This window comes from Vicia villosa, linkage group LG5 (assembly GCF_029867415.1).
Source record: "Vicia villosa cultivar HV-30 ecotype Madison, WI linkage group LG5, Vvil1.0, whole genome shotgun sequence".
Classification (NCBI taxonomy): Eukaryota; Viridiplantae; Streptophyta; class Magnoliopsida; order Fabales; family Fabaceae; genus Vicia; species Vicia villosa.
Genome location: NC_081184.1, coordinates 49,191,736 through 49,263,824, shown reverse-complemented (window position 1 = coordinate 49,263,824; position 72,089 = coordinate 49,191,736). Strand labels below are relative to the sequence as shown.

General features: G+C 37.1%; 4 protein-coding genes and 1 long non-coding RNA gene across 7 annotated transcripts; 4 read left to right on the top strand and 1 right to left on the bottom strand.

Annotated features, from left to right (window-relative positions):
• The first annotated feature begins 16,807 nt into the window (after positions 1-16,807).
• Positions 16,808-20,454, top strand: LOC131601642 (uncharacterized GPI-anchored protein At1g61900-like). 3 transcript variants are annotated; one of them, XM_058873510.1, is made up of 8 exons: positions 16,808-17,012; positions 17,447-17,604; positions 17,792-18,664; positions 18,846-19,091; positions 19,208-19,222; positions 19,577-19,723; positions 19,811-19,858; positions 20,135-20,454. In XM_058873510.1, the coding sequence occupies exons 2-8, from the start codon at positions 17,571-17,573 to the stop codon at positions 20,209-20,211; spliced, it is 1,440 nt and encodes a 479-aa protein (XP_058729493.1). In that variant the 5' UTR covers positions 16,808-17,012; positions 17,447-17,570; the 3' UTR covers positions 20,212-20,454. The 3 variants fall into 3 exon arrangements, with proteins under 3 accessions (XP_058729493.1, XP_058729492.1, XP_058729491.1); XM_058873509.1 differs by having other exon boundaries at positions 19,205-19,222; XM_058873508.1 differs by having other exon boundaries at positions 19,196-19,222.
• A 4,574-nt stretch (positions 20,455-25,028) lies between these two features.
• Positions 25,029-26,174, top strand: LOC131604631 (receptor-like protein EIX1). Its single transcript, XM_058877062.1, has one exon. It carries the CDS (start codon positions 25,029-25,031, stop codon positions 26,172-26,174), a length of 1,146 nt encoding a protein of 381 aa, XP_058733045.1.
• An 11-nt stretch (positions 26,175-26,185) lies between these two features.
• LOC131604630 (receptor-like protein EIX2) lies at positions 26,186-28,138 on the top strand. Its single transcript, XM_058877061.1, has one exon. It carries the CDS (start codon positions 26,186-26,188, stop codon positions 28,136-28,138), a length of 1,953 nt encoding a protein of 650 aa, XP_058733044.1.
• Positions 28,139-33,084: 4,946 nt separating this feature from the next.
• On the bottom strand, positions 33,085-34,097 carry LOC131604629 (uncharacterized). The gene is made up of 2 exons (XM_058877060.1): positions 34,082-34,097; positions 33,085-33,932 (listed from the first exon to the last, which is right to left on the bottom strand). Exons 1-2 carry the CDS (start codon positions 34,095-34,097, stop codon positions 33,085-33,087), a joined length of 864 nt encoding a protein of 287 aa, XP_058733043.1.
• Positions 34,098-38,932: 4,835 nt separating this feature from the next.
• On the top strand, positions 38,933-40,655 carry LOC131601641 (uncharacterized). The gene is made up of 3 exons (XR_009283756.1): positions 38,933-39,303; positions 39,391-39,844; positions 40,100-40,655. It is a non-coding gene; the product is annotated as an uncharacterized LOC131601641 (long non-coding RNA).
• Positions 40,656-72,089: the final 31,434 nt, after the last annotated feature.

Genomic DNA, 72,089 nt, shown 5'->3' with positions numbered 1-72,089 from the left:
CCTGCGATCTTCTGCTAATTCTTCGATTTCGTAAGCATTGTTCGAAAATACCTTTAAGATTCAAAAGGGTCCTTCCCAGTGTGGGGATCATTTACCAAGTGTCTGATTCTTTCGATCTATAGGTAAAATAACCTTCCAAACTAAGTCATTATTGATAAACGTTTTACCTTTCACCTTTTTGTTGTATGCTCTGGATACTCTTTCCTCTTGCCTTTTTATCATCTCCAATGCTCGAATTCTATCTTCGTCCAGGTCTACTAATTCATTCATCATTAACTCCCAGTATATGTTGGGAGGGATTTCTGCCTGTCTTTGTATCCTTACTGACTGTAGATGTACCTCGATTGGGAGTACTGCGTCGTGACCAAACGTCAGTTGGAAAGGCGTTGTATTTGTAGCTTCTTTTGGAGATGTTCGACAAGCCCAAAGTGCTTGGTCCAAAGTTTTATGCCAATTCTTGGGTTTTCTCCCCACATGTTTCTTGATAAGACCAATTATTATCTTGTTTGCTACTTCAACTTGTCCATTTGCCTGAGCATAGTAAGGTGTAGAAGTAAACAATTTGAACCCTATTTCTTTGGCGAAGTCCTGCATCTTTCCAGTGAACACTGATCCTTGATCAGTAGTTATACTTTCTGGGATTCCAAATCTATATATAATATGTTTTTGAATAAACTCAATCACAGCCTCTTGGTCCACATTCGCAAGTGGTATTGCTTCGACCCATTTTGTGAAGTAGTCTATTCCTACCAATATGTATCTTTGACCTTTAGATGATTTGGGATGAATTTCTCCAATCAAATCTAGTGCCCATCCCCTAAAAGGCCATGGTTTTACTATTGAACTTAATTCGTTTGCTGGGGCGTGTTGGATACCTGCATGTTCTTGACATTCTTGACATCCTTTCGCAAACTCTATGCAGTCTTTTAACATGGAAGGCCAATACATTCCATAACGAAACAGAAGCCATTTCATTTTGTGTCCTGCTTGATGTGCACCATATGCTCCACTGTGTACATTTGAAAGAGCCAAATATGCTTCTGCTTCACCCAAGCATTTTAACAAGACCCCTTCAGGAGTTTTCTTGAACAATTCGTTTCCCATCAGGAAATATGACAGGGCTCTATACTTCACCTTCCTGTCTGTATCTGTCGAAGGATTTTTTAGATAGTTTACTATTGGACTTCTCCAATCTGCATTTGTCAATGAGTCTATGTTTAATACTTCGAACTCTTCTTTGTTAGCGTAACCTAATTGTGAATCCTCCAGATCACTTGGGGAAAGTTTAGTAGACATTGCTCTCCCTCTTACTTCGATCAGTTCTTCTAACTTCTCTTTTGATACCCTATATCCTGAGGCTAACTGTGCCAAATCATTTGCTTCTTGATTGTTGGTCCTTGAAACGTGTTTTAATTCCACATACTCGAATTTCTTGAGCAACCTGTTTGCTATGACAAAGTACATGATCAAATTTTCTTTGATACATTTGTATTCCTTTGTCAGTTGCTTGATCACCAGTTCGGAGTCTCCTTTAATTTCGACTCTAGTTGCCCCCAATTCTAACAAAGCTTCAAGTCCAGCAATTAGTGCCTCATATTCAACTTCGTTGTTGGAGGTTAAAGGACCTTCAATCTTATACTTGAGCTTTGTTGGAATTCCATCAGGAGAAATTATCAATATCCCAACTCCAGTTCCCTCTCTATGAGTCGAACCATCGAAGTATAGCTTCCAAGGTTTCAAATCCACATACTCTTGATGACTCTCAACTACTGCATGGTCAACAATGAAATCTGACACAATTTGTCCTTTCATCTTCTTGTGCTAACATGCTGCCGATTGTTTTATCTGAAGCTGAAATATACAGACGCATGTGTTTCTTCCCATTTGGGGGAGATAAGATTGGTGGATGGATCAAGTATTGCTTGATTTTATCAAAATCTTCTTGATGTTCGACACGCCATTCGAACCTCCTTCCCTTAGACGAAGTAGAGGGGAGAAAGCTTGTGTGCGTCCACTCAAATTAGAGATGAACCTTCTTAAGAAGTTTATCTTCCCTAGCAAGGACTGTAATTCTTTCTTCGTGGATGGAGGCTTGGTTTCCATAATAGCCTTCGTTTTATTCTGATTAATTTCTATCCCCTTTTTATGAACCACGAAGCCCAGGAAATCTCCAGCCTGCACAAAGAAAGCACATTTGAGGGGGTTCATCTTTAAGCCATGTTTTCTCATTCTTTCGAATGATTGGCTTAGATGATCTAGATGATCGCAATCTGAGACAGATTTAACAACAATGTCATCTATGTATACTTGCATGAACGTTTCTATAAAATCATGAAATATAGAATTCATTGCTCTCTGGTAGGTTGCCCCAACATTCTTTAAACCGAATGGCATCACAACCCACTCGTAGGTGCCTATTGCCCCTGGGCAACGAAAAGCTGTTTTAGACACATCTTCTTCTGTAATGAAAATCTGATTATAACCAGAGTATCCATCCAACATACTCAGATACTCGAAACCTGCGGCTAAATCTACTAACATTTCTGCCACTGGCATGGGATATTCATCCTTAGGAGTTGCTGCATTTAGATCACGAAAATCTATGCATACTCTTAATGAGCCATTCTTTTTAATAACTGGTACAATATTAGCAATCCATTCGACATACCTTGTGGTTCTGATGAATTTACACCGTAGGAGTCTTTCGACTTCTGCTTTAATCTTCGAATGAATTTCTGGTGCGAATCTTCTAGGAGTTTGCTTGATGGGCTTTTTTCCTTCTTTTATAGGTAACTTCAATTCGACCAAATCGCGCCCTAAACCAGGCATCTCATCATAATCCCATGCAAAGCAATCCTTGTTCTCCTTCAGCAACGCGACCACTTTCGACTTCAGCGTTGGATCTAGTTTTGCACTGACATATGTTACCCTCTTTTGATCTCCATCTCCGAGATTTACTTCTTCTAGTGGATCTTGGGCTAACATTTTGGTATTTGATCCCATTGGGTCCTTTTCGAAACCCAAAGGCTCTTCGTCATAGATTGCATCCAATCTTTGACCTATCTCTTCTCTTGAAATCTCTTTGACCTGGACTGAATCTTCAGGCAGGTGAGGGATCGTATCTATCCCCATATCTGGAGCTTCTTCTTTTTTCAGACCTTCATTAAACAACATGTTTGACGATTCGGCTTCGAGAGCCGTCTTTCTTTTATTCTCGGCTACATAAGCCGAAATCCTTTCGAAAAATGATGACTCAGACATCATCAATTTCGTCATCCCAGCCTGTTGGCCGTACTGTTGGATGATGCTCCGTTGGTGGGGTATCTTCTGGGCCATCCATTATTTCCCTATTCCACTGGAAACCATTTGGGTGTAAAGTTAAGTAGTACAATGCATTTTTATTCGGGGTATACATCTCTTCTGGAGTATGACAAGGTCCTATGTTTGCCAAGTTCCTATCGAAGTTAGTTTTATTAACTTGATTAACTTCAGCCATATAATAACTCTGATCCCCTTCAATATTCTCTACTATACCATCTTCCCTCCAAATGGTTACCCTTTGATGCATTGTCGATGGCACAGCTGCAACTCCGTGGATCCATTCCCTTCCGAGCAAGAGATTGTAATTTGCTTTCGCAGGTATGACCATAAACATAGTTGGCCTTGTGACTGATCCCACCGTGAGATTCACTTGGACAACTCCCAAGGTTTGCCCTATTTTGCCTTCATAGTTAGACAAAACCATGTTGTGTGGCCTTATATCGATATCAAAATACCAATTCTTTTCAACATGTATTGGGGCATTAGGTTCACTGCTACCCCCCATCTACTAGGACTTTATTAATGCCAACATCTTCAATTTTAGCCCTTATGTAGAGTGGTTTCAAATGATTTCGCATACCTTCATCGGGCCTCTCGAAGAAAGCGTTCTGCTCTTCAACTGCACCGTTGTTTAGGACATAGTAACACACAGGTCTGTGTTTCGCCATTTCTTCGATATCAGCCTCTTCGCAGTCTTCAACTTCAGTTTCCTGATTAAACTCACGAGGGAGTACAGACACAACGTTGCAGTTAAGGTTTATAGATGACACCCCGTCAGAATCGAAATCATTTGTCATTCTATCCTCTTCCTTCCAAGGGTTGGAATGCATCTTTTCTTCTTCTTCTAAAATATTTTCAGCTTCGAATAGTCTGCGTTCCACCAGAGGTTTGCTTGCCTTCGCCCCCTGGTGTGGGACTTGGTTGCTACTAGACTCTCCAGCTTCTCTTGGTCTGTATTCTCTTTGAGCCTTTTTCATTCTCTGGTGCCTTCTCCACTAGGATCTGGACATAGGATTTTTTCCCTTGTAATTCCCCAACCGATGCATCTCTCGATTTGAGTTTTGAAATTGCTTCCTATATGCCATTGCAGTCCTTCCTCCTTGGTCCCAACTTCGCCATTTGTTGGTTCTTGCACCAGCTTGCACCCATCTATCCCTAGGTACATCTGCAAGAACTCTGAATGTTACCCTTCGAGCCCTGGGATGTGGGCTGTCAGGTCTCTTCGTTGGGGTCCATATTTCGAAACCATACAGGTTAGGACGTAATCCCTGAGTTTCTCGACCCATGTAGCAGTACACCCTCTCGAATGATCGTGCCAGCATTTCATCATACACTGCCCCACATCTGGGGCACAGTGCAACTTCAGTGTTTTGCCTGTGACATCTGACCAGAAATCCCACTAAGCTTTCTTCCATCCTTGGGTACACTTGTAGCAACGGGTTTGGTTCTCTCCCGGGGTGTTCCCATCTCTCGCGTCGAGCTCTTTCGAAGTTGGCTTCGACCCTTCGATTCAGCATGATCGAACATCTTGGACACATCCATTGTTTTCCGCCATTCCTTTCATGGCAATTCCAGAGGTAATCTTTGAGACTTTCCCCTCTTGGAGGAATTTCGATGTTTCCCTTTTGTCTTGTCAACCATGTTTCCAATTCGCCAAATTCAGACACTGGTCGTCTGGCACTGACCATGTTAACAACTGCTGGAGGGGCTTCAGAATCTGGATTTGTTGAAGTTTTACCCTGAGGTCTTCAGTGGCCTCACTGGTTTTCCCTCTCGAAACTTCAGTTCCCTCTGTCTTTGGGGATTCTTCAACATCAGTATTGAAGACCGTATCGTCATTTAGGATTTTAGTAGCCTGCTTTCCAGTTAACATTGTCTCAGCTTTCGCAATGTTCACCTCAGATACCTCTATCATGTTGACATCCAGTGGTTCACACAGGCTAGCGTCAGCAATATTCAAAGGATTTGTGTGGACCTTCATGTGACTCTTAGACTTGTCAGCAAACTTCAAACGTCCATCCTTGATAGCGTTTTGAATTAGATCCCTGAAAAGAAAACATTGTGAGGTTTTATGGCCCAAAAAACCATGGTATTTACAAAACCCTCTCTTCTTCCGTTGTTCCAACGGAGGAATTTTGGAATTTGGAGGCAGTATCATTTGGCCATCTTTTACTAGTAAATCAAATATCTCATCACACTTAGTGACGTCGAATGTGTAAGTTTTCTTAGGGAATCTATCGTTCTTATCGTTTTCTACTGGGTTTTTTCCATTTGTAGGATTGAGTAATTTGCAAGCATAAGGTGGCGCTTCTTTCAGTTCGGCTAAATCTATTTCGACCTCTTCTATGCCATATGAGTCGCTGAAAGACTCGTCATCGGCGTCTTCCGCCTCGACGTATGCTACCCTTTCCTTTTTATATCCCTTGTTTGCTCTAGCCTTTTCTGCTTTCAGGCGTTCGACTTGTCGAACCCTATCTGCCAACTGGGCCATATCCCTAAGGTACTGAGTATCTAGTTTCTTTCTTATTGAATAATCTAGACCACCGGCAGCCATTTCGACCAATTCATGCTCTGGGACTGTTGTGAAACACCTTGATTTCAATAGTCGGAACCTATTCAGGTAATCATCAATTGGTTCTGTAAACTTCCTCTTAATGCTGGCCAATTCTTTCAGACTTATCTTGGTTTGGCCCATGTAGAACTGTTCGTGGAACAACCTTTCTAAGTGTGCCCAAGCATCTATCGAATTTGGTGGTAAAGTAGTGAACCAAATAAAAGCATTCTTTGTTAGCGAACTAGGGAAATATTTGATCCTTAAATCTTCGTTCCTTGCTAAGTCTCCTGCTTCTGTCAGGTATCTGGCAATATGTTCCACAGTTGACTCGCTAGTTTCGCCAGAAAACTTTGTGAACTTGGGTACTTTAGTGCCTCTAGGCAACTCTGTCTGCATGACACAATCTGATATAGGGGATGTATAATTTGGACGTCGAAGTCCGGTACTAAGGCCATTATTGGCCATAACCCTTTCTATCATGGCAGTTAAGTTATTTTCCGTAGCCAAATTTTCTCTTCTGACTCTCTGAACGATTTCATCTGGGTGTTCGTTCCTACCCACTATCCTTAATCTGGGTCTTACTTCCTCTATCTCCTGTTGAACAGGAACAGCTCTTTGATTCGAAGCCTCCAAATCTATTACTTGGTTCCCTTCGGTTGCCGCTGTTCTTTGTGGGGCAACTACATTATTAGTGGTTGTCCTAGACGGAGGGACCACATCTTGAATACGTTCCATAATGGGTCCTTCTTCTCGATACAAGGGCTGCTTGTCCTTTCGTTTAGGGTATGGAACTCCCATGAACTCTGCCATTCGATTCATCTGAGATGATATCTTTTGGAAAATCTCCACATTCTCTCGATTCGTACTAGTAATATTTGTTGCTAGTGGATTCAAAATTGAAGCCAGTTCCTTGGCCAGGACCACTAACATATCATGGTTGCTTACATCCATTTCTTATCGGAATGCTGCTTGATTACTTGTGGTAAAATTGGGTATTTGGGCAGAGAAGCCAGTATTTTGTGCACTTTGACCCGCTGAACCAACATTTGGCGAAAACGTCGCATTGTTTGTTGTAGTATATGTAGGTCCTGCCCCTCGTACGCCTGTTCCATATGGATATGGCATTCCGTATGGGTAGTTTGGCCTCCAATCGAACGCGGAGTTCGACCCTAGGTTGAATAAGTTATTTGCAGCATTTGTCGAGAAAAGTGGTATCTCGTTTGTGCTTGTAGATGCAGGTGTGGTAGTCGACACTGAAATTGGAATAGTCCCTGATGGTTCTGTATTATTCTCAGGTATAACCTGGGAACTATCCGTGGGTCTCGATCCATTTGGACCCGGTGTATCCCGCGCTCCTTGGATTGAAGTCGAAACGTGCGCAGAACTTGCCGCTCCTGATCCTGAGCTTTGTGGGGGATCTTGATTTCCCCCTGCATTGGTCGTGACGACCATTTTCCTGTTCTACCTTCGTTTGGGAATCGGTTGTGCACTGTTTGTTAATTTACCGTTCCGAAGGTTCATACAAGGTCTTGATATTGTCTAGACAAAATAAAACAATTGATTAAAAACAATCTGCTTGACACAGTCCCACTGGGCGTGCCAATTTGTTTACGGTGATTTCCGGTAAACAACCGCTAGTCTTCCAAACTATAATGAATATGATTTGGTTACTCGCAGGATCGACTAGATTGATCCTAGGACATAGTCAAAAAGATTGTTATTCGATCCATGTTTATGATTTTGTCTTGAAAATAAGAATTACTCAATCGAAATAGTAAAGGTTAACAATCACTTAGTTATACGCGTAAATATAACTCCAGCGAAAAGTAAGTCAAGATAAAACATAGGATAAGAGACTATAAAAGTGCAAAAATCTTAAAGTGCATAAATGTTAAATACTTCAAAGATAAATAACGTGAAAATAAAGAATGCAGGAATGTAAATGGCAAGAAGTAAACGAAATGCAATAATATCGAAAGATACTTGAGAGTAAAGGAAAATACACATGTATTAAAATGATGGTGGTGTCATACGTACATTTCTCAGCGAACTCTTTCTCTTAACACTTGATACTTGAGTAATATGTGAGTGATTTGTACAAACTGAACACACTGAATCCTAACATTAGAACCCTTATTTATACTAGTTTCGACCTTAACGGTCCTACGCTAATCTAATGCCACGTTTCTCATGAGAATCCTCGGAAAGCCATCTGTCTCTGGACAGTTATGAAAACTTCTTCGAATTTCAAATCCTCCCGCCTGAATCCTCTTTCGACGCGTGGCAATATAACTTAACATTAAAATACCACGAAAATATACTAAGCATCAGTACTTAACATATTTCGTAAAATTTGTCTAAGTCTCGAAGATATACACTCCTACTAGCTTCAACATTCACTATCTCCGTTATGACTTAAAAATTCTTTATCCTCGAAACATGGCCATCAGGAGCCATTTTATCTTCAAAGACGGTCATCAGGAACCACCCTCCTTCGAATCTTCACCCTTCGAAGGATCATATTTGTAAAACGAAATCTTCAGCTAACAGTTATTTAAAAAACTGGAGGGAGGGCTCGAACCCATGACTCCCCCCCCGCATACGCGCCCCTCTAACACTCCAACCAAACGCTTCAACTGATAATAATGTGCACCCAATATATTATATAAAAAAACAATAACCATAAATAGAAAACGCATGCGATATTTTGAATAGCCCAGTGGGATGATGCCACGCCATCATCGTCCACCTTCACCCCTGCAATTTTCCTGCAAATATTTGCTACGAATCTGCTACAGATTCGTTCGTAGCAAATCGACCCGGGCAACATAAATAACACATATGCATGGATAAACGTTTCGCGACCCCTCAGTTTTCTTCGTCCACGTCCCCTGAGTCCAATCATACCCCCAATTACCCCTAATTTTATCTAATACGTAAAACCCCAATTTCTTACTCAAGAACCCTAGTGCGGGCATCAATGGCGATTCACGATTTCATCACCTAAACATTAATATTTTTGCCCAGAAACGTTCACCACAACAAGACAAAACATAATATGCAGACCAATTACATGGAAGACGCTTGAATGAACACAGTCGAGCTTGGTTTATATACGACTTACCTGGGCTTATATGAAGGTTATATGGGGGTGTTGATGCAGCGTGATGATCCAAACACCTTAAGAATCCTTCAAGGAACGTTTTGCAATCCTTAGATCCTCATTAAAGACCTTGTTTTGCTATCTTGGATCATAATGGGCCATGGATAACCTCATTAGAGACCTTGTTTTGCTATTTCCCTCAGGAGAGTACCAAACCCTAGCTTTAGGAGACTCTTGCTCAGGAGAATGACTGGATGAATCTCTTGAGCTTTTGAACCAGTGTGAATGAAATGAGGTGGGCAAATTTTGGGGTATGACACTGTGTTAATTGCTTCTGCCCAGAAATGCTTAGCCATATTGGTTTCATTGATCATGGTTCTGACCATTTCTTGTAGAGTCCTATTCTTTCGTTCTTCAACTCCATTTTGCTGTGGAGTTCTAGGACAAGAGAAATCATGGGCAATACCATTTTCTTTGAAATAAATTTCAAAGAATCTGTTCTCAAATTCGGCACCATGATCACTTCTGACCTTTATGATTTTGCATTCTTTCTCAGATTGAATCTGAGTGCAGAAGTCAAAGAACACAGTATGTGACTCATCCTTGTGTTTCAAGAACTTTACCCATGTCCATCTGCTATAGTCGTCTACAATGACTAATCCATATTTCTTCCCTCTGATTGATGCTGTTTTGACTGGGCCAAAAAGATCAATGTGCAGAAGTTCTAGCGGCCTAGAGGAAGAGACAACATTTTTAGACTTGAATGCAGGTTTTGAAAACTTCCCTTTCAGACATGCTTCGCAAGGAGCATCTGATTTATATTTCGAATTAGGGAGTCCTCTGACCATATTAAGTTTGTTAATATGAGAAATCTTTCTCAAACTAGCATGACCTAATCTTTTGTGCCAGACCAACTGCTCTTCACTAGCAGACATAAGGCAAGTAAACTTTTGATTCTTAAGATCTAAAAGATTAATCTTGTAAATGTTGTTCTTTCTCTTGCCTGTAAATAGGATTGTGCCATCCTTCTGACTAATAGCTTTGCAGGACTTTTGATTGAAGATTATGTCATAACCATTGTCACTTAATTGACTTATGGACAATAAGTTATGAGCTAATCCATCTACTAAAAGTACATTAGTTATAGAGGGAGAGTTACCAATGCATATGGTTCCAGAACCAATTATCTTGCCCTTCTGGTTCCCTCCAAACTTTACTCCTCCGGACATAAGATTTTCTGGTGTGTGCAACATATTTCTTGGTGTGTGTTATGTGGAAACTCTTAGAGTTAGATGTGTGCTTTATATCATGAGAATGGCCAAACTTGAACTGATCATACAAAGGTTTGTATGTGATAATCATCTCATCAACATGTTCAAGTTTATATGGGGTTTCACCCTCATAGCCTATGCCTATTCTCTTGTTTCCACTTACACCATATATCATAGAGGCTAGATGACTTCTGCCTATACCTCTACATAGAAACTTTCTGAAACTCAAGTCATATTCCTTAAGAATATTGTTCACACTTGGAATAGACTTTTCTGAACTTGAAAATGATTCAACATCTCTAGATTGTTTTAAAACTTTTTCTTTCAGTTAAGAATTTTCTATTTCAAGTCTCTTAGTTTCAGATGCAAAGAGCTTTTTTAGCTTTTTGTATTTGATACTAAGTTTCGCCTTGATTTCCAGAAGTTCAGTTAAGCTGGAAACTAACTCATCTCTAGAAAGCTCAGAAAATACCTCTTTAGAATCTGAGTCTGATGTAGATTCTGATTCTTCATCAACAGTAGCCATCAGTGCTATGTTTGCCTGCTCATCTTCAGAGTCTGGTTCTTGATCAGAAGAATCTGAGTCATCCCAAGTAGCCATTAAGCCTTTCTTCTTTTCAAACTTTTTCTTGGGCTTTTCCCTCTAAAGCTTTGGACATTCATTCTTATAGTGTCCAGGCTCTTTACATTCATAGCACGTCACCTTCTTCTTGTCAGATCTTCTGTGTCCAGAAGATTCTCCCTTCTCAGGTCTTTTGAAGTTCTTGAAGTTCTTGAACTTTCTCTGCTTGCTTTTCTAAAGTTGATTCACTCTCCTAGATGTTAGAGATAGTTCATCTTCTGACTCTTCAAAATCTTCTTCTTCAGCCTGAAAAGCGTTAGTGCATTTTTTATAATTAGATTTTAATGCAATGGACTTACCTTTCTTCTGAGGTTCATTTGCATGCAGTTCAATTTCATGACTTCTCAGGGCACTGATCAGCTCTTCAAGAGACACTTCATTCAGATTCTTAGCAATCTTAAATGCAGTCACCATGGGTCCCCATCTTTTGGGTAAGCTTCTGATGATCTTCTTTACATGATCAGCTTTGGTGTAGCCTTTATCAAGCACTCTCAATCCAGCAGTCAGAGTCTGGAACCTTGAAAACATTGCTTCAATGTTCTCATCTTCCTCCATCTTGAATGCTTCATATTTCTGGATAAGAGCTAGAGCCTTCGTCTCCTTTACTTGAGCATTACCCTCATGAGTCATCTTTAGAGATTCAAAGATGTCATGAGCTGTTTCTCTGTTTGTTATCTTCTCATACTCAGTATGAGAGATAGCATTTAGCAATATGGTCCTTGACTTGTGATGATTCTTGAATTCTTTCTTTTTGTTATCACTCATGGCTTGTCTTGTAATCTTGACTCCTCGTGCATTCACAGGATGTGTGTAACCATCCAACACTAAGTCCCATAAGTATCCATCTTGACAAAGAAAGTAACTTTCAAGCCTATCCTTCTGATACTCAAAATTTTCACCATCAAAGACTGGTGGTCTATTGTAACCATTGAAGCTACTGCTTCCATTGTTACCATTGTTATGTTCAGGAGTAGGAGTAGATGAACTTGTTTCAACCATTTTGACTTTGTGTTTTTCTCCCTGAATCTTCTGTATAACACGGTTAAGTGCTTGCACCTATAAACGGCGCTCTGATGCCAATTGAAGGAGTGGAAAACACTTAGAAAGGGGGGGGGGGTTGAATAAGTGTAACTCAAAAACTTGGAAGATAAAAACAATGAACACGATTATTTTTATCCTGGTTCGTTGTTAACCAAACTACTCCAGTCCACCCCTGACAAGGTGATTTACCTCAACTGAGGATTTAATCCACTAATCCAACTGATTACAATGGTTTTCCACTTAGATACCCTCTAAGTCTTCTAGAGTCTACAGATCACAACTTGATCTCTAGGAATCCTTTTACAATCAATGTAAAATAAAGTTTACAAGAGTTTGAATGCTTCTAATAAAGCTGTAATCACAACTGTGATATTTCTCTTAAGTTTTAAGTTTAGCACTCACTAAATTTTACAAAGAGTTTGTGAGGTTGAAGATGAAGTTCTTTAGCTTTTGAATTTGACAGCGTTTCTATAAGTTTGCGCAAGTGTTGTATTCAGCTTCTGATCAGAACTTCTATATATAGGCGCTTGAGAGAAAATGACCGTTGGGATGCATTTAATGCTTTGCGTGAATAGTACAACGCTGCATTTAATGTTTCACACTTTTGTTAACTACCTCGAGCCTTGCTTTTGCTGCTTTTACTGACTTTGCCTTTTGTAGCTTCTAACGTTCCTTTTGTCAGTCAGAGATTTGATGTTACAACCTTTCATCTTGTACTTTCTTCTGGACTCAGATTTGTAGATAACAACGTTTGAATATCAGAGTCATCAGCTTTGGTGCAGAGCATCTTCTGTCTTCTGACTTTGAAGAGCTTTGAGCGTGATACCATCAGAACTTCAGAGCTTCTACTTCTGACTTCCATTCTTCTGATGCTTTCCAGTTCATGTTCTGATTCTGCATGACCATCTTCTGATGTCTTGTCAGAGCATGTTCTGATGAAGCCATCGAAAACTTTCTGAGTCAGTGCTTCTGAGCGCTGATTTGTGCACACTCTTTAAATATTTCCTGAAATGGAAAATGTAAAGGTTTAGAGTACCACATTGTCTTATACAAAATTCATACATAATGTTATCATCAAAACTAAGAATATTGATCAGAACATTTATTGTTCTAACAATGATGAGTTTTATTCATCAGAGTACACAAAATAACATAATTGAACTTGTTCTTTAACTACAAAAACATTAGTACAATGAAAAGGATATATCAGTATCCATAATATTTCTCTATTTCAAAAATAAAACTAGTAACAAACCCGTGCGTTCGCACGGGTTCTGGTACGGAACGCGCATTTGTTTCTGATGTATATTTTTAATAGAAAAAAGTACATTATAAGTAATTAACATTTTGTGGAAAAAAATAAAAATAATTAACATTAAATTGTTTAAAAAAAAAAACAGGAACAAAATTGAAAGCACCAAAATTAAATTGTGTCTAAACAACCTTTTGTAACTTCATGTTCCCGTTAATAATCAATATTTTAATCACTAACTTCATGTTCCCATTAATATTTAATATTTTTCTCAGGAACTTCGTTCCAGTTAATTTCAAAATATTTTGATCAGTAACTTCATGTTCCCGTTAATATTCAATATTTTGATCAGTAACTACATGTTCATGTTAATATTAAATATTTTAATTAGTAACTTCAGGTTCCCGTTAATATTCAATATTGCGATTAGTAACTTCATGTTCTTGTTTAGGTCCAAAAAAAAACTTCATGTTCTTGTTAATATTCAATATTTTAACCAGTAACTCCAGGTTCCCGTTAATATTCAATATTGTGATCTGTAATTTCATTTTCCCGTTAATATTCAATATTTTGATCAGTAATTTCATGTTCCCGTTAATATTCAATATTTTAATCACTAACTTTAGGTTCCCGTTAATATTCAATATTCTGATTAGTAACTTCATGTTCCCGTTAACATTCACTATTTTGATCAATAACTTCATGTTCCCGTTAATATTTAATATTTTAATTAGAAACTCCAGGTTCCCATTAATATTCAATATTGTGATCAATAACTTCAAGTTTCCGTTAATATTCACTATTTTAATTAGTAATTTCAGGTTCCTGTTAATATTCAATATTGTGATCACTAACTTCTTATTTCCGTTAATAATATTCAATATTTTAAATAGTAATTTCATGTTTCTGTTAATATTCAATATTTTAATCAATAACTCCAGGTCCCCGTTAATATTCAATATTGTGATCAGTAACTTCATGTTACTGTTAATATTCACTATTTTGATCAATAACTTCATGTTCTCGTTAATATTTAATATTTTAATCGGTAACTTCAGGTTCCCGTTAATATTCAATATTGTGATCAATAACTTCATGTTCCCGTTAATATTCACTATTTTAATCACTAACTTCAGGTTCCCGTTAATATTCAATATTGTGATCAGTAACTTCATATTCCCGTTAATATTCAATATTTTAATCAGTAATTTCATGTTCCCGTTAATATTCAATATTTTAATCAGTAACTTCAAGTTCCCGTTAATATTCAATATTGTGATCAGTAACTTCATGTTCCCGTTAATATTCACTATTTTGATCAATAACTTCATGTTCTCGTTAATATTTAATATTTTAATCAGTTACTTCAGGTTCCCGTTAATATTCAATATTGTGATCAGTAACTTCATGTTTCCGTTAATATTCACTATTTTAATCATTAACTTCAGGTTCCCGTTAATATTCAATATTGTGATCAGTAACTTCATATTCCCATTAATATTCAATATTTTAATAAGTAATTTCATGTTCCTGTTAATATTCAATATTTTAATAGTAACTTCGGGTTCCCGTTAATATTTAATATTGTGAATCTCTGATCAGTAACTTCATGTTCCCGTTAATATTCAATATTTTGATCAGTAATTTCATGTTCTCGTTAATATTTAATATTTTAATAGCTGATTAATTTTCATATTTAAATATTTATTTGAATTTATAGTTTCATTTTTCCATTTTATATAATTTTTATATTACAAGAAAATAAATTTATTAAAATGATAATTATAATTAAATATTTAATAAATATTTGAATAGTTTCTCTTTGCCAAATAATAATTATCATCCATAAAACTATCAACAAAATGATTGAATGTGACAAAAAAACTTTCAAAATCTTTCAAAAGACTTGAGTAGACATGTCTGATAAAAAAAAAGATATTGGAAGAAAAAGACTTGAGTAGACATGTCTGATAAAAAAATCTTTCAAAATCATCAAAAATAATCATATAGAATTATTGTAGTTTATTGGAAAATATAAGAGTAAACTGTAAATGCTGCAGAACAATTAATTATCTTCGGCAAGATGAGTTTTTCAATGTAAATAGCACTACAATATTTGAGTTAGTTGTTAGAAAGATGTTTCCGAACCAGAAAGATGTGTAGTTTGGGTGGCAAATGCAAAAACGCAAATGCAAAAAGGCAAATGCAAAAAGAATGGAAGTTGGAGAAGCTATACACGTGGCAACTTGTTAATACAACTGGTAATTTGATAAAATTCAGAACATATAATTTTCTTATATGATAGATATCCATGACTTTTCTACTGAACTAAACTCGATTAAAATAAATTCGGAGCATACTCATAGCCTCATTCTTCACAGATTCACGTTCATGGCTGAAATGATCTTCCTTAGGTGCATCTTCGTGAAGTTCATGAAGGTTTTCAATATTGTCCAAGGAACCAGGAATTGAGTGAGCATAGTCTCTAGAGTCCATCTCTGCATTTTCTTTTGAACCTTTCGCATGCCTTATTTTCTTCTTCATTCTAATGATTGTTGACCTATCTTCTTCCTCACTCTCAATATCCGATTCCTCAACAATCTCAGTAACATTAAGTGAATCCTCAACATTTGCAGTAGAATCAAGTGAATCTGCAATAGTTTCACTTTCAATTGCAAAACGAATCTTCAATCTCAGGAAACTTGTTCAAATCAATATGATATTTTAGTTTCCCATTGTAAGACTTGAAGTCATCTTCATTAGAGTTATGAGATTCCATGTCCATGCTAATGTGAGAAACATATGAATAATGCAGGGAAGAGACATAAAATGTGAATATAAATATTTTAGTTACTGTTTGTTTGTGTGCTTTTAATTTCCCGCTTGCAATTTCCCTCCAAAGTATTGCACGGGGAATAGGTTTCAGGAACTAATGCACTTGCATTGAAATATTTTATTTAATAAGAACACAGATGGAATTGTACATTTAATAAAGATAAAATTAAAAGAGTATTTCTTATAAGGGTAATGCTAACTTGTGCTCCAATGACACAAGTTAAGAAACCCACTTATAGAAACTTTTGTTTGAAAAAAGCAATAAAAAAATTAATTTTATATTTTCATTAAAATTAATACACAATTTCCAAAATATTTTTTTCTTAAGTAGTTGTTAACTTGCGCCTCTAGGACACACGTTAGCATTATAAGAAAGGACCAATTTTTTTTTGCAAAGTGTTCCTTATAAAAAACCGGAGGGAGTATAATTGAAGTTAGATACTCAGATGTACGATTTATCGTAAGTATGAATCAATGCTTAAAAGTTGGTGCAGATCATTAACATATATTTATAAATGTTAATCAATTGAAGAACGAATTCAAACTTTACAAATGATGATTTGATAGACATGTGATTTGAATCCAGACGGGACCCGTACAATGACACGAGTTTTTTTATCAGTTATAAATTAAAAAAATAAAAGTAAATGAAACGTTAAACTTAAATTAAAGAAGAAAATATGGTTTAGTTGTTGTGTCAGTGCAAACGGTGCGTTTAAACTCAAGAAGAGGGTCATAATCATCGTCAATTAATAATAATTAATGTCTTACTTTATGAGTAAAATAAATAGACCAAGGTCTCATAGTCTTTACTTACTCTGAACAACCGGTAATAATTTAGAGTAGCAAACCAACAAAATTCGTAGGAATAGGAGTAGGTAATAAGCCTGCCAGCTGTTACCATATCACTCTTTCTTCTCTCCATCTTCGTCTTTTTCTGCTACCTTCTGTTACTCAATTAGGGTTTCCCTTTTCCGATCCATGCTTCATTACTTCACAATAACACCAACACGGTACCATTCTTCATCCTCTTACTTCACTCTCTAACTACTTCAGTTGCTTTTACACTTAGTAAAATAGTCTCAAACTTTTCGGTTATGTTCAACATTGTTGCTTTTGGTAGAGTGTGATAGTGTCAATATTGTTGCTTTTCGTTCTTCGATTTTGGTGATCGCTTGTATTTTGTGTCAAGAGTAATCATCGCTTGTATTTATTCTGTTTTTTCTTATAAGAAAAATAGTGAAATCAAAATTTTAGGGTTATATTATTCTTTGGATTATGTGGTGCTCTGGAAAAAACTTTTGGTTGTGATTATCCTCTTTTAGATAGTATTTTTAGCTATTAGTTAAATCTTTACATATTAGTTTAGTCTTTATTACCTATCAGTTAGTTTATTGGTTACTTTACCAAACAGAGCCTTAGCTTTTATTTTACCTTTTAATTGCAGATCTTAAGCTTGGAGTTTGAGATAGTAGTCTAGTTCATCTCTTTGTGCGGCCATTTGGCTTTTCACCGGCGTCAATTTGGTTATCCCGTGTAAAAACTCAATGTCACCGAAGGGCTAGGAAGTTATGGGCAGCTATCACGATGCTAATTATTATCCAGGTAAGCACTAGAAGTATGGTTTCGATTCCCTATCAGCTAATCATGAATTTTTTTAGGTTTTCATAAGTTGCCAGTTGTATTTATATGCTAGCTATTGAAGTTTTGTTTTATAAACCCTATTATGGTAGTATGGGTTATTGTTGGATTTTCATGATATGCTAAGTTAGTCCATGTTTAATTGTTGTAGGTTCATGGTGCTGTCGGCTAATTTTTTTTGTCATCTGGCTTCCTACTTTCTTAAATGTGACAGCACAAGAATCACATGCCGACCATAGGCGAACCACTTCACTAGTTGAGTTAGCTAAGGAACCCACTTCTGGAGATTCTGGGCTCTTTGAACCCATAGAAATATCACCTTCCGTTATACCTAAAGTTCCATTTCCCACCGAGTCTGTCCCACCAATGTATCCTATTCCTTATGTGCCAACCAGATATGAACCAGTTTTAACCGGTAAGTGCCCTGTAAACTTTTCACGACCTGAAATTGCAAATATCCTCGATAAAGCAGCATATGATTGCTTTCAGCCTTTGGCAGCCCTTGTAGGGAATGTTGTGTGTTGTCCACAGTTTAGTAGCTTAATCCACATCTTCCAGGGTTTCTTTGGCATGAAATCCGATAATCTGGTTTTGTCAAATACAGTGGCTGATCATTGCTTCTCTGATATTGTTAGTATTCTAGCTAGCAGAGGGGCAAATAGTTCATTACCCACACTTTGTTCTATTAAATCATCTAATCTTACAGGCGGGTCATGCCCTGTGAAGGATGATTCTACTTTTGAAAAAACAGTAAACACAAGTAAATTAGTTGAGGCCTGCAGAACTGTTGATCCGCTTAAAGAGTGTTGCAGACCTGTTTGTCGGCCTGCAATTATGGAGGCAGCACTTCAGATTTCTGGCCGACAAATGATGATAAATAGTGACAATATGGCTGGGGAAATGAATCACACTGATTATCTAAATGATTGTAAAGGTGTTGTTTATTCTTATCTTTCCAAACAATTATCATCGGAGGCCGCAAATAAAGCATTCCGGATATTATCTGCCTGCAAAGTCAACAAAGGTACATTGTTTAACTATTTCATTCTTAATGGCGTGACTAATCAGAATAGTTTGGGATAAATAATATCTGGACTTAAGAAAATGTATTCACGGGTCACTGACATATTTAAAAAGGTTGTGTTCCACAAATGGAATTGAAACTGTTTTTTGTTTTATTAACTTGGTAAGTCTTGCCTGTGCAGTTTGTCCTTTGACTTTTAAGGAGCCTTCAGATGTAATTGCTGTATGTAAGAATGTAGCTGCTCCTAGTCCTACCTGCTGCAGTTCGTTAAATACATATATTGCAGAGACACAACAAAAAATATTAATTACCAATAAACAAGCTATAATATGTGCAACACAATTTGGATCTATGTTACGTGGAGGTGGGGTGATGACAAATGTTTATGAGCTTTGTGATGTCGATTTGAAAGATTTCAGCATACAAGGTATTTATACTTATGCTTAAGTGATGTTCAAGTTACTTACTACCTATGGCCATTTTTTAAAAATCTCTAACTTAATTCTTCTTTTATTCTGACTATACATGGAGCTCCGGCAGCAGCGTTTGGACTACAAGGTTTACTGTTTTTTCCACTCCTTGAATTTTGTTGATTGCTGTTATTTATAATTTGATAATCTTTTCTCACCAGACTTCGGAATTTATTTTATAACAACTGTTGGTTAAATATGAATTTATATAAATAACCCAAAAATTCATGGGTGAATAGTTTTAATACTCTATCCAAACAAAAGAATTTTGAATCACCTAGAATTCTAAATTCCCTATAACTTTCTAATTACCTCATCTAAATAAAAATTTCTAAGTACAATCTTGGGTTATTCTTACAATTATATTCAATAAGACACTAAAGACATGGCTTTTTGTCAAGGTATGATTGAACTGTAAGTTAATTTGATATTGTTGGTTTAGATGGAGGATGTCTACTTCGAAGCTTACCGGGAGATGTAATATTTGACAATTCATCTGGCGTTAGCTTTACATGTGATTTAAGTGACAATATTGCTGCACCCTGGCCCTCGTCATCTTCATTTACATCTCTATCATTCTGTGCACCTGGTATGAGTTTGGACAAAGTAACTTTCACTTGGCTTTATTTGGAGTTGTTAGCATTTTCTTAACATGGCTTTATTTGGACTTGTGCAGAGATGTCATTACCAGCATTACCAATTTCACAGTCATTTAAAAACATTGGTGCGTGCCATTTTGCTTCTAATTCCATTTTTTATTTTTCTTATAACTTTATATCACTGAGGCTGTCTGTTTGTTGATTAAATATAAATCATTTAAATACTACTTCCTCAGTAAGTCGTAACATAATTAAATCAAGTAGGACTTTTAGTGCGTGCCTGTCTTGATATGACTTGAATTTCTTCCCTGAGGATTGCTGGTTTACTGTAGTGTTAGCTACTTATCATGCCGATTATTACTGAGCAAAATATTGACTTGTGAATATGGTGCGTTGCGCAGGTTGTAATTCTGCTGGACTGGATTTCCTTCATATTATATTTTCATTTTTTGTCAGTACAGTTGTACTGAGATTTTAGGGTTTTGAAGTGTGTCAGGAAGGCATTTCAAAGTGTCTGGCATGGGTTTTGCATGTATATTTTTTAATGGCCTTGTTGTATAGCATCCCCCTCCCCATCCCCTTTCTATGGGTCTTCTGCCTGTTTGATCATTCTTGAGTTGGTGCTCATTTTATTTAGGATCCGTAGTTGTTCTGTGAAGGGTTCAATTGTTTTTTGTGAATGAAATGAGTCCAAGCAGGGGCAAAAGTTAGCACACTGAAATTTTCATACCAGTAACATAAGGCGTGGTAAACCCAGACAATCTGTTGATGCAAGGGCTAACTAAACTTATTGCTAATCAATTAAAGTGGTTTATGGGTGTAGATGGTTTATGGGTGCTTTAACCCCAAAAACATGAAAGAGTAGAGAAAAGGAAATGGAAGAAGATTAAAGATGAAATTCGATACAAATGAGAAATCGAGTTGAAAAAAGATAGATCATGGAAGTCGTTTCATTTTCCTAAGGGCGTGTTTGTGTGTTTAGGAAATGAAGGGAAGACTTTGTTAATTTTGTCTATAATACAAAATCTTTTTAATTTCGAAGTTAAAATGATTTTAATACAATAAGATTATGTTGAATGAAAATAATAGAGTTTGTTTATTTTATAATATGACTAGATTGTTGGCCCGTGCAATGCACGGGTACCTTAGAATTGAAAATTATAATATTTGACTATTATTATTATTATTATTATTATTATTATTATTATTATTATTTTAATATTAATGTTAATTTAAAATAATTATATAAATATATTATTATGTTATTCTTTAAATCAAATTTAGTGTTTTTTTATTTTAATAGTTTTTTTAATGACATATTATTTTCACTAAAATATTTATTATCTAATTAAAATTGTCACTTAAATATTAATATATTCTCATATATTTTTAGTATTTCTTAAAATGGTGTGGTCATCATTTAAATAAATAAATAATCTACATAAAAGAAAATATATTATTAATGGTATGTATACATAATTATGCAAATTTTAAACTATTGAGATATTATTGTCATTGAAAATTTAGTATTAGATGACAAATATGAGAAATTCAATAAAAATAATTAATTTATATATTTATATATATATGAAAATACATGGAAAAATGGGATAGACACAAATTTTTAAACAATTTTTTTATAAGTTGACCTATAAATATAAAATATGTATATTTTGTTCTCCTACACAAAAAGAAAGAAAAAAAAATGATTAGCCACATATTTTTTAGACAAACCTTCTATAAGTTTAACTATAACTCTAAAACATGTATATTTCATTCTCATGCACAAAAAATAAAAATAAAAAACAACAATTATGAAGACACATGTCAATTAAAAATATAAAATATAAAAATAATAAAGATTTATATTTTGGTGTGGATAATGATATACATCTATTAGAGAAAATGAATTTAAAAAAAGATGGTATGAATATATGTGAATTAAGAGGAAAAAAAACATCATATCACAAAAATAACAATACATCATGTAATAGAAATAGAAAGATAAGTAATACAATGTTAAACTATTTAAAGTAAGAAATAGTTTTAAGAAAAACTTAAATTATAATGTAAGTAATTTCTTTCGCTTAGTTATGTTCTCAATGATTTGTGAGATCATTATATTTTTATGATTTTCTAATTTAATCTCAATCATTTGTGATATCATTGAGAAAAGATAGGACTCTAATCATTTGAGTTATTTTGGTGTTAAAAATGAAAGAATATAAATTAATTTGATCGATTAAGAAGAGATAAGGGGAAAAAATCTTACTCGTATGATATTGTGCCAATTTTAAAAAAATGAATTTGTGAAATAGACGACCAAAGTATAAAAGTGGTGAGCAAATAATATATTTAGGATTAGTCGTAGTTATAATAATTAATAATTATTATTAGGTATTAATATCGATTTAATTTAATAATAATGGAATAAAAATTGCAGAAATATATATATATATATATATATATATATATATATATATATATATATATATATATATATATATATATATATATATAAATTACTTGTGTTGATTTGTAATTACACGACAATTTACAAACAAATTTTTCCAAGCTCATATCCATTTTCAAGCTAACCACCACCATATATCCCATGGTCTCTAAATTTCTTAGAACTGTGAAATTGTTTTAGCCTACAGATGTTTGGACATTCAACTGCCTATAAAATCCTAATTTAAAGCCAACTTCTTAAAATTAGAAGAAATAATAGTTAGATTAAAAGATAGAAAGAAATCATTTAGAAGCTGAAAGGTTGACAACAATATCATTAGATGACATATTTTAAGGAGCGGAGAAAGGATTATAGAACCTAGACTATTAAATTATCAAAACAAAATTATTCATGCATAAATGATGACTTTTTTCTTGACGTAGCTCTCACTTTTAGTGGAAAGTATTAAACATATCAGTGACCTTATTTGTCTTGCGATTACATTGTTTTCGTTTTTTATATACAAGTACTACACTTCCACATTGAATAATGAAATAATGACAACATTATTGTGGTAGCTCCAAAATTCAATTAAACTTATCTTTGATTATTAAAAGATAATTTGTAGTTATAAAAGTATGAATAACGATGAGTTAAAGAAGAGTCTCATAGTAATTATAAATTAAAGAAATTAGAGGTTAGAGATTTCTAATAGCAGAGATTAAAATATGAATTGGTTATTAAAATTTCATATTAATAAAGCTATTAGGTGAGTTGTTGAAAGATTGGTAAAGTTGTTTGTATAAATATAAAACGAAAATTATAATTATTATTATTATTATTATTATTATTATTATTATTATTATTATTTGTAAATTAAATATTTTTTATAAAAAGAATTAGAATTAGGATAATAAGATATAATAGTGTTAATTGTATATATTATTATTTATAATTGTGGTAGTTCGTTAGTTATTATTATTATTAGGTAGATATTATATTATTATTATTATGAATAGTTAATGTTTAATATTATATTATTATTATTATTTATAAATTAAAAATTTGTTGTCATAAAAAAAATGAGAATTAGGATATTAAGAATCTTAGAATTAAATCACACATAAAGTGATGATGTAATATTACATTATTAAGTCATAATGTTTTAAAATTAAAAATTATGATAACTATTTATATATAAATATTATATACAATAGAATAAGAAATATTGTAATTTATTCTTATTAAAAATATTAATATTATTTTTTATTCGACAAAATTAGTTATATATTTTCAATTTATTTAATATTTATATTTAAAATAAATATTTATAATTTTTATTGTTATTATTAAGAGTATTATTATTATTAAAATTTTGAGAATTTTTTTTTAGATTAAGTAGATTTTTTATTTAAGTATGAAGCATTTTATGAGTTTTATTTTTTGATTTATAATTGTAATTGGAATATGAATATAAATATGAAGAGTATTATATTATAACTCATAAATTATATCAACTTTAATATATTATATAATAATTATATCAATTTTATTATTTTTATAAAATTTGAAATAAGATTGGATTTTTGTGAGATTGACACATAAGCTTAGATTGTTGTGAGATTGACACATAAGCTAGAGTTTGCTAGGGTTATCATCATTACTTCTTTACATTTATATTAAGTAGATATTTTGTATATAAACTGTAGGTCAGTAATAGAAGAAAGGTGTAACTAACTTGTATAATTAACTCTATTAGGTTTTGAAGTGAAAGGAGGTAAATATTTATTTATCATTCTTTTTAAAAATAGTATCTCAAAAATGTTAATAGATTTATCAATATTTTCTTCAGCCCTTCCTCCTAAGGTCTCTCCTCCTTTTAAGCTACTTGTAGTATCTAGTGAAGATTAAGAAATTTTCAACACATTATTTTCTCTTATTTGAGAGTGAAGGTAGGAACGGAAGAATACTGCCCCTCCTATGACAGATACTATTGATCTAAAAATAAACTGATTCAATCTATAGAGATAAAGTTTTGGGATTGAGTTTATGACTGACAGATTTTTTCCTTTAAGATTATGATCTTCATCTTCTTACACTTTTTATTTGAGTTTGCTAATATTAAAAGAATTTGTTATTTTTCATTTTTTTAATAACTGATGATATTACTTATGTGGCATATACATTGACTTCCACATTAACAAAATAAAATTACACAAACATTTTATTTCACACAGGTAGCACGCAGATTAAATCATTGACTTTGATTAAGAGATTAGACAGAAAGTATTAACATAATATGTTTTGAAAAGTTGAACTACTCAAATAATTCTTTTAAAGTTACATTATTAAAATAACCTTGATTGCAAGTCTCGTACCAAAAATGTTTACAAACTCTCATTTGTTATTGATTATAGCCATTGGAAGTGATCAGAACAAAATTGGTACTCGCTAGTTCCAATCAAAATCACATAATGCATACTTCCAAATTAAGAAACTCGCATGGAAAGTGGCCTGCATTATATAATTGAAATCAGTTTGACATTTTCTAGGTTTCTTCGAATCATTGTATTGCTAGTGTACTGTATATTAATAAACAAAGAGCAGAATGTTGAATTCAAAAAAATACTGCATTTACCTATTTTATACCTCTAATTTTACTCCTTTCTTCCATGGAAAAGTCAAGTTTCATGTGATAGGTGGGAACACAAATAGTCAACTATAGAACAGTATATATTATTAAACTAGCTACCCCCGAAAGCATTGCGAAGATATAGTTTGAAAATCTTGAGCTATAGTTATCAGTTTATAGCCAGAGTACGAGAACAAGTTCAATCGAAAAGATGTCTCAAGCTGGATGGTTAATAGTAGTTTATGGCTTGTTACTTGCTATTTCTTTTAGCAGCACTGCTCTAGCGATTGAATGCTTAGCTTCTGATCATGAAGCTCTTCTAGACTTCAAAAACGGGCTTAAGGATTCTCACAGCCGTCTCTCTTCATGGAGAAACACCAACTGTTGTCAATGGCATGGAATCTATTGTGATAACATAACTGGTGCAGTCATTGCAATCGATCTCCGTAACCCACAACCAGTTGATTCTTCTCCCAGGAAGAATGAAATGTGGAACCTGAGTGGCGAGCTGAGACCATCTTTGATGAAGCTCAAATCACTAAGACATCTTGACTTGAGCTTCAACACATTCAACGAGTTACCAATTCCTAAATTTTTAGGATCACTCGTGAACTTGCAATATCTGAATCTGTCAAATGCTGGTTTTACTGGTCTAGTTCCACCTCATTTGGGAAACCTTTCTCACCTGAAATCTCTTGATCTCACAGATTATAGCTTGCATGTTGAAAATCTACAATGGATGGTCGGCCTCGTCTCTTTGAAGTATCTGGTGTTGGATGGAGTTGACCTTTCATTGTTAGCAGAAACAGACTGGGTTAGTGCATTAGGCCAATTTCCTTATTTAATAGAATTGCATCTATCTTATTGTCAGCTTTCTGGTCATATTCCATCTCCCCCATCTCACAATTTTACTTCACTCGCTGTTTTAGATCTAAGTACTAATAACTTTGTTTCAAAGATACCTGATTGGCTTGTTAATATAACTACCCTACAATACATTGATATAGGACTTAGTGGTTTGTATGGAAAAATACCACTTGGTTTAAGAGACCTGCCAAAGTTACAGTATTTGAATTTATGGGACAATAACAATCTGACAGCAAGTTGTTCTGAACTCTTCATGAAAGGATGGGGAAAGATAGAACAGCTTGGTTTGTCATTTAATAAATTATATGGAACACTTCCTTCATCCTTGGGAAACTTGACTTCTCTCACTTACCTTGATCTTTCTTTTAATGCTATTGAGGGTGTTATTCCTAGTTCCATTGGTCAACTCTGCAACTTAAATAGTCTAGATTTATCGGAAAACAACATGGCAGGAACTCTACCCGAGTTTCTTCAAGGAATAGATAACTAGAGTTTTTTGAAATGACCAATAACCAACTGCATGGTAAAATCCCAGATTGGTTAGTTCATCTTGAAAATCTAGCTAGTCTAAGTCTTGCACATAACCTTCTTGAAGGTCCCATTCCTGCTTCCTTAGGGTCATTGCAAAATATTATCTTCTTAGAACTTCAAGATAATAAGTTAAACGGTATCCTCCCGACTAGTTTAGGACAGCTTGCTATGTTGTCGAAGTTAGATGTTTCATCCAACCAGTTTACAGGAATGGTAACCGAAGACCATTTTGCAAAGCTTAGTGAGTTGAAGATTTTGATCATGTCTTCCAATTCATTCACTATGAATGTCAGTGCCAATTGGATACCGCCATTTCAAGTATCTTTTCTTCATATGAGTTCATGTCCTTTGGGGCCTTCATTTCCACTTTGGCTGAAATCACAAAGTAAGCTCCAGTATTTAGATTTTTCAAATGCAAGCATTGTTGGTTTTATACCAAATTGGTTTTGGGATATTTCATCTCACTTGGTAATTTTTAACATGTCTCATAATGAGTTACGTGGCCGGCTTCCAAATCCAATGCCCGTGGCAGTTGCTTCTCCTGTTATGGTTGATCTAAGCTTTAATCTTCTTGATGGACCCCTTCCTGTTATAACACCTGGATTTCAGATGCTAGATCTCTCACACAATCACTTTTCTGGTGTGATTCCGTCGAACATAAGTCAACATATGGGTACTGTGGGATTTTTATCTCTTTCTCGAAACCAACTGCACGGAGAAATACCATTGTCTTTAAGAGAAATGTCCTATGTTACTGTCATTGATCTTTCAGGTAACAACTTAACAGGAAGGATCCCTCCAAGCCTTGCAAATTGCTCTTTTCTGGATGTACTAGACCTTGGGAATAACAATCTGTTTGGGACAATTCCTGGTTCTCTCGGCCAATTAAAACGTCTCAGATCACTTCACCTTAATGACAATCACTTTTCAGGGAATTTGTCATCATCTTTAAGGAATTTGTCAAGTTTGGAAACCATGGATATTGGCTACAATATACTGTCTGGTATTATACCATCTTGGTTTGGACAAGGTTTTCCGTTACTTAGAATTCTTATTTTGAGGTCTAATGCATTTTCTGGCGAATTACCGCCCGACATTTCAAAACTAAGTTCTCTACAAATCCTTGACCTTGCTAGAAATGACTTGAGTGGCAAGATTCCTGCTAATTTGGGTTATCTGAAAGCAATAGCCGAATTGCAGAAGAAAAATAAGTATCTACTGTATGGAAAATTTGAAGAACACTACTACGAAGAAAGCTTAGATGTGTACGTGAAAGACCAAATGCTAGAGTATACCAGGACTCTTTCCCTTGTTACTGGCATAGACCTTTCTGATAACAATTTCACTGGCATTATTCCCAATGAAATAACAAAATTGTATGGTTTGGTGGTTCTCAACTTGTCAAGAAACCATTTAACTGGCCAAATTCCCGAAACCATGTCAAATTTGCTTCAACTATCATCTCTTGATCTCTCAAACAACCAACTTTCTGGAACAATTCCTTCAAGTTTGTCTTCCTTGTCATTTTTGGGGTCCCTAGATATGTCGATGAACAATCTCTCGGGTGTCATTCCTTATACGGGTCATATGACAACCTTTGATGCTTTAACTTTTACTGGGAATCCTGGTCTCTGTGGTCCTCCACTCCCTGTCAAGTGTTCAGATGATGATGACATTGATAACAGACATAGTACTAATAACGATACAAATGGCGAAGAATTGGTTGATAACTGGTTTTACTTGAGTCTTGGTTTGGGGTTTGCAGCAGGCATTCTTATTCCTTATTTCATTTTAACAATCAAGAGTTCTTGGGGTGATGTATATTTTGGTTTTGTGGATCAAGTTATTTACAAATTATTGAGGCTAATACGAAAACAAGGAAAAGATGATGGACAAAGGAGGAAGATACATCAGAGGCAATAGTTTATGTATCATGTAAATATAAATTTCATATATGGTTTTTTGTACCATCCAAGGTTTATGATTCCATAAAACGTATCAACTAGCATGATGCAACTGGATATTAACTAATAAGATACTAATAAGATATGGTTTATTGTATCTCTCACACTCTTTGCAATACTTTTTTGCTGATTTTCCTGCAACCTTATCGGTCCATTTAATTGAAACTTTCTATATTCCAACCATTCTCAAATTTTTCTTTCAGAATACAATTTTCATATTATGGTTATTAAAAATTTGAACAATATTTTTTAGGGTCTCTAGTATAAAATTATGTGTCATTGACACATTTCTGTTAACATATTAAAACATTTATGTCTACAACACCGTTCTTTTGTGAAATGCTTGGACATGAAAAGTTGTGGGCTATCTTGTTTTTTGTTGAATTTTTTTCTTTCAAAATGATAGCTAACAAATTTATCACCATGAGATTCCCTATGGGAACGAGATCAACCAATTGGATTTCACAAAGGTAAATCCAACATCATCCAAACTGATTTCTATCCTAATAGGGACAGGCTCACTATCTCTAAGATTAATTACTTCTTGTTCAATTCTCGAATTAACATCACTTATTTCTATACCGCTAACGAAAATACAAATTAAATTAATTCCAAATTTTTTACCGAAGATACTCAACGGACAATTCAAACGAATTCATCACCTTCACAATCATAATGAGTTATATGATTTTCGAATATAGCACAATTATCAATAATATCACATCAAGATGACAATTACCATTTATCACATATCATGCATCCAAATCAATAATCACATAACAAACGTGACTCCAATGAAATTTAATGCGACTCATGTATGTGGTACCAACGTGAACCTCAAGCTCACCTCGCTCTCAATTCATTTCTAGAATTAATGTCACGCTCCCGATCCGGACTAAGATCCAAGCCACAATATGAACATATAGTCCACCGCTTCAGTTTCCACACTAGGATCAAAGCCACAACTGGAGTACAATCTCCCCATGAATGCATGTGCAACAAAATCAACAATATATGCAATTAAGATTATCATACAACCTAAATCATTCAAGCATATCACAATAATTCGAACACATCGAATTATCCACCAAACGTTTCACAACATACACACATCACCAATAAAGCATCCACATAACATTTACCAATCACAAATAACATATAGCATACAAGCCAATCAATATTATCTTCACCAATCACCAAAACACCATATACCTATACTAAAAATCAAGTATGAAGTATACATTCATTTTCTATTCAAAACCTATCCAATCTCCATTGAATAAATTATTAAAATACATGGAAATCCCTCATAAATCATAAGCGTACAGGACCCCAATTCAAAGAATCAAAAATCACAAAATTTCAGAATAGGCCGCACTACACGCGCTTTTACAGTCTCGTGCGCTACGCGCCCTCTGCGATTTTAAGAAAAATTCCCTTTTGACAGCACTTTCCAAAACTCGTTTTTAACCACAAGAACACATTCAAACAACCATTAATCATACATAGATATGTTCCTAATCATGGTTCTATCATGGGTTATCAACACAACAATAAAAACATGATTCTTCATTCAATTCCATGGATTCCTACACAAACCCTAACATACAAAGTTATGGAAATTTGAGATTAAGAACACCCAACATGTATTCTACCCATTGTATATCATATACACCCATAATAACATATATTCCCACCCTTACCTTAGGTTGAATCTTCTAGTTCTTCCTCTTCCTTCACTTTCTCCCTTTCTCCTCTTCTCTTGTGTTCTTTCTCCTCTCTTTCACAAAATTAGATACTAACCTAATCCCCTCTCTTACTATCTCTATCTAGTTAATGGACTTAGTTATTCTCACCTCCTTATTACTTCTATTTCTAATTAGTAGCCCCAATAGCTTATTCTATCATTAACTCACCTAATAACTCAAATAACATAATTAACACATAATCACACAATTAAATTAATTATCACGCCACATAATAAATAAATAAATAACTAATAAAATAACTATCTAATTAAAAATCAGGATGTTACATACTAGGCTCCAGCAACATTATGTCCAATGCCCATATTTTTGTTAGAGTTGTGAAATTAAAGAGGAAGATGGTTAACATGTCTTTTTTAGGTGTATTTCTACTAGCCAGTGTTGGCGGGCAACAAGTTTGTCCTCTATAATTGATCCCCGATTACACTCATTCAATGATGCTAAGTCCCTTATTCTTGATATTTGTAAAAATGAAGACAGGAAGGAAGTTAGTGAAGGATAGAAAAACACTTAGAAAGGGGGAGTTTGAATAAGTGTAGCTTTAAAACTTGTAAGATAAAAACAATTTGCACAATGATTTTTATCCTGGTTCGTTGTTAACTAAACTACTCCAGTCCACCCCCTTGGAGTGATTTACCTCACCTGAGGATTTAATCCACTAACCACATAAGATTACAATGGTTTTCCACTTAGATAACCTCTAAGTCTTCTAGAGTATTCTGATCACAACTTGATCACTCTAGGAACAAACTGCTTAGATACCCTCTAAGACTCTCTAGAGTATACTGATCACAACCTGATCACTCTAGTTCTTACAAATTAATGTAAACAAATTCTTATAAGAGTTACAATGCTTCTTAATAAGCTATTATCACAACTGTGATTTTTCTCTTAAGTTTAAGCTTAATCTCACTAAGATATTACAACAGCAATGTAGTGAGGTTGAAGATGAAGTTTGAGAGCTTTTTGAATTTGACAGCGTTTCTGTAAGTTTGCGCAAAGTGTTGTCTTCAGCTTCTCATCAGAACTTCTATTTATAGGCGTTTGAGAAGATGACCGTTGGGAGCATTTAATGCTTTGCGTGATTCGTACAACATTGCATTTAATGTTTCACTCTTTTGTCAACTACCTCGAGCCTTGCTTTCGCTGTGTCTACTGACGCTGCCTTTAATAGCTTCTAACGTTCCTTTTGTCAGTCAGCGTAGCCTGCCATATTGTACTTGCTTCTGATCTGATGTTTGTGTAAACAACGTTTGAATATCATCAGAGTCAAACAGCTTGGTGCAGAGCATCTTCTTGTCTTCTGACCTTGAAGTGCTTCTTAGCGTGATACCATGAGGACTTCAGTGCTTCTGCTTCTGATCTCAAGTTCTTCTGATGCTTCCATAGACCATGTTCTGATTCTGCTTGACCATCTTCTGATGTCTTGCCAGACCATGTTCTGATGTTGCATGCTGAACCTTCTGAGTCAGCGCTTCTTGCGCTGATTTTGTGCATACTCTTTATGTGATTCCTGAAATGGAAATTGCATAGGATTAGAGTACCACATTATCTCATATGAAATTCATATACATTGTTATCATCAAAACTAAGAATATTGATCAGAACAAATCTTGTTCTAACATTTGGTAGATTTGTTGTGTTAATAGTAGCACACGATGAATGTCGTAATGGATGTTATGACATCCACTTCAGAACTGATAATAAAATTTTGCAAAGAGTAAACAAAAATAGTAAGAAACACGAGAGATTGTTTACCCAGTTCGATGTGAAACAACACCTACTCCAGGGGCTACCAAGCCAGGGAGGAAATCCACTATAAGCAGTATTAATTCTGAGCCAAAACTACTAGTTTAAACCCCTCACTTAAGACTTACCCAATGCAATTTCAATCTAGTGCTAGACCTGAGTCCCTACTCACTCCCCTTCCATCACAACAGTGATAACAAACAGAAAACTATGAAAAGAAAATTGAAGACACAGTCCAAATAAATCTTGATCTTGCTTAAAAGCTTCAATTAAGAGACACAACACTCGTGCTTAAAAGCTTAGAGTGACACAACAAATCACAACTCAAAACACCATATTCCAATACAATCATCAAAGTGACAATTGCTTGGATTACAAGTAAACACTAACACAAGCACACGTGAAAATAAACCACAATGCACAAAATTCTTCACGCCAAAATCTCTGTCTCTGAAAGTAGGATTAGCAATCTTCTTATTGGCAGCACTTGGGCCTTCCAAACATAAATTAAGGTTAACCAAGTTAACCTAATTTCCACATCATCAGGGTGTTAAATCATATGCTGTAGACGAGATCTTTTAGCGAGAACCATACCACGCTAAATATATAGTTTCCTAAATTGTATCCTGAGATAAATAAGGAAGCATAACAGCTAAATATAATATCTAAACATAACAGTCAATGTTGTCAGATACTGATATCATGACATCGAGAATGACATCCAACCAAAACCTGTATTAACTCAAGTAGTCAAATCATGCATAACACTACACATAGCATGTCATGACATTAGTCACGGCATCACACATACATAAATGTTTTACCATAAAATGCAGTCAATATAAAAGCATCTACAAACTCCCCCTTTGACAAATTTTTGGCTAAAATAACCTGTCACCACATTAGAGATTCTTTGCAGCAGAAAAGTAAACAACATAAACACAACACACACCCAAACAACCACACCTGCAGGAATAGCTAATACAACTACACAATACCATCAAGCAATCATCAAGTATAACTATCTACTGCTACAACCATCAGACAACATACATAGCTACAAAACTATTATACCATCGCACATACCATCATGCATATCTACACTACCATCATTCATACTACCACACAAACAGATCAATACTTCCATCATGCAGCAACACTACTAACTACAGAAATAAACTGCAGTAGTAAACTTCCAGAATTAAACTACATCCAACATCACCATAAAAAAATTGTTGATCACACATTACTTGTTTTGGGGTGACACCTACACTACTCCCCCTTTTTGCCAGAAATATTGCCAAAGCAACCTTGATATTCAATTAAGTACCGGCCATTCATCAAAAAATAAAAATCATTAAAAACCAAAAAAACACCATTAACAGCAATTCTAGTCTTCAGATTCAGAACCACCAGAACTGTCTTCATCACCTTCTTCCTCTGTGCCATCATCTGGACTGGACTCTTTCTCAACTTCTTCATCTGAATCAGCCTCCTGAACATCATCTGCCTCAGGACCTGCTTCTTCATTCTCAGTAAACTCAACACCTTCTTCCATTTCAAGAGAGCTGATTAATTTTTTAAGAGTCAGCTTTCTGGACTCCAGCTCCTTGCATGTTTCCCTGAGCATTGCAATCACAACAATTTTACCTGTAGGCGTGCTGTCTTTGGATGTTCCAGCTGATGTTGTGACAATGTCAGGAACATGGGTTCCTTGAAATAGTTTATAGTGAAATGATAGAGCACTTTCTCTCTTGCAAACAAAATCATTTTCACTTAGGATATTAGGATACTGATTCAAAATTATACCACATATGATAGATGGAAAGGCAATAGGAGCCTTCACACTATAACTCCCGACATGCTTCATTGTCTGATCAAATATGTAAGTACCATAGTCAAACTTTGTCTTGGTTCCAACATCATATATAAACTTTCCCAGCATAGTAGCAACAGTTGATTTGTGGTTTATGGGCACCCAGTTAGAAGCTTCAATCTTGTGTAGCCTTGCATACTTTATGCTGAGCTTACTTGCAGAAAGTTTTCCTTTCAGGGGCCAGCCTTTCACCTGCTTAGCAGTGATAATCTCACATATTTTATTTTCAGACACTTCCATCTCAGGTTGGGCTTCATCATATCTTCCAATACAATTATTGATAACAGTTGAGGAAAAGGTAACACACTTTCCTCTCACATACACTTTCCTAAGATCCTTTGATTTTCTATCAGCACAGTCTTCTGATATATTCACAATGAACTATTTTACTAGAATTTCATAGCACTTAGGCAAATGAACAACAATTTTCATTAGTCCAGCTTCATGAATCAGGTCCATGATTTCTTTATTCTCAAGGACATTCTGAGCCAACTCCCTTTCCAAGGCTAACCTCTTGTGGTGGACATATTTCCACCTATTGACACTGGAAGGATAATGAAAGGAGATATTATCAATGGGTACCTCGGGAACACTAGCAGGAAGCGTGCTAGTTGTCGGGTTCTTCCTTAGAGGAATTTCTTGAACATCAAATCATAGTCAGAGTCAACAATAGCTTGAGCCTTCCTTTTCTTGGGGACCACCTTGCTCCAAGATTTGGTAGGACCAACAGAAATATTATGAGAAACAACTCTGCTCTTGTCATACCCCAAAATTTGCCCATCATATTTCAAAATATTTTGGCTCAAGCACTGAGAAATAAGCCTGACTATCTCTCTCCTAAGCAATCAACCCACAATTAGGGTTTAGCTTCTCTCAAAGATCAAATCAAGTTCTAAGACCTCAAATGGATCCCATGGCCTCTCATATGCTTCAAAGGGTCCTCATGCCAAGTTTCAAACTCTGATTCATAAGATTGCTCAATCAACAGTTCAAATGGTCAACAGTCGACCAATTTGACCTAAAAGTCAACTGTGGTCAAAGTACAGTCAAAATTCCTGATTTTTTGTCAACGTCCTTATTTTGAATGGTCAACAGTCGACCAATTTGACCTAAAAGTCAACTGTGGTCAAAGTACAGTCAAAATTCCTGATTTTTTGTCAACGTCCTTATTTTGAAGAATAATTCATCATTTTATCAAGGATTGATCATGATTCATCAAGGAAAGTTCTGAAATTAACAAAACCTAAAGTTTCTAAATTAGGATTTTTTGACCTAAAGTCAACTGAACTTTGACCAGCCATAACTTTCACATGGAACATCAGAAATTTTCCATCCAAATCTCAATTTGAAGGAAATTTAATTATCTACAACTTTGTCTCTTATATGCCAAGGCTAGAAATGCTTCATTTGAGAGGTATGTACCAAAACATTACAGGTCCTTTTTGAAAGTCAACCAAAAGTAGGTTTTTGTCAAAGCCCATATCATCAAGATAAAGTCTCCAAATGAAAAAATGTTTCCAAAGTGGCTTGTAGAGGACATCTTGAGCTTTCCAAAAAGTCTTAGAACATGTCCATACCATAAATATTAAGAGAGTTATGACTTGATGAAGTTGACCGATTTTGGAGAAAGTGCATGAAGTCAATATTGAGCAAAATTGAATTTCTTCCAAATGGGCCTATCCTTTTATGTTTGAAACTTGTTTTTAACATGGTCCACGACCCCTGAGCCCATTCATGCTTTATTCTTATATTTATTTATTTTATTTTTGATTTTTATTCATTAAAAGTCAAATTTAATTAAATAAATAGTAAAAAATTTAAGAGATATGCATGATTCTATTTTTCCAATTAATCTTAAGTACATATTTATATGCAAATCCAAGGGATTTCGTTGGCTCTTGATTGAGAAAGATTGAATGCCAAAATAGACACTTTTTATTCAATTTTCAATCAAATTTTCTCCAATCTTTCTCTCACCAATCAACTTATTTTTCAAGCTAATTTTTGCCCTAATTCTGAGCTCTATAAATACTCTACCTATTCAGCAAGGTGGGGGACGAAAAATTTTAAAGGAGGTAAGGGTTTCAAGAATACAAAATTGTCAAAGGAAGGTGCAATATCAAAGTAAAGTTTCAAGTGAGTTTTGAAGAAAGCCAACCATCCTATTCAGTTTTTAAGGGTCCCAGGGGTTCATCTTCATCTTCTTCAAAGTCCAGAACACGTGTGGAAGCCTCATACGAAGGTGCAAAAATTTGGTAAAAGTTGAAATTTCAAACCCTCAATTTACTCGATATAAATGTTGTTTATGCATTCATACATGTTCATCAGGCTGTTTGGAATCGATTTGATGTGTTAGCTGCAAGTTTTGATGCAGGTTTAGACATTCACCATGGTTAGGGCAAGAGAGATATACGCTCTTATTTTCATATTTGTAATTTTCAGGCCAAACGGAGGTCATATGCTGGATCAGGGGACAATTTCATGTGGATCTGGTCTCTTCATATTCTTGTATGCATCGTTTTTGTGTGTTTAAAAATTCGCAGGTTGAAGGTGATGAACTCGTGGCCAATTCCGCAGCAAAGTACCTGGGAGAATCCGCAGGTATTTCCGTAAATACCAAGGTAAGAGATGATGAACAGTACCCCCCCAGCCTTGACCGCGTGCGTGGCTGATCCTTACTCGTGGGTCAACTCTCACGCTCTCTCTTCTCGTGCGTGGGCTGATTCTATTTGCCAGTCAACTTGGTCAAAACCCTCTCCCCAAATCTGATTGGCCTACGCAGCATGTGGTGGGGCCCTTTGTGACTTTTGTTTGAATTATTATATGTTTTTACATTTTATATTTATTTATTGGTCATGGTTTTATTAACAACTTGTAAAGATAGCACATCTGGCGTGGGATACTGTGTTTCCTCCTCAAAGGCCTGGGTTCGAACCCAGGTGATGCTACTGGAAAACTCATCGAAACAAATACAATGAAGTCGCCATCGAACATCTATTTATCCTACAATAAGGAATGGAAAATATCGAAGAAAACCAAATAACAAGCAATGGTCTCGGAGAAAGGGTAAGTGTGTCTGTTACGTGAGGGGAAGGTATTAGCACCCCTCACGTCTGTGGTACTCCACAGGATCCATTCTTGCTAGTTTCTAATCTAAGGGTGTGTGTGTGTGTATCATGCTATGTGCTAAGGGAAACATGCAATGGAAGATATACAAATAAGAGGAAACATGCAATGGAAGGAATAAGCAAATAAGCAAGAAAGTCGAACGAAAATAAGAAAAGAAAAATTCGAACAAATAAAGAAAAAGAAAAAAGTCCGCTCGCTAGGGTGTTCGTACCCTGTGCCTACGTACCTCCAATGTGCAATGGAGAAATCAGAGCGTCGTAGTTCGGCTCAAAAGTTTCTGTTTCTATCTCGATTCGCGTCTCCTAGAGAAACGGAACCGAGCACCCTAAGGGAGCATGCAAACAAGGAGCATCACAAAGATCCTAGCAAACATAGCATGTGAACAGGCATCACAAATAAAAACAGGCGAACAAGCATCGCAAAGATATCATACGAACAGGCATCGCAGATAGAAAAACAATCATGTAACAGGCATACACGAATGTGAGTGTGTGAACAGGCATCACAAGTGATAATGCGAACAGGCATCGCAAATAACATGTAACAGGCACACATGTGCAAGTGTGTGAACAAGCATCACAAAGATATCATACGAACAGGCATCGCAGATAAGAAGATAGTGAACAAGCATCACAACCATAGGGCATACAATCGAGCTCCGCTCGAGAAACAAACAAACTACCGAAGTAGTAATCAATGCAAATGCAACACACAAACGAGCTTAGCTCGTAAAGCAAGCAAACTACCGAAGTAGTGACCTGGGAACTAGGGAGACGTTCTAGCTAACGGGGAAAGTCCTCTGAAGCCACCGTCCACGGGGAAGGTCCTTTGAGACGGTTGAACAAGAAAATAACGGGAAATAAACGTTCTAGCTAACGGGGAAAGTCCTCCGAAGCTCCCATCCACGGGGAAAGTCCTCCGAGACGGGTGAACAAGACAATAACTGGAAATAAACGTTCTAGCTAGCGGGGAAAGTCCTCCGAAGCTACCGTCCACGGGGAAAGTCCTCCGAGACGGTTGAACAAGAAAATAACGGGAAATAAACGTTCTAGCTAACGGGGAAAGTCCTCCGAAGCTACCATCCACGGGGAAAGTCCTCCGAGACGGTTGAACAAGCAAATAACTGGAAATAAACTGAAAACAATAAACAAACAAAAACAGAGCCTCTTTCGAGGACTTGGCCAGATGAATGTCTACCCTACTTCTCATGTTAAGAATGGTGCTGCATGCCTACCCTACTTCTCATGGCATCATATGGTGCGCAAAAGAGTAAAAGGGATAGGGAACAATACCGAACGGATAGCAAATCCGCAGTGAGCTAGCAAGCGTAAGCAAAGAAGTCCAGAATACTTCGTGTAAGCTAGCATCAAGCAAAGTCAGAAAGCATCGTCGTGAAAATAAATCACGCACGACAAGTGGTATGCGTTGAGCATAACCACGCAAGAAACCTGTAAAAGAAACACAATACAGACATCGCAAGAATATACATCTCAATGATTGAGAGATCAGATGAATCGCACCGGGAATAAGTTCGTGTCCCACAAATAAAGTGGAACACAATGAAAATCAATCGCACCGGAAGCGAATTCGTGTCCCACAAATAAAGTGGAACAGGAAGCAAGTCGAATCTCAATCAAATGCTCTCTCGAAGGTACCTTGCACATCTTAACGACCAAATCAGTAATAACAAGGAAGCCCGCACCCGCCATAGAAAATAATAGAAATTAAATTCTAAGAAAATTCTAAAACCAAATCTAACAAGATTAAATTGTTTTTTATGACATTTTCAACTAAGAATAAGAAAAAAAAACTATGTAACAAAGCATTTAAATTCTAACAAGAGAAATACATGTTTTTGATTATCTATTTCACGCTAAAAACTAACAAAAATTACATGATTTTTATCACATTTTTATTACCAAAAAAAAAAGAAAGAAACTATGTGAAAAGAAGTTAATTCTAACATGAGATAATGGAGCCAGGGGGTGAAACGTTGAAAAGCTATGGTGCAGTCAACAAGGGCGTGTGGCCCAGCCAGAGGAGGCCCAAAGAATGTTTTTGTTCAGATTTTTGGCACAAAAGGAAGTGGTGCATGGGCTCAAGAGGGGTGAGAACAAGAATTTCGTGTAAGGCCCATGGATCAATAGATCCACCAACAATTATTCACTCAGATTTATTCCTTTTTCCAAATTAAGCATTACGTTAACCACATGAGATTAATATCATTTAATGCAGATTCATGAATCAATTAAAAACATATTATTATCAATTAATCCATATTAGTGTTAAAATGAAAATAGGAAAGGGATTAGGTTTTGTGTTTACGTGAACATCAGACTTGTTCTTCTTCCTCTCTTCACATCCGAGACCAACGGCGGTCGGACCTCTCTCTCCGATCAAATCGCAGCGGCGCTCTCTCGACTCGCTCTCATGTTGTTCATCTCCGACTCTCTCCGATCTCACCTCTCCTCTCATCTCTTTGGTCTCAAAATCAATTCTCAGACTCACTCCTTTCAGCGACCTTTAAAAATCGAATCTAACAACAACAGGAATCCAAATTCCGACGGTGTTTCAACGGTCACCAGATGTCGCATTGAAACTCAGGTAAGCACTTGATGCTCGTTCTCATCTTCTCTGCTTTTGATTCGAAGATTTGGATCTCTCCTTATTCCTCTTATTTGGCGTTTTCAGATTGTTGTGTTTGCGCGATGTTGTTGAGTGAAGCGCGTGATGATGATGATTGTTGATGTTGCGATGGATACGTAATGAACATGATGGTTGAAGATTGTTGATGTTGCACTCCACAAAGTTTTGATGCAGGTCGCTGTTACTGAGATCATTGATGATTGATGATGATTAACGCGTTGTAATGAAACCGATGCGGTGATGTTGTTGTTGCGCAGTGAGGAAGAGCGTTGAAGATTTATGAGAGAGTGAGGTTCTGAGTTTATTACGAGTGAATTTTCTGTTATCTCCTCTTCCAATTTCTGTTTGTGATTCTCTTGCGCAGGTTAATTTGGTGGTTGAAGGATCGATGGAGATTGATGACAAGAGAAAGATGAAGAACGTCAAGAAGATTGGAGAAGGTCATTGAAGATTGAAGAGAACCGAAGTTTGTTACAGGTTGTTACAATTCTCTTCTGTGGTGAGTTCTCCATCTGAGTTTGTTATTGAATTTTCTCTCCCCTTTTCTGTTATAAGAGCTTATCGTATTTGAGCTGCGCTGAATCGATTTTTTTCAATTGATTTCTGAACCGGTTTTCTGATACGCTCCTTTTCGGTTCAGTTTGAATTTGCTTGTGCAGGGCTTAAAATTGCAGCTACCAGTTTTTTTCTCGGATTGAAGCTTGGCTCTGGTTTTATTTGACGGTTTCATTTCGGTTCGTTTTCCTTTATGCAGGGACTTATCGGTTTATGTTGAGTTGGCGTGGGGCTCATAGGCATGACTTGAAGTTTGGCTCCTTGATCAAGAGTACACATGAGACTTTTTTCTGGTCATACTGTGCAGGGTATTTGGTTCTGATGCAGCAAGTGGCGGTTTAGAGCTTCTTGGATTGTATGGAAGCTGATTTTTTTTTTAATTTTATTTGATGTAATGGGCCTTGGACTTTGTCATTTGAATGTGGACACTTGTGAACTTTTATGTAATGGACCATTGTATTTAGACATTGAGATTTTATAAAATTGAATATGAATTTTGCAGGCAATTTGAATGAATTTTGAATGTAATTTTGTAAATTTCTCTTGCAAAAAACCTTGAATTAATTCTCGACAAATCATGAGCTTAAGAACTTGAATCCCATCAATTAATCTCTAACACAACTTTGAACTTATGGAATCCCATCAATTAATCTCGAACACAACTTTGAACTTATGGAATCACTTAATCAACTTCAAATCTAAAATCAACTTGCATTCTTAATGAACTCCTAACTTCAGTCTCACATCAACTCGCATTTATAAGCAACAAGTTATAAGCAACGGAGAGAGCAAACAATTGTTTTGATCACCATTTTATTTCTTTATGCCACGATTCACATTTGAGCTTCAATCCAACATAACGGTAACGCATTGAGGAGTATTTGGAGAAGATAAGAATTGAAGCGCCTAAGAACATCTCAACATGCAATCCAATGAATCTCAGTTGAATTGACAATTGTAGACACATCTATAAGCAACTCTTTATTATTTTCTTTGATTTTTTTAAGCGACGAAATAAACGTCAACCGTTATAGCACATAAAAGAGGGCAAATTTTGGGGTGCAATAGCTGCTGTAACACCCCAATTCTACCCAGGCATATAGGTACAAATATCAGAGTATAAAAATTAAATTCGTAAAAACAATTAGGGCGTTACACTTAAGTAACCACATAACCAAACATAACATACTCGCAAAAGATGCGTAACACAAATAATCAAGAGGACAGATACACATAAACACCTGAATGTATTCATACTTATATAAATGCATCGGTAAACAAAATATCCACCACATTCCTCCAAAATCATCGCATGAGAAGGTATCCAAAATACATAATACGAATGCATAAAAATGATCAAATATACATCAAAAGGATCCTATAGGCATTATCTACAAAATAAGTGTTCGATCCCCCCCTAGGTGTTACGTATCACGAGCGGACGACACCAAAACGGACGACTACAAAGAGAGCACCTACACTTGCGGATCACCTGCACATTACCCACGAGTAGGTAACATTAAGGCAGAAGGGTGAGAATACAATTCATAATGAAAGCATGATCAATATAGTAATTCCAACAATATCATTAAGAATCATATAACAAGATAATCCAATAAGTCAACCACAATCAATATATAAATAATGTGGTACATGGATGATAACATAAATTATAAAGACCGAAGATGATGAATGAGACTCGACTATGCGTATGCATGTGGTACCAAATCCGGAGTAAAACTCCTCCTTGTCATTATGACAAATACACCTTGCCGAGCATTATGCTGGGACTTCTTTCCCTAAGGAAAATACACCTTTGTCGAGCAGTAAGCTACGACTAACCGTCATCGAGCATCTAGCCCCAACTGATGACCTCTTGCCACTCGGGCAAATACACCTTTTTACCGAGCATTAAGCTCCCACTGGTAATAATTGCCAATTCAGGCCACCTGTTAATAGCATTCCGCCATTAACGTAATGAAATGTCATGCTGTGCATACAAACGACTCAATTACATAACAACAACAATAACAATGTAACTCGGTCACATATCTACATCACACCGGTTATATTATTCTACACGGATACATCATCAAAATTGCCACTCAGGCGTTCATATTCACACAGCACACGTATACCGTCAAAACATACTTGATTAGCAAATATCATTTCATAAAATACATTTATGAAAAATCATTCAACCACCAACACACTCCTCTTTATCATAAAGCATACTCAAGGGTTCTCATAATACTTCAAACGGCGCGTAGAAACGACCTACGGTTCAAAGGATACAACAAAACAAAGTTTGGAAAAACAAAATTTCACACAGTCCGCTTGAGCTCCGCTCAGCGGACCCAGACAGGGAATCACCAAACAAAAATACAGAACCTCCGCTCAGCGGACCCAGACAGAGAATTCCTGCAAAAGAACCTCCGCTCAGCGGACCCCCTCCGCTCAGCGGACCTGCGTAAACCCAGAAAAACCAGTTCTGCAACAGACCGTCTCAGCCCCCTCTAAACCATTCAAAACCCATTTAAACCTTCATCCCAACACCAATACAACACAAACATGCTATATATACACCTAATCCATGATTATCATATGGTTGGATCATCACATATTATCTTTGACCTAAATTCCTTCATAAGCAAGAAAACATGGAGAAATGAAAAACAAACATGATCCATGGGAATATCTATCATCTTAGTACACATACACACTACAAAATCAAGTTTATATCTTCAAAACTCACAAAACACACAATTTGCCATTGTTGAACAAGCTTGGGAAAAGAGGAAGAACAAGAACAAGGCATACAAAACTACAAGAACCATACAATCAAGATAAACTATATTCATCCCCCTTACCTTGGTTGGATTCTTGGCTCTAGCTTGGTTTGGATTCTACAACTCTCTTCTTCTCTTTGTTTTTCTCTTCTTTCTCTTCTCTTCCCAAGTTCTCTTTCTTTCTTACTATCTCAAAATATCTCTTTTTCTCTCTTTATCAAAATATCTCTTTCTATTTCTCTACTTCTCATTTTCCCCCACTCAACTTTCATAAATTCTAATTTTGGCCCAAATGTCACTAAACATTAATTCTAACCAATTAACACCCAAAACATAATAATTACACACATAGAAAGTAATAAGTAAAATATTAACATAATTAATATTTACCGACTGACTCGACTCGAAAACGGTAAAATTAGGAAAATGTAGCGAACTTCACAATTAATCAGAAAAACACATTTACGGGCGTTACAACCCTCCCCCACTTAAAAGATTTTCGTCCTCGAAAATAAGATTACCTGCTACAAACAACTCAGGATAGGAATCTCGCATCTTGCTCTCCAACTCCCAGGTCAAACTCTCACCTGCCGCACTAAACCATACGACTTTCACCAAGGCGATCTCCTTGCCTCGCAGAGTCTTAGTCTCACGATCTTCAATACGCACTGGTATCGTCTCAACCGTCAGGTTCTCACGCACTTGCACATCATCCATCTGAATCACATGGGACGGATCCGCAATGTATCTCCTCAACTGAGACACATGGAATACATCGTGCAGATTAGAAAGACTTGGCGGTAACGCCACCCGATACGCAACTTTGCCAACTCGCTCCGATATCTGATAAGGACCAATAAAACGCGGAGTAAGCTTCCTCGATTTCAAAGCTCGCCCAACACCAGTCATAGGTGTAACTCTTAAGAATACATGATCACCGGCTTGGAATTCCAAATCTTTCCTTCGCTTGTCATGATAACTCTTTTGCCTACTCTGTGAACTTCTCATCTTCTCACGAATAAATTTCACCTTCTCTGTAGTCTCTCTTACTATTTCAGGTCCGAGTACCACACTCTCGCCCGATTCAAACCAACACAATGGAGTTCTACACTTACGACCATATAGCGCTTCAAAAGGTGCCATTCCGATACTAGAATGAAAACTGTTGTTGTAAGTGAATTCTATCAACGGAAGATAAGTATCCCACGAACCTCCCTTCTCTAGAACACATGCCCTCAACAAGTCTTCTAACGATTGAATAGTCCTTTCGGTCTGACCGTCTGTCTGAGGATGATAAGCCGAACTCAACCTCAATTTAGAACCTAGAGCCTCTTGCAAACCTTTCCAAAAATCTGATGTGAACCTTGGATCTCTATCCGACACAATACTCAACGGTATACCATGTAGTTTCACAATTACCTTGATATAAATCTCAGCCAACTTCGCAACTGGAAAAGTGATGTTAATAGGAATAAAGTGAGCAGACTTTGTCAACCTATCAACAATCACCCAAACCGCATCAAAACCTCTCACAGTATTTGGTAAACTCGTCACAAAGTCCATAGAGATACTATCCCATTTCCACTCTGGAATATCCAACGGTTGCAACAACCCTGCAGGACGCTGATGCTCCACTTTTGACTTCTGACATACCAAACACGCATACACAAACTGAGCCACATCCCTTTTCAAACCAGACCACCAAAAGATCTTCTTCAAATCTTGATACATCTTATTGGCTCCCGGATGAATACTCAAACTGCTTCTGTGACCTTCCTCCAAAATCATCTTTTTCAGCTCGGAATCATCAGGTACACAAATTCGACCACGGAATCTCAAAACACCCTGACCATCCACTCTGAAGTCGCCATCATCACTTTGATTTGCCACCATAAACAAATCAACAAGTTTCACATCCATTTTCTGTCTCTCTCTAACGGTCGACAGAAAGTCATTCGTCACTTTCAACATACCCAATTTCACACTATCTGGTGTCAATTCACATACCAAACTAAGATCACGAAACTGCTCCAAAAGTTCCCACTCCTCCGCCATCATAGCGGACATATGCAAAGATTTCTGACTCAAAGCATCGGCAACCACATTAGCTTTACCAGGATGGTAATTCAAGCTAAAGTCATAGTCCTTCAAGAATTCCAACCACCTACGTTGTCTCATGTTCAACTCTTTCTGATCAAATAAGTATTTCAAACTCTTATGATCACTAAAGACCTCGAACCTTGCACCGTAGAGATAATGCCTCCAAATCTTCAATGCAAAAACCACCGCAGCTAACTCTAAATCATGAGTGGGATAATTCTTCTCATGAATCCTTAACTGTCTCGAAGCGTAAGCCACCACCTTACCTTCCTGCATCAAAACACCACCTAACCCCATATGCGATGCATCACAATACACCACAAACGGTTTCTCAGGATCAGGTAAAACCAAAACCGGAGCTGAAGTCAACCTCCTCTTCAACTCTTCAAAATTCCTTTCACAAACTATGTCCCAAATAAACGCCTTACCCTTGCAAGTAAGCTGAGTTAACGGAAGTGCCAATTTCGAAAAGCCTTCAATGAATCTTCGATAATAAACCGCCAAACCTAAAAATCTTCTGATCTCAGTAACCGATCTCGGAACCTCCCATTGTAGCACTGCATCTACTTTGGATGGATCCACTGCAATCCCGTTACCTGAAATCACATGACCAAGAAAACTCACCTCTGATAACCAGAACTCGCACTTGGATAACTTAGCATACAACTGCTTCTCCTTCAAAACCTGTAGCACAACACGCAAATGATCCTCATGCTCTTCCGGAGACTTAGAATAAATCAAGATGTCATCTATGAAGACCACAACAAACTTATCCAACTGATCATGGAATATGCGATTCATATACTCCATAAACACACCAGGTGCATTAGAAACTCCGAACGGCATCACCAAAAACTCATAATGTCCGTACCGAGTCCTAAACGCAGTCTTCTGAATATCTTCTTCCTTCACCCGAATCTGATGGTAACCAGATCTTAAATAAATCTTGCTAAACACACTGGCTCCCACCAACTGATCCATCAAGTCGTCAATCCTAGGAAGCGGATACTTATTCTTAATCGTCACCTTGTTCAACTGGTGATAATCAATACACAACCTCATGCTTCCATCCTTCTTCTTTACCAACAAAACTGGAGCTCCCCATGGTGAAACACTAGGCCTCACAAAATGTTTTGCTAGCAACTCTTCCAATTGTTTCTTTAATTCCACTAACTCTGATGCTGACATTCTATACGGCGCCATAGAAACAGGCCTCGTACCAGGAACTAGATCTATGGAAAACTCCACCTCTCTCTTTGGCGGCACATCAGAAAAGTCTTCAGGAAACACTTCGGGAAATTCTCGCACTACTGGAAAATCCTCAACTGCAGCTCGACTCTCCACAGTCAACGATGCAAACACACCAAACAAATGTGCCCCATCTTCTAACAGTCGATTCAACTCCTTGGTAGATAAGACATCAAATTCCACATCCTTCTCAAGAAATGGAAACCTCACCAACTTATGATAACAATCGATATGGACACGATTATTCATCAACCAATCCATTCCTAGAACCACGTCTAACTCGTTCATCGACAAACAAATAAAATCAACAGTAAAGTCCTTACCGAAGATTGATACCGGACAATTCTTACAGACTAAAGAAGTAATCACCGACCCCATTGCTGGTAAATCGATAACCATCTCACCACCCAAATCGGATAGAACAAGACCTAATCTTTTAACACAATCATCGGCTATAAAACAATGCGAAGCACCCGTATCAATAATAGCAATTAAAGAAATGCCATTAATAAAACAAGTACCTCTGATCAGTCGATCACCATTGTCCGTCTGAGTTCCAGCCAAAGCAAACACCTTCCCACCAGCTTGAACTTTCTTCTTCTGACATTGACCGCTCATGTGTCCCTCTTCATCACAATTAAAACACACAACTCCTTTGGATGCACAGTCGGATGACACATGTCCTACCCTTCCACACTTGAAACATTTCTTTGCGTCACTAAAGCAGACATTACTTTTGTGGCCAGGTTTACCACACTTAAAACATACAATCTTAGCAGGAGCATCTCCCCCACTAAACCTTGGTCCATAATTCATCTTTTGCTTGCCCTTCCCTCCATCATACGGCGTCCCACGATTCTGCGGACCTTTGTTCCTCTTTTCATTAATCACCTTATGATGAGCATTATTATCCTCATCATAAATCCTACAGCTGTCCACCAAATCTGGAAACACCCGAATCTTCTGATACCCTACCGCCTTCTTGATATCAGAACGTAACTCATTCTGGAACTTAATGCACTTAGAAAATTCTGCTCCCTCACCAACAAAGTGCGGGTAGAATTTCACAAGTTCATTAAACTTGGCCGCATATTCAGACACAGACATGCTGCCTTGAACCAAAGCCAGAAACTCAATCTCTTTCTTTCCACGGACATCCTCCGGGTAATACTTCCTCAAAAACTCCCTCTTGAACACCGTCCAGGAAATCTCTTCACCGGTTGCTTCTAACCTTGCCAAAGTCTCCAGCCACCAATCATCAGCCTCCACAGCTAACTGATGAGTGCCATACCTGACTTTCTGCTCTTGCGTGCAATCCATCACACGAAAGATCCTCTCCATCTCCTTCATCCAAGTCAAGGCTCCCTCGGGGTCATGCGTTCCCTTAAACACAGGAGGATTCTCCCTCTGGAAAGTCGCTAGACTCCGAGACCTTGCATTCTCATCCGTATGCATAGCTTCAGCCATAGCTTGCAATGCAGCAGCAATAGCAGCGTCATTACGTCCAACCATCTCTAAACTTCACAATAATACCAAGAGAAGTAAGCCCAAAAAATAACACAAGCATTGTTAGACCAAACGACACGACACTTGGTCGGACAAGACCAACCCGCTCTGATACCACTAATGTAACACCCCAATTCTACCCAGGCATATAGGTACAAATATCAGAGTATAAAAATTAAATTCGTAAAAACAATTAGGGCGTTACACTTAAGTAACCACATAACCAAACATAACATACTCGCAAAAGATGCGTAACACAAATAATCAAGAGGACAGATACACATAAACACCTGAATGTATTCATACTTATATAAATGCATCGGTAAACAAAATATCCACCACATTCCTCCAAAATCATCGCATGAGAAGGTATCCAAAATACATAATACGAATGCATAAAAAGGATCAAATATACATCAAAAGGATCCTATAGGCATTATCTACAAAATAAGTGTTCGATCCCCCCTAGGTGTTACGTATCACGAGCGGACGACACCAAAACGGACGACTACAAAGAGAGCACCTACACTTGCGGATCACCTGCACATTACCCACGAGTAGGTAACATTAAGGCAGAAGGGTGAGAATACAATTCATAATGAAAGCATGATCAATATAGTAATTCCAACAATATCATTAAGAATCATATAACAAGATAATCCAATAAGTCAACCACAATCAATATATAAATAATGTGGTACATGGATGATAACATAAATTATAAAGACCGAAGATGATGAATGAGACTCGACTATGCGTATGCATGTGGTACCAAATCCGGAGTAAAACTCCTCCTTGTCATTATGCAAATACACCTTGCCGAGCATTATGCTGGGACTTCTTTCCCTAAGGAAAATACACCTTTGTCGAGCAGTAAGCTACGACTAACCGTCATCGAGCATCTAGCCCCAACTGATGACCTCTTGCCACTCGGGCAAATACACCTTTTTACCGAGCATTAAGCTCCCACTGGTAATAATTGCCAATTCAGGCCACCTGTTAATAGCATTCCGCCATTAACGTAATGAAATGTCATGCTGTGCATACAAACGACTCAATTACATAACAACATCAACAACAATGTAACTCGGTCACATATCTACATCACACCGGTTATATTATTCTACACGGATACATCATCAAAATTGCCACTCAGGCGTTCATATTCACACAGCACACGTATACCGTCAAAACATACTTGATTAGCAAATATCATTTCATAAAATACATTTATGAAAAATCATTCAACCACCAACACACTCCTCTTTATCATAAAGCATACTCAAGGGTTCTCATAATACTTCAAACGGCGCGTAGAAACGACCTACGGTTCAAAGGATACAACAAAACAAAGTTTGGAAAAACAAAATTTCACACAGTCCGCTTGAGCTCCGCTCAGCGGACCCAGACAGGGAATCACCAAACAAAAATACAGAACCTCCGCTCAGCGGACCCAGACAGAGAATTCCTGCAAAAGAACCTCCGCTCAGCGGACCCCCTCCGCTCAGCGGACCTGCGTAAACCCAGAAAAACCAGTTCTGCAACAGACCGTCTCAGCCCCCTCTAAACCATTCAAAACCCATTTAAACCTTCATCCCAACACCAATACAACACAAACATGCTATATATACACCTAATCCATGATTATCATATGGTTGGATCATCACATATTATCTTTGACCTAAATTCCTTCATAAGCAAGAAAACATGGAGAAATGAAAAACAAACATGATCCATGGGAATATCTATCATCTTAGTACACATACACACTACAAAATCAAGTTTATATCTTCAAAACTCACAAAACACACAATTTGCCATTGTTGAACAAGCTTGGGAAAAGAGGAAGAACAAGAACAAGGCATACAAAACTACAAGAACCATACAATCAAGATAAACTATATTCATCCCCCTTACCTTGGTTGGATTCTTGGCTCTAGCTTGGTTTGGATTCTACAACTCTCTTCTTCTCTTTGTTTTTCTCTTTTTTCTCTTCTCTTCCCAAGTTCTCTTTCTTTCTTACTATCTCAAAATATCTCTTTTTCTCTCTTTATCAAAATATCTCTTTCTATTTCTCTACTTCTCATTTTCCCCCACTCAACTTTCATAAATTCTAATTTTGGCCCAAATGTCACTAAACATTAATTCTAACCAATTAACACCCAAAACATAATAATTACACACATAGAAAGTAATAAGTAAAATATTAACATAATTAATATTTACCGACTGACTCGACTCGAAAACGGTAAAATTAGGAAAATGTAGCAAACATCACAATTAATCAGAAAAACACATTTACGGGCGTTACAGCTGCCCCTATTCAAACTTCTTGAACCTGACAAGCAAGAAACGAAAGTTTTGAACCGTCGAGGTGGAAGGAGATTGAATACCAGAATGAACTCGAAAATTTGCGCTCTTGATCAATAGAAGATTCCATCTTGTAATAAGAAGGAATGTACCACCCCGCAAGCAGGGAGAAAAAACCTCAGTTGACCTGGATAATTAAGTAGCTCCAACTTGCGATAAGAAGGAACAGGCAATCCCACAAGCAGGGGAAAAAACTTCAATTGATCTGGGCATCAAGAGAAGGAACATCTTCGACTGATCTGAGTATCAGACGTAGCAGATGTCTTCCGAACAGGAATCGGGGATAGATGTCTAGGTCGATCTGGGAATCGAAATGAGATGTTCCGGTTGATCTGGGCATCAACGGGTAGTAAGTATCTCTGGTCTGGGTACCAAGGCGACATCTCCATCTGATGCAATTAAATCATCAGGCAGATATTCCAACTGATCTGGGTATCAGCGGCTTGCTCCTTCGTAAGATCGACGAGATCCGGAGGCGGTTCCCTCAACTGAAAGTCTGGTTTATCAGGAATAGGAACAATATCTCTTCCGAATTGTGTACGCCGGGAAAGGAAGTCTTTAACTGATCTAGGCTCGATGCTAGAAAATAAGTAGAACAATCCTCTTCTGAATGACAAAGTCAATCAGGTAGATATCTCTATCTGACCTGGGTATCAGTGGCTTGCTCCTTCGTAAGATCGACGAGATCCGGAGGCGGTTCCCTCAACTGAAAGTCTGATTTATCAGGAATAGGAACAGATATCTCTTCCGAACTGTGTGCGCCGGGAAAGGAAGTCTTTAAACTGATCTGGGCGCGATGCCAGAAAATAAGTAGAACAATCCTCTTCTGAATGACAAAGTCAATCAGGCAGATATCTCCATCTGATCTGGGCATCAGTGGCTTACTCCTTCGTAAGATCGACGAGATCCGGAGGCGGTTCCCTCAACTGAAAGTCTGATTTATCAGGAATAGGAACGGATATCTCTTCCAAACTGTGTGCGCCGGGAATAGAAAACATCTTCAACGGATAGTAAGCATCAGGACTGGGCAGATGAGTTCTTCTTCTGAACGAAAATAAATCGTCAGGACGTAGATATTTCCAACTGATCTGAGGCATCAGCAGGCTTGCTCCTTCGGAAGATCGATAGAGATCCGGAGGCGGTTCCTTCAACTGAACTAGAATCAGGATAGGAACAAATATCTTCAACCGATCTGAGGGCATCGGGAATAAGTAAGCCTTCAACTGATCTGACGGTGTCAAGATAGGGAGACAAACTTCTTCTGATTTAGACATCAGGATAAGCGCCTGTAATGATTAGGCGAGTTGCTCTCTAGGAGGCATTTGTATCTTGATAACTTTCCTGCAGAAAGAAACGGATATGATATGATTTATGCATGATGCATGCATGAATGTTTGTGGAATAACGTTCCTGAGAGGGAAGACGCTATACGCTTTAAGAATGAAATGCGAATGATGCATGATTGGGACGCTGCTTAGGGAGACAGCGGAGGAGCACTGAATTGCTGAAGTAGTCTTGGAGAGAGTATGGAACTCTGCAGGGAGGACAAGACGAGTGACCAGGAGTCACAAACTGCGAGCTGGCAAAGATGGATCAGAAATATGCTGGAGATGATCAAACCTAGACGCGAGCTCTGATTGGGGAATAAATCCTGCTTGGGTATATGAACATCCCAATTGACTGCTTGGGGAACACCCTGACAACTTTACTGGAGAAGAAAACTCTCGACCCACTGGGGATATGGAGATAAGAGCAAGTCATGGAGATAACTCTGATGGGGAGTAACCAACTTGCTTGTGCAGGACCCATTCCGCTGGAGAAATCCTTGACGGACACAGATTATGCTGAGGATGCATGTGAACCTCTGGTGAGGAAAGACTCAGTGGGGAAGATGAATACTTCAGCCTAATGGTCCACTGAGAAGATAAGAAATCCGCTGGGGATAAGGAACTTGGCATAAGAATCTTTTGTTAAGACAACTCCATTGGGAATAAGATAACTCTCTTGGGGAAAACAGGTCAATCTGTTGGGGAGAGAAACGCTCTACTGGGGAAAAATGAGGCATTCCGGCAAGGAACCTCATTAAGAGCTCGTTGGGGAATCAGATACCCTTCAATCATGATTCAACCGGGGAGAAAGCATTCCACCGGGGAACAAGACTTCTGAAGCACAGAAATTGCATTGAGATGTGCTTTGTTGAGAAGATGAGAATTTGGAACAAAGGAAACCTCGTCTGGATGTACTCAGCTGGGGAATGAGAATCTCTCACTTGGCTAGACCCACCAATGCGCTGACACGGTGTACTCGAAAGGATGTACCTGTGAGATAAACAGGTGAAAATGCCCCAGGACATAGCATAATATCTTCACAGGGTTTCCTCACATGACAGAGAACGGTAATGCTCACCCACAATGGGCAAATGCAAGAGCAAACAGATTGTCCGACCTCTTGGCTTTGAAACCTTCCAAACGCGCAATGGATTCAGTGAGTTGACAAACAAACAATGATAAGAACATCAAACAAGCATCGGCCGAAGCATCAAACAGACATTGGTTCTCCAGAAGATGCCACCAGGAAGTGGGCTTAATGGGTCAAGCAAGTGTTGACTTCAAAGGGACCAAACAGGCATTGGCTTTCATAATGTTCTGCATATTCTTATTGGTTGTAAGAATGCCAACAAGTATTGGACTTTCAGCTTCTCACTGCTGAGGATGACGACCTTGACGGTTCTCAAGTTCATAATTTGTTTAGCTCACACCCGAACTTTAAACTAAACACCTCCTGATGAAGATAAAATGCCAATGTATAGTGCTTTGCCCCAGCCTGTAGGGACTTTGAAGAAATTCATCTTGTAAGCTACCATAGGTGATTTGCCCCAGTATCATGAACTTTAGAACCACTCCTTTGATTGACCAGCGTTGTAGGTAGTTTCAAATGCACTTGGGTGAATGCCCCTGATTGCTCAACACTTTAAGAGATTCTTCGAATCTTGACCTGATTGCCCCAGATTGATCGAAAAAATACTCGATAGAGTATTCAAATGCTTTTGTGCCCCTGAGGGTGATCGAACTTTGAAATATTGTTGCCTTTGCTCAACGGAGTTCTAAAGACAACCTGTCCTTCGGGAGGAATAAACTTTTCATCTGAAGTTCATAATGGAAACTTTCTTGATGTCAAGCACTTGTTCATATGCAAAGAATGTTTATTATGAGAAATATAATTCTAATGCAAAGTTCATGTTTGTCTTGAAGTTTAAAGAAACTTTTTTGAAAGGATGTCGTAACATCGATTTTTTTTGAAAGAAAGATGGCGTGATACCAACTCAAGCGTTTAGCGGATCTCCTAGGAGTCAGCTTACCGTATTCTCGGGTATAGCCTGCTTTTGAATTAACCCTGCTTCAGTTAGGACTTTTCAGGGTTCTAACGTGGCCAGGTTCACGGTTTGAGAAAAAAAAAAGATTTTTAGGCTCAAAATATTTATTTGGTGCCCACCCCCTTCGTGATGTTCTCCAGTCCTAAGTTCAGCTAACTTGACACGAGCATTCATCTTTCAAGAGGAGTTGGAAATGATTGAGGAATTAATGAGGTCATCTGGACACGGCAATCACTTTACCTTTTGTTTTTGGTGTCTGATCACACTACTTTGTTCTTTGTTGAGGATTCTTATTTTGTAATCCTTTTTCGCTTTTGCTTTGCTTTTTTTGTTTCCCTAACTTTTTCCTGGACAAATTCATTTGAATTTTGAGTTTGGATGTCCAGCGGGATGCCCTAACTTTTGCCTAAGTCACATATTTTCAAGTTGTTGACTTAGCGGGCTTTTTCTTTTTTTTTTCATTCTTTTTTTTTATTCATTCTTTTCTTTTGAACAAGTCGTGTGATCCTGAATCTCTGATTTATTGGAAGTGCATAGTGATTGTCTGAGTCATTGATTGATGAAGAATTACCATTGTGGTATCGCCATTTTTTGACCTCCTGATGCGAGGGATAACCATTGTTGTATCCTTAGGTGCACACTCCTGATGAATTTTGAATGCTTGATCAGGTTAACTGAATACTACCCGCCCCTAGGTTAAAAATAAGGGTTTTTTATAGAGAAAAGAAACTCCTACTTCGAAGGCTCGGAAGGGTTAACGAAGGTCTATCTCCCTTATATCTCCAGTGTTTGTGGATTTGAAACAATGCCTGTACATCATCAACAGGGTTCTACTCAAAAGCATACCATTTGAGGTTATTGGTATTATGCTCATCATTCTCCCTACGGAGTTATTATGCTTTATTAACAAGAGTTAGTATCGCAAAAAGCATAGAAAAAACATATATGAGCAAAAGCGAATGGATTTTTCAAGACAAACATATCCAATGCATTATGATTATAGTTCAAAAATAAACAAGTTTTGCATGCAACAGTATTGAACAAAGCAAGAAAGTTTAAACATGAACATGCATGATGATTCGATAGTTGCTAATGTTGAGGAGATCCTCTCCGTATGGACTTATTGCTTCATAAGATCCGCTGAGTCGGAGGAGAACTTCAATTCTAGCCTTCAAGTGCGAATGTGATAGTCTCAGTGTCAATCAGGTCTTGAAACTTGTCTTTGAATGACTTACAGTCTTCAATCAGATAACCAAGTGCCCCAGAGTGGAAAACACACCAAGCATTAGCATATGTTCTTGTAGAACACCTCAGATTACTTCCTGGAAGAAGATTTCGGTGAAGCCATACAGAAGTTGTAAGTGTCCAACTTTTAGGGATTTGAGTCGTGCCAGTGGTGCACAAACTCAAGATACAAGGCGTCTTGCTTATCCCTCGGTCGGGAGCCCCAAATATAGCGACGGAATTTTGTGAATGCTCTAGGGATTTAAGCTGCCAATGATGCGAACTCAAGAACACGGAGTCTTTCTTATCCCTCGGTCGGGAGCCCTAAATATAGCTGCTGAAACAGAAAACACCATCATATATGGAGGAAACTTGTATTACTATTGACGAACAACAATAACCTCTGCGATTGGCCACCAAAGTCATTACTTGGAACACACAACAGTTGTTGGGAAGGAAGCCTCTGACAGCACAAGTTGCAAGTGATTCTCGTGAGTTACTCCTCGAGGAAGATCGAACATTCTACTTGCGACAGATGAAATGGGATTGACCCATGGAAACCATTACGAGTAAACTCCAACCCCTATATCGAGCAAGTCCTGGAATTTTTGTACCTCAACACCTTGTAAAGCTTGGAATTATGATCGGGTTCCCCGAGAATGGAAAACACCGAGTATTGTCATCAAAATCAGGAGAGATATCTGTGGTGAGAAACACCCAAAGCAACCAACTTAAATTCCAACAAGCAAGGAAGTAACTCGGATACAAGGCACTTGGGGTACATCAACTTGTTTCTCATATTCTCTTTCCGTCTCTGTTGACAAGAAAATGCTAGCGACAAGGAAACTCCAGGAGGAGGAGGTGACTCAGGATGTGAAGCAGAACCTTGAGAATGAGAGGTGCCTTTGCAGATCACTCTTGATTACTGTCTGGTAGAAAATTAAGGCGAAGTCACACGGAATTTGTAAGTGCTTTCGGGATTCGAGCAATGCGAATGGTGCAATGCTCAAGATAGACAATGTCTTGCTTATCCCTCGTGCGGGAGCCCCAAGCAATTTCAAAGACTTATAGATCTTGACATCACGACCAGGTGCCCCAGAATAGAACTCACACCTAGTGTCATCGTCATCAAGTAGAGAGTTTGTAGGCATCAACACCGTACAGAGCTTAACCAGTTGCAAATAAAGCAAGCATGGAAGCAAATGATCATAAGACATGTCTTCAAAAAGAAACCCAACTGAGCTTTCCTCTTGGTCAAATCCCCACAAAGTGGTTCCATGACTAATCTCTGAACAAACAATAAGAACAAGTCGAGCATGTGAGTCTGGAGAGAATACCAAGTCTGAATAAGAAATCCTCAATCATGAACACCTGTTATGCATGAAATGTATGAGATGCATGATATGAATGCAATGCCATGTTCATTCGATTTCCAAGGAATTCTCGTGTTTTGATTTTTTTTAGCAGGCAAGAGAGGGAAAAGCTCAACACGGGGCTTAAGATATGATTCCTTTGAAATGGAAGGAACATGTATGCTAGTTTTTTTTGTACATCATTTTTTTCAAAAGTAAATATGCAATGATGCAAAATAATGGAAACCACAATACTGAATATATCTGGGATGCCGAGAAATCACACGGCACAGGTTCAAAGATTCAGCACAGTTTCGGAACAATAAGAACCAATTAACCGCCGATAGAACCACCCCTGTTGTACCACGTCTGAATAGAACCAAAAGTAACAGGATCAAAGCTCTGCCGTCGTTTCAGAATACCAAAATATCAAGCACAATAAGAACAGACCAAATAAAGGTCCGACCTCAAATCTGGAGAAGAAAATGGTATGTAGGAGCCAAGGTTTCCTGTCCCATCCCAAACCTCACAGGTAGGAATCCTAAACACACACAGGATGTCCCTAATGGTCGCCAAGAATTTCGAACAAACAATGAGAGCGCCTGCCTACGGCAATAAGCATGCCGGATGATCCGCTGTCGCGCACGAATCAAAAACGAGTATTTTGTAAAACGTAGTTTAACGGTAACGACAACTCGGATATCGTCTCACAAGGATTCTTAGTTATTACTAACCGACTGGAATTAGAATTAAGGGGGGGTTTGTTTTGAGTTCAATTATAAAAATGCAGAAAATAAGTTATTATGAAAAAGTGATTATCTGAATAAGCTGAAACGAATCAACCCACTGTATCAACTTCCGACTTATCATTGATTCCTATAAAATTCCAATTCCCTAAACGGGTCTGATCCTATTCGACTACAAAAACTACTGACAAGCGCAATAGCAATTATACGAAGTCTGTCCCTGAATTCCGGATAAAGCAAACGGATTATAAGCTATTGTGAATTAAGCAAACACAATATGATCGAACGCGATAATGCAAAAGCTACACTAATCACGAAATTGATTTAAGAACAGACAACAATCAAATTAAAGAATTCTATCATATAAAAACAATTAAATTAAGCAAGCAATTGTAATTATAGATTGAATTCAAAGGAACAGATTAATGGAAAATTATAAAAGAACCTCAAAGCGGCATCTGATTACAGTGAATTGATCCTCGAGGTTTAGTTCTCCATTACAATTGTCAAGCTCTCAAAAATCCGTGAATAGAAAAACGTGATAAACAGTAACACGGCTGCTAGACCTATTAGGAATCAGCCAAAAAAACGTTTATGACCCAACTGGGTCGAATGACAAAACCAGGCCCACTACTAAACGACCCAAAAACTGAAAATAAAATAGTGCTGCAGCTTCAAACGCAATTCTGGGAAATATAGGTTCCGATTCTGACTTTGACTCCAACATAAAAGTTGTAGCTCTTTCTCTTAGCTTTCCGGCGATTATTAGAACGCCTCAATCGGACTCCCGGAACTTCAATTATGATCGTTTCCGTGCAGACTGCTAAAGCTGAAAAATAAATACGAAAATCAAATAACAATAAAAATAATTTAAAATATAAAAACATTATAAAATACAAAAATAAGACAAGCAAACCATGGAAATGTATAAGTACAACCGTAGAGGAATGTGCATAAAAATGCACTGATCAAATTCCCCCACACTTGAACTTTTGCACTCCGAGCAAAATGAAAAACAAAACAAAGAAAGCAGAAATACATCAACAGTTACTCATCCTAGGCTACCAATCTTCTTCGGGTAAGTTTGCATCGACAGGTACTAATCTTGCACAATAAGGACATCGTAAGAATACTAACCACAGATATGCAGACATAAGCCTCCTAAATACACAAACCAATTCAAATCATATTATTATACCATAGCCTAACTTACTCATCCTTTTTGCTCTTTTTCATTCAGGCGCAATCACATTAAGCCCGTTATCTCCACACACTTATAGCAGGACGACCGGTTAGTGACTCTGATCCTTTTTCACGGGATTCCGGTACTTGCATGGCATAACCCTTTGCTTACTCAGATGTAGTTGCGGGGGATCGGACCGTAATCCTCCCTACCAAGTTCAGCACCAGAAACCGCTGAACCAACTAACAAAGAGTTTTGAAAACTTTTTTTTTGAAGATTACACAACCGTTGGGTTAAGTGACCGGGTGAGGATCACCAAACTTAGAAGGTGTATTACCTTTTTCTTTTCTTTTCGAAACATTCACTTATATTCATCGGCTTCCTGCGTAAAGTGTGTGAGAGATGGTGCCGACTGCTGAAATAAACTACTCAAGAGCTGTCAAAGAATGAGAATTTAAGGCTAAAACATAATAAAAAATTCAAATCGATTTCCATATGCAGGAGACTTACGGTGTTAGAACGATACCGGTCTTGTGAATTTTTCCCACGTCTCCGCAAACTCGACTCAAATCAGTCTATAGCCTAAAGCTTTCAAGAAGATGCATTTTTTTATTGGTTGAAATTAAAACAAAAACAAAAAAAATTGAAAGAAAACAAAACAAATAAATGATTCTCTCCCCCACACTTAAGACATACATTGTCCTCAATGAAAGAACATTAATATAAAATAAGAGTGAGAGAAAGGAAAGAACACACCCGAGTAGTCAAGGAGGATAAGTGATCACATAAGCTGCCTTTCCCAAAGAGAGGTCTTCTATATTCTCTTCTTCCAAAGTGGAGGTCTCATGGAGTAGCTTTCGGTAATGCTCATCGTCCTTAAAAAGTGGTTTAGCTCCTTCGCCTTTTATTCCATGATCAAAGAATGTTCTTCTAAAAGTAAAAGTGTCAAATGGGCACGTGAAGGTGCTCTCATCTTTCACAACATCAAGGAACCAAAGGTTATGGGGCTGCCTCACTACTTTTGCTGCATCTTCAAGTGAGATCCTATGCACACACATGGACAAACTAATATCATAAATGTCATCCAAGGTCCATCCAATTCCTTTGTTATGCTTCTTCAAAACCTGTAAAAACTTACTTTCTTGATCAAAATAAAGTTTAGAAGAAATTATAACCGGAAGTTTTTCATTCATCTCTAAATAAGCATATTTAAGATTTTGAGGAATTGGTTTCAGCTCTTGGGAATGTGGTTGTTCTATAAATGATATTTTCCGGGCAGCCGGGGTGTCGAGAGCTTCATCTACATGAGCAACTTCATTTGCAACCTCATCTGCAGTAAGAATATCAACTTGCAAGGCAACCTCAATTTCAGTACAAACAGAGCACATTTTAGTGTCAGTACAAACATCACAAGAGTAAACATCATCAAAACCAGACAATGATGGAAAATCATCTGCAAACAAATCAGTACAAGTACCAACAACATTTTTAGAAAGAAACTCTATTTGAAAAATAGAATACTCTTCCATGCATTGTTGGTTTGATCCTTGAGCTTGCTGCATGGCATTCATCAAAGTGGCAAGCTGTCCAATCTGTGTTTGCAAAGTCTGGAGAGTAGAATCTACTTGCTGTTGATACTGAAGATTATTTGCAGCCATTTGTTTGACAATATCCTCTAGTGAAGGTTCGGAAGGTGCAGAGCATACAACCTGAAATTCCTTCATATGCTTATGCGGATCCTCACCTGCAAAACCATTAAACCTAGGCAACAAATGTGTTAAACCATATTCCAATTCAAAAGATGCATCACCCGTAGGATAGTCAATACATAAACCATTATAGTTCACATTAGGGACAGCCAACTGCGTTAGTGTTCTTTGTTCAGCCATGGGTTCAACATACACCAAAATACCGATTATGTCCCATACATGCATAAACGAATAGAAAGAATAAAAACGATTAACTAAATTCAGAAAAATATAAAAACACGAAATTTAATCTAATTAAGACAAATAAGAATTTTAGGAATTTTTTTGGATTTTTTTGACTCTATGAAAACAGTAAAAAATTCATTAAAAATTGAAAAACGATGAATTTGGCAATTTTGGCAATTTAGAGTAAGGGAGTATTAATCGTACGATTTTTCTACTTCCAGTAGGAAAAAACTTTTTACAATCAAACACAATTTTTTTCAAAAACTGAATTTTTCGACTCTAAACGCGAATTGGCTAAAACCGTGAGGAAACTATGGCCAAAACACACAAACACTACACCTAAGACTCTAATATCAGTTAATATTCACAAGAATCCCCGGCAACGGCGCCAATTTGATCCGCTGTCGCACGCGGATCAAAAACGAGTTATTTTGAATAAAACTGTAGATAGCGACAAGTGACTCGAATATCGTCTCACAAGGATTCTTAGTTATTACTAACCGACTGGAATTAGAATTAAGGGGGGGTTTGTTTTGAGTTCAATTATAAAAATGCAGAAAATAAGTTATTATGAAAAAGTGATTATCTGAATAAGCTGAAACGAATCAACCCACTGTATCAACTTCCGACTTATCATTGATTCCTATAAAATTCCAATTCCCTAAACGGGTCTGATCCTATTCGACTACAAAAACTACTGACAAGCGCAATAGCAATTATACGAAGTCTGTCCCTGAATTCCGGATAAAGCAAACGGATTATAAGCTATTGTGAATTAAGCAAACACAATATGATCGAACGCGATAATGCAAAAGCTACACTAATCACGAAATTGATTTAAGAACAGACAACAATCAAATTAAAGAATTCTATCATATAAAAACAATTAAATTAAGCAAGCAATTGTAATTATAGATTGAATTCAAAGGAACAGATTAATGGAAAATTATAAAAGAACCTCAAAGCGGCATCTGATTACAGTGAATTGATCCTCGAGGTTTAGTTCTCCATTACAATTGTCAAGCTCTCAAAAATCCGTGAATAGAAAAACGTGATAAACAGTAACACGGCTGCTAGACCTATTAGGAATCAGCCAAAAAAACGTTTATGACCCAACTGGGTCGAATGACAAAACCAGGCCCACTACTAAACGACCCAAAAACTGAAAATAAAATAGTGTTGTAGCTTCAAACGCAATTCTGAGAAATATAGGTTCCGATTCTGACTTTGACTCCAACATAAAAGTTGTAGCTCTTTCTCTTAGCTTTCCGGCGATTATTAGAATGCCTCAATCGGACTCCCAGAACTCCAATTATGATCGTTTCCGTGCAGACTGCTAAAGCTGAAAAATAAATACGAAAATCAAATAACAATAAAAATAATTTAAAATATAAAAACATTATAAAATGCAAAAATAAGACAAGCAAACAATGGAAATGTATAAGTACAACCGTAGAGGAATGTGCATAAAAATGCACTGATCACCGGACAAGGATCGCCTCACCGAGTTCTCTCCTGGTTGTGGTATGTTATGCCAACTCTACGTGCCAGGCGCCACGAGAGCCAACATAACTATCCACGCTAATCTAAGTGTATACTTGGTCTGGGTAATGGACCTTTTACCTCACAATAACATCCCGCCCGCCAAGAAAAACAACCAGCCAGCACAGCAGTATATCCAGAATATGGAAAGCGGTAAACACATAGATGCAAATGCATGCAAACAATATATACAAATGATGCCAGAAGTAAACACACAAACACCCACAGAAAGGAAAGCGGTAAACACATAGATGCAAATGCATGCAAGCAGTATATACAATGATGCTAGCAGTAAACACACAAACAACCACAGAAAAGAAAGCAAGCAAGAACTAGGAACGACACTCAGAATAGTCCCCAGTGAAGTCGCCAGCTGAAGCAACTGGTAAACTCATCGAAACAAATACAATGAAGTCGCCATCGAACATTTATTTATCCTACAATAAGGAATGGAAAATATTGAAGAAAACCAAATAACAAGCAATGGTCTCGGAGAAAGGGTAAGTATGTCTGTTACGTGAGGGGAAGGTATTAGCACCCCTCACGTCTGTGGTACTCCACAGGATCCATTCTTGCTAGTTTCTAATCTAAGGGTGTGTGTGTGTGTATCATGCTATGTGCTAAGGGAAACATGCAATGGAAGATATACAAATAAGAGGAAACATGCAATGGAAGGAATAAGCAAATAAGCAAGAAAGTCGAACGAAAATAAGAAAAGAAAAATTCGAACAAAATAAAGAAAAAGAGAAAAGTCCGCTCGCTAGGGTGTTCGTACCCTGTGCCTACGTACCTCCAATGTGCAATGGAGAAATCAGAGCGCCGTAGTTCGGCTCAAAAGTTTCTGTTTCTATCTCGATTTGCGTCTCCTAGAGAAACGGAACCGAGCACCCTAAGGGAGCATGCAAACAAGGAGCATCACAAAGATCCTTTCAAATTACTTTTCACACCTCCTTTTCAAATCAATTCAAAAAGGATGCTTATTTACAAGCTAAAGTCCTTATTCAAATCTTTTTATATTTACACACGACACTCTTTCAAACAATTCAAAACAAACAAGTGAGCTAAGAAATTAAGAGCCCATGGATAACCATGGATACAAAGGGTGCTTACACCTTCCCTTTGTATAACCTACCCCCCGAACTCAAAATCTTTTCAAATGTCTTTCCTGTTCTTTTTTCCTTTCCAATTGGATAAAATAAAAGTCGGTGGCGACTCTTGCTATCCGCAACATTTCAAAAAAGTCAGTTCTCCCACCGTATTACAGCTTTTAATGGGACTAGTAGAGGTACTTTTCTTCTTGATAGAGTTAGCAGAGGGACTTTTAGGAGCAACCTTTCTCTTGGGAGAACTTTGTACAACAGCCTTACCTTTCCTTCTATTCATGAGCCTTTTGGCTATGCTAGGGTTCACAACATGTGTGCCTGTACTAGTAGCAGTACCTGTATCAACATCAGTACCAGTATCCCCAATGTCATTGACATCCATAGTGACATCTGCATCATCATTGTCCTTTTGAACATCATCGTCATTCTCTTCCTCCACAGTCATTTGTACACCGCCATTAGGAGAGTGTACATCATCATCAACCATGTGGGCATCATCATCATTAGAGGATTTCCCTATGATGTTTGCCCAAGGTGTAGCAGCAGGTTCAGGGATCACAATTTGCAGAGGAACGAATATCCCAGGGACCTGATGTTGTTCATCCAAGATAAGAGTAACAATTTTGGTAATGGCTTCGTGAACATACTTTGATCCTTCCTTGGGTAAGTTCGCACGAGAAGTGGACAAAGAAGGATTAACGTCCTTAGCTTGAACAGTTTCCTTGGGTCTTCTTGCATGTGGAGTTCGAGACTTCTTGATCTTCAGATCATCAACACTAGCCATTCTTAACGGAGCAACATTAAGAACTTGATTAGGGTTAACCGGTTCAGTTCTTGGAACAAAGTCAGGAGCATCAGTGGGGGACAACTTCTTGGGAGAGGAAGAATCTGATTGTTGCGACATCTTGAAGTATTTCAGAAAAATTCTTGAGACACGATTGTGGAGAGTGAGAGAACAGTTCAAGAACAAATTTGGGTTGTTGAAGACAATAGGGTAGAGAGCAGCCTTTTGGTGTGATGGAGAAATAAGAGGGAACTTGATATAGTAATCAATTATGGGATATTTCAAATATTGAATAATTAAAAGGCCCAAAATATATTCCCCAAATAGAATTAATTGCTATAATTCTTCATGAAGGCAAATGCCTAACTTACCCTCTAACTTTTCAAATTGATTTGCATCTAAGGCCTTTGTAAGAATATCAGCAATATGTAGATCAGTGGCCACATGCTTCAATGTAATAACTTTTTCCTCCACAAAATCTTTGATGAAGAGATGTCTAATGATGTTGCAGAGTAATGTTACGATATGCTCTTTGACATTATACTTAGAAGGACTTTGTTGTATCCACCCTAATTGAGACCAGTCATTATCTGCAGTTATGTGATCAACTCCAGTAGAGGAGATAGATACACAGTTCTATTCATTGCTCAGCCGAGGTGTCTGATAGTTTTCAACGAGAACCCATCCATTTGAGATGTCTGTTCCCTTCTTCTGAATCTCTATAGTCATCAGATTTCTACACTCATTTGTGACAAGGAGGGTCATGTTCTTATCACTTTCTTGATTTCCAAAGTTAACTTGTGAAGCATCTGCTCTCTCATTCCAGGCTTTTGAAGCTTGGTCTATTGCCAGCAACTATTCCTTTAGATGAAATCCATGATCAACGGATATCCTGGTAAGTTTTGAGTTCACCATAAGATAAAAAATATCACCATCACAAAGACTTCTTATTTTGGAATCTTCATATCTAATAAGACTGACAAACACAAACCTCCTTGGTACCAAGTCCCATGCTTTGCTTCCCTTGAACAGGCAGAATTCCTTTTGCATATCTCTAGTCCAGATGTCATTAATATGAACCACCATTATCTTCTTTAGGTCAAAGTTGCAAATAATCCAGGTAGTTGCAGATGTTTCCCTTGATCTTCTGATAGCTTCTAGTAGTTGGTTCCCAACTGTAATCTCCTTATGGAGAACACTTTGAATACTGAAGGATGAGCCTTTACCAACTCTAGAGGAACATTTTATGTCAGTGCTAACACTTGATTTTTTAACATATTCATATGTTAAGACATCTGTTTTGACATTCCCACAAACAACTGAGATAGTTGTCTCAGCTTCTTCCAGAGCATCAATCTTCATTGTTGGGTTATTGCTTATAGCAGGGGTGTTCTCCTCTTCTCTGGGACCTTCAGCTTGTTTTGGTCTCCTTCTTTTAGAACTTCCTATTTTCCCTCTAGAGTTATTTTCATTTAAGTCAAAGCTTGTGTGTTCAATGTCAACACATAACTCACGCTGAGGTGGCTTTATTCTAGCCAGATCTTTTTGTTGAGAGATCATCCTTTTGGTAGGTGCACGAGGTTCAGGACATGTGGACCTCAAGTGACCTATCTTGCCACATTGATAGCATCTCTTGAATGAGAGAGATGTACCATTTTCTTGATGTTTTTTTCCGATGTTGTAGCCTTTGATTAGGTATCTTTTGCTTCACCTTGTTAGGAATAACTCTTACTTCTGACTTGCTAATATTTATAGCTTGATTACTTCCCATTGTTGTCTGTTTGTTAGATCTTGTATTTAGAAACTTTATCTCCAGAGAAGCAATGTTTGACAGGAGACTTACTCTTTCTTCTTGTAGAAGTGCATGGGCATTCTTATACTCCAATAATCTTGTACACAGTCTTTCGTTCCTTATGCAAGTCTCAGAGAACCCAGCAGCAAGTTCACTAATGGTGAGTTCTCCAACATATGACTCATCATCAGATCCATCCAATTCTTCAACAAGATTCTTTATCTTGGTAAAGGGAACCTCTGGTTTGACAAATCTTTCTTGATGGTTACCCTCAATTTCTTCTTTGGCCATAAAACATGCAGAGGAGTAATTTGAGGTTTTAGGCTCCCATAAGTAGAAATTATCCTTAGATCTAGGTCCCTTCATGACTTCCTCATTTTCTCCATTGGTGACAACACATTCTTGTTTAGTGAATCTGACATTGAAACCTTGATCACATAGTTGACTGATACTAATAATATTTGCAGTCTGTAACACCCCATATTTTACATTTATTAATTTAATGGGAGTTTAAATTAATTTCTAGGATTATTGGTATTTTAGTTGGACTTAAGTTGGAAATTGTGTAAAATAAGCTACGGGGCCAAGTTGTGGTTCGTAATGGAGGGGGTGTGATTGGTAGGCCCTATTACTAAAGTTATTTTGCTTTATTTTCATAAAATAAGAAAAAAAGAAAGAAATTGGAAATTAGAAGAAGAAAACCTAAGAGGAAGAAGGAGAGAGCTCACGGACAAAGATCTATTTTCGTATTCATGGAGCAGCTCCCACAAATCATGTCATAACTCTCTGCTCGTAACTCCAAATCAGGTAATTCTTGAAGATTCGGATTCTACACGAAATTTCCTTCGATTTGATATATTTTGTTTGAAGATGGGAGGTTCTTGCTGAATTTGAGGAAAAAGGGCTTACGGGTTTGATGGAGAAGAAGGGGAAAAGTCCAGATTCTTGGCTAAGGTAAGGGGGACTCTTCTGATTAACATCTATTATCGGGTTATGGATAATAGGACTGATATAGATATACTATTTCATGTCAATTGAGTCGAATGATAGAGTTTGGGTTTTGGGATGTTTGTTGATAATTATCTGTTTCGATGAATCCAATGAATTTGGTGTTGTATGATGTTTGATGATGCATAATATATGTTATATGTGTGTATGATATATGTTGGGTGGCTATTTTGTGGTGTTTGATCAACTTGAATCGATTTGGTCGAGGTTGAGGAATTTGGGATTCAGGTTCGTATGCCGTCATTTTGCGATTGAGAATCTGTGAAATCGCCAGTTCGCGCCGCGTCCATGTGTTGGCGCCGCGAACTGCTTGGCAGAAAGCTTAAGGAAAATTATTTCATTCAGTCCGCGCCGCGTCCCTTGTTGGTGCCGCGAAGACGTCGTTTCCTGGCAGCGCGTTGCGAACATTGTGTGGCGCTGCGTGCTGCTAGTGATTTTGGAAAGGTTAAAGATGCATAACTTTCGAACCGTTGGCCTGTTTTAAGTGTCGTTTCGAGCAGGATGAAGCTTATGAAATATTCTTTATGTTATAATAATGAAATGAGCAACATCTTGAATTTATTTTATCATCATTTGCTTGTTTTGATGTATGATGTGTTGTGGATATATATGATAGATATGACGATGTATGCTATGTTTAAAATATGAGTCGTATGATGATTTGTTTGAATTATATGACGAAACTTATGAGACATCCTATGCGAGGATATGAGTATGATGTGCATATTTTGTCAGTTTGATGGATGACGTATTGTTGACATATATGATGAAATGTGACAATATAAGATGTTGTTTTGAAAAATATTATTATGTGATGATTGTTGAGAATTGTATGATGATGATTGATTGTTTTTGGAATGATGTGGATACATGTATGTTATTTCTTATTGATGATGATGATTGATGCAGATACATGTATGTTCTTTAATGATTAATGATGATGATTGATTGTATTTGAATGATGCTAATGTATATAAACATACTTTAATGATGATGATGATGATGATGATTGAGTATTGGATGATGTTACTCATAGACTTGACGATGGTATAAGTATGTTCATGTATGTTTGAATTCATTCATATTCATTGATGATGCTGTATCCATGATGATGTGCTGGATCAGTAAAGGGCATGATTCCCGTTGTGTGGAATCTGTGCTGGCAGGGCCGTATCTTGATGATGTTGGATCGGTCATGGGTTATTCCCATTTGATGATGTTGGTACCACATGCATAGTGTCAGTTTATACATATGCATACTTTTATAACATGATTGGATGTACTCCAGTGTTATAATTATTAATGATGTGTTGGTTGATTGTTTTGTGATGATAAAACTTGTCTGAATTTTGAATATGTTTTCAATTGGGTGAATGATGTAACTATGATGTGTTATTATTTATGATTCAATAACATTTGTTAATTTGAATGAGACTCACCCTTACTGTTGACATTTTCAAATTGGCGAGTAGCGGCTTTTGGCTTTGGTGAGGATAGCTCATAGGCCAGTTTGCTTAAGTATAACGTCGGTGTCATGCTCTGATATTGTAACACTGGGTAACGCTAGTTAGAGTCTAAGATGATACTCTGTTATGTTGTTATTGTATTAATTTTTTGGGATATTGCATAGATGATGTTATGCCTATCCGTATGATGGATTTTCCGCTGTGTTAACATGAGATGTTTATGAGTTATGACGAATTGTTCCTTAGTGAAAGCATGACAATGGATTTATGATAAATTGGCTTAAATTGAATTGTGGCACCCTTGTTTTTATGTTTTACTCTGATTAATTTATTTAATTTGCCGTGGGGTTTAGAAGGGTGTTACACAGTCAGTCCTTTTACCAGCAAGACATTATCCAGATTAGGGACACTAGGACATTCTAACTTTCCAAAACCTTTGATTTCCCTTTTTGCTCCATCACCAAGGGTCACATAACTAGTGGAATGAGGTTTGATATCCACCAATATATTCTTCATTCCAGTCATATGTTTTGACAGCCATTGTAAAATACCAGTCTTCTTTGGCTGATACTCTTAGAGAGGTGTGAGCTATTATAGCAACACTCTTAGCCACCCATTGTTGATTCTTGACAGGAGTATCCTTTTTGGGTTTGGCTTGATGAGTATTGTTAGGATATCCAAATAGTCTGAAGCAAAATGGCTTTATGTGTCCAAATCTTCCACAATAGTGACACCTCCATCTTTGAAATTTCCTCTTTGTCTGGTTCGTGCTTCTGTTTCCATGATGTTGTGACATTGTGTCATACCCCAAATTCGTCCTACCCCCTTAATTTCTAAATGGTCCAGGCTTATGCATCTCATAATCATGTACATACCTCCTATTAGGTCATTAACATGTCATGCATTCATTCACTAACTAAAACATCTAAAAGAACGGGATCAATGATCTTGATGTGGTAAGGTTTCGCTATTGCTTTGAGACTCTCATCCTCATTCAGATTACAAAGGCCATTCTTCATCCGGGATAAGAATTAGGGTTTATTTCCCTACTTGGATCTTTGGTCAAATTCAACCAAAGAAGGTTGACTTTTTGACCATATTTTTGGATCATCATCGTTGGGTTTGTTATTCAAGTGTCAAAGAGGAATTGATTCAGTTGGCTAATTCAAGAAGCAGTACAAAAGTCAATATATAAAAAGTGTCCAAAGTTTTTGTTTTGACAATTATCTTGGTAAATTCACACCATGATCATGAGATTCTATGCAAAACATCTACCAAAGAAGATGAGGACTTCGAATTCAAGTTATAAAAAGAATTCTCTTTAAAGGTTCGAAGTGTTCCATTACAAACAATGTTATGTTACATTACCAAGGTCATTACAAACAATGTTATGTTACATTACCAAGGTCATTACAAAATCAAAAGCGGAATTACAAGGAAAAGGGTTACTAGAAATTACAAGAAAAATACAAATTTGTAACTACTGATCATTTGACTTTCTGTTTACTACATCCTAAGCCTATTCTACAATCCTTGACTTAATCTCCAAATTCCTCCTTAAGCTTTCACTTTACTTCAAACTCTGATGTGTACCAAACTTACAAGCTTTGAATCCAACACCCCAGGCCATGCCCTTCTTCAAATCCCATAACCTGCATACCGAACCTGCACCATTAGACAAAACAAAAAAAACTACATCACATAAACTTGCTGCTGCCAAACAGCCACTAAAAATAACACAGAGGCAGCCCTGCATTTCAAACGGTCCAAACTTACCCACCAAAATTCACATACAAACCATATCACACAACTAGTTTCATTCAAAACAGTTCCACAAACTAAACCATACAAAACCACTACTAAATCATTTCCAATTATTTCTAAACCTTCCAAAACCATGTTCAAATTAACCACTAACAGTTATATCCTAACTGTTGCAAAACTGAATCTTTACCATACATTCTAACTCACCCCATTTACCCATTAGTTGTTCATCCTGGTGCAGTAACAAAAACCCACAATCTTCCAAGTCTGTTGCAACCTACATATCAAACAGTAGCACACAACAACACCAAACAAATGTGCATCAGTTCAGAATTGAGATAACGGAATAGTTGTAACAGAGAATCCGGAAAGGAAAAAGAGAATCTCGTTTACCTCGTAACAGTTTCGGTCTCAGCCTTTAATCGGTAACTAATACCTCTAACACATTTCTTCAAAACCACCTGCATCATACATCGAACCGCGACCACATCAGAAGTTTTCCACAAGCAGTGCTGCACCAACAGAGCCAACATACATGATACATCATTCATGACACTCAGTAACCAGTTCCAAAACCAACATCTAGCCACCTTCCTAGTTTTTTTAAAAAAAAACTTTCAGATTCTTTCTAGTTATTCAGCCCACTTACAATTACTCATTGTCCAAATTCACTCCAACTGACTATTAACTAACATAACAGAGTGCTAACAGTTTTGTAATAGAAAAGGCTAACTAAGTTCTAACAGTTTGCTATCAACAGAATTCAAACAGAAAATAACTAAACACTTAACCCTTTTCAAACTGATTCAACCAACTCCCAACTTGTTACCATTTCCTAACTGTCTCAACAGACTTCTAACTGATTTAACTAAATCCTAACAAACTTTCCAACAACAACTCCTATAACTAACCTAACTCTCATAACCATCAGTAACAGAAAAAGCATCCGTAACTAACTACCTAAGAGTCCTAACAGCATATAACAGAAAGAACAGAAGTAACTAACCTCATTTTTTCAGAGTCAATCTCGGCCCTCCATTGCTCATAACCGCTTCTCTCGATCCAATGGCTCACATGTCACACTCTTCTCTTCTAACTGAATTCATCTGACTTTGATCCTCTATATAACAACCTCACGCATCTACTTCATTTTACGTCTCCTCCACCACACTCACACTTCACTCATCATCATCTTCTTCTCATCTTCTCCAATTCTTCACTTCTCACTCTCCATAATTCACTTCACCTTCAAGTTCTCTCACCATTGCTCTTCCTCTCTTCACTCATCAACCATAACCACCACACTCTCTCCACTTAATCACCATCTTCACCTCACTTCTCACACTCTCAAACCTTCATCATTCATCAAACCTCAACGCTCCTTCACTTACCTTCATCTTCTTCTACCATTGATGACTTCCCATCCTTCAACACTCCATGTCCTTGCTTCTTCTCCGATTGAATCTAACAGAAACCAAAAAAAGAGAGGTTCAGAAGAAGAATAGAGGAAGAAGAAGAAGAAAATAGAGAGGAAAAGATCAACAAAAGAGAACCTGCGCAACCTGAGAAATTCGTCACGACGATTTCATCATCTTCATCGCAACGGTCTCCAGCAAATGTATCCTCACGTTCCATTCCTTCAATCTTCTACGCTTTCTCTGCAGAAACGCAACAACTCATCTCTGAACGAATTCTCCATCAACATTCATCGCCTCTGCATTTTCAACAACAAACAATCAACGTCATCATTATCGCTTCAACGCTCACAGTAACAGAAAATTCAAAGAAGAAGAGGAAGGAAGAACACGAGCGAAGATTGAAGCGGTTGAAATTTACCTAAAGAATGCGCGTTTATTTCGCCAAGCTAGCCGGAGCTCCATCTCTGTTATTTTCTCTCCATTTGCGCCGGTGAAGCAACGCCGGAGTATCTCTAACCGTGAGGATCGAACGAAGTTGAATCGGAGATGAGAAACCAAGATTTCGGTCGGAGAAGACGAACTTCTTCGCCGTATCACCACCGCGCCGCCGTCGGAGGGAGCGAGAGAAAGAGAACGAGAGTGAGGGAGTTGAATCTGTGGAAGGCGAAAGGTCATAAAACTCAACCCTAATCCCCTTTTATTTTCTTCAATTTAATGTTTAATTAATTAGCATAAGATTTGTTAATAGACATTTTATTAGATTTAATTAGGATCAATTAGATAAAATCAAATACTAACTGTCATTAGTCTGAATAATTGGTGATTAATTGAATAAAACTTGAATCCTGATCCATGATACCTTGGGCCTGCAACAAGTTCGTACCCACACCCCCTGAAGGCCCATTGCACCGTTTTTTGCAAGCAAATCTGAACAAAAACAGTATGTTTGGGCCTTATGACTGAATCTGGCGCTGCACCCCTGCCATGGCCCATCCGTCCTTTTTGGTATAAAGCAAACTGTAACAAAAAACCACCTTGGGGCCTCCCTGTTGAGCCCAGCATCCAGATTGCTCATCATGCCCCCTTAATTCGGTTTACACCCCTGAGTTCACTTTCTTTTAGTTTTCATTTTCCACTCTTTAGGTAATAGAAAAATAGCAATAAAAATCAATAAAACCTTTTAACATTTTGTTAGTTTTTTTAGTAATTGTTGACGTAAAAAACTTTCATTAAAAGGTCATAAATACTAATTCCTTAATTAGAGTTTAGGCTAGTTTAATGTTGACATTAGTTGATTGAATTCTTTCGTATAAAACTCATAAAAATAATAGTACTCTTAATTCACTTTTGTGCTATATTTTGATTTGTTCTTTTCCATGCTTTTATGCTATTTTCAATATTCTACTTAGTGCTTTATTTTTCATGTTTCTTTTACTCCTAACCTTAGGTAGAAACCATGACAACATTAGGTAGAAATTCCCTTCATA

Excerpts from the sequence above, each read along its gene's own strand:
- LOC131604631 (XM_058877062.1), top strand. The coding sequence starts at position 25,029 with ATGTCTCAAGCTGGATGGTTAATAGTAGTTTATGGCTTGTTACTTGCT.
- LOC131601642 (XM_058873508.1), top strand. The coding sequence starts at position 17,571 with ATGGGCAGCTATCACGATGCTAATTATTATCCAG. Across the intron at positions 19,724-19,810 it reads TCTATCATTCTGTGCACCTG|AGATGTCATTACCAGCATTA; the intron begins GTATGAGTTTGG and ends GGACTTGTGCAG. Across the intron at positions 19,859-20,134 it reads ACAGTCATTTAAAAACATTG|GTTGTAATTCTGCTGGACTG; the intron begins GTGCGTGCCATT and ends TGCGTTGCGCAG.
- LOC131604630 (XM_058877061.1), top strand. The coding sequence starts at position 26,186 with ATGACCAATAACCAACTGCATGGTAAAATCCCAGATTGGTTAGTTCAT.